We start from the raw sequence: 69495 nt of genomic DNA on the forward strand, positions 1-69495 counted from the left end.
CTCAGTTATTGTCTATCCAATGTCCATCCATTTCTAATCAATTTATCTCTACACATTTCTTCGTCACCATGTTGGAGTTCATATTGAAAACACTTAAGAAACACAGTACAAATGTAAAATCCTCAAACGGTATCCCATTGAAGAAAAAAAAAAAAAAAAAACCAGTTCCTGGACAAAATTTAAAAATTGATCCAAAATAAAGCAGAAAATTTCACATTCCATCACAAATTATGTAGGAAATAATTTAAAAAACAGTAGTGACTAACCAGAAGCAGTGTCATAAGTAGCATCAGAAGCCTTCTTAGCACTATCCTTCAAATAATTCTCATCATCCTGCTTCAGCCCAAGTCCTCCGGTGATTTTCTCTTTAGCCCACTCCGTCCACGACTCCGACCCTTCTTTACCCTCTCTCGCCTTCTCCGCCGCCCTCGCGTCTTCCGTCTGCCTTGACTGGTCCTTAGACTCCACAAACTCATCAATAACTTCCTCGTTCGCAGACGGCGTATGCCCCACGCTGGAGCCGCGGCATAAGGTTGCAAGCATCACCACCACCGCCGCCACCGCAATGGCAAGAAGTAGTTTGTAAGGTTGCTTTGCACCCATGACTGTATAAATGTTTTCTGAAGATTCAAATCTGAAACGTATTTTCTGAAAAACTGAAGGTTTTGAGACGTGTTTTCTGAAAGGATCAGGAAGCAATGTGTGGAAGTATAGGGTTGTGGAGGAGGTGGTTTTAAGAAGGTGGTGCATGAGAAAAGGGACAGGTGTTACACAGGGTAGCAGGTTCAGAATGCGTACGGTTGGACACGTGTCATACCGACACGGTGAAGTTGGGCCCACGTGTCGGCATGTTAGCGCTCAGTTTGGAGTTTCATGGTTCGTGTCCGTTGTTTAATGGAACACAGTATGAACTTGTGCACTTTAATCTTTTACGAAAAGAACTTTTGTCTCCGTTTGACCTTATCTATATTGCCAATGTTGTTTTAGGTGTCGACATACTTTGGCATTAATTTGTATCTTGGTAAACATAATCGGGGGCCTAAAAAATGTAATTAGCAAGAGTTCGAACTCGACTTAAAAGATTTAAACCTCATTCAATACTTCTTGGTGCTTAAAACATTCAAGTTATCATTAAAAACACAGCTCAATGTAATCAAGCGAGTTTTGATTATTGAGGTATTAAATTATGAATTATAACGTGATTATAAATATTTTTTTTTTCTTTTTCGTAAATACCAAGAAGGTCATTATTCAGTACTACGTCTAATAATATTTTTCTTTTCATTTGTAAATGAGGGGTCTTATGTTCGATTTTCATCAAAAGTGAATTTAAACCACATTATTCTTAGCTCATTATAAGGTTAAGCTTCTCATTCTCCGTTAGTGTAGATAATATTGCTTATTAAAAAAAATACCGAGAAAATCAGGAATCAGAAAAATATCATGTCATTATAAGTATATAAACATGTGTCACAAGTAAACTCAACAGGTTCATGGGTGAGGATGGGAAAGAAAATATGAATCATCAACCAAGAGATGATGAGAGTTATGAAAATGAGGTACCATTGGATCGGAGTACATAGAAGTAAAAAAGGCATAGCTCTGGATCAAATTTATTAAAATTATGTGACAGGAAAATCATTAACCTTGTTCTACAAGTAAATTAAGAAAAAAAAGGATCCTAAAAACTCTAACTCAAAGCTTGGAAAATACAGACTCCTAAACTGCCAATAAAACTGGTCAAAAATATAGAGAGGTTGAAAGCTCAAACACCCTACTTTAACAATGTCCCTAAAACAATGCTAGAATCTTTACATGTCTTCTTGTTGTGGCCAAGCCCCTTGCACTTGCTACATTGCAGCTGCCGTTTTATTATGTCATCTGATTCCGTCTGCTTCGTCTTTGGCCGCCCTGGCGGCCGCCTGGTGGGCGGAGGGGTAACAGTAACTACTGCTTGGTTTGATTCACATGTGTGTGGTCTGTCTACATTAGGAACAGGGTGAATTGATTCTGCGTAAGTTAAACGGTAACTCTCCACTGTGAAGTATCTGGAGCAGTAATCATAAGGGTTCCTGCCAATAACTAAAAAGACAGCAATAGCATGGCAGCAAGGCAGACCAGTGAGATGCCATTCCTTACAGGTGCAATCCCAATGGTCGATGTCAATAGTGTCGACAGATTCTCCACGAACCTCGAACGTGCTACCATGTGAGAGTAACACTTGAAGTGATCGAGCAATTTCTGTTTCCTTTTGAAGCTTTTCCTCCTTAGATGGTGTTAATCTTGTCACCCACTGGTTGGACTCCACCCCGCGTGAATAGAAGGCTTCCATCATATTGCCTCGTAGTACATCAATCATCTGCGTAATTGGCAACTCATGCGCCTCTGATACCCAACTGTAGAACTGCTGTCCGAAGTTCGATGTCATGTGGTTGTACCTGCCTCCTCCGCAGAATGCATTAGCCCAGTGCACGGGCTCACTTTGTATGACCCAATTGTAAGCATCCGGTGAAATATTTTTTATGTTGTCAGCACTACGCTGGAAAGCCTCCCGAGTGGGTGCATAAGCAGCCGCATAAAAATCATTGATCATGAATCGTCTTGCCTCGTGAGAAAATTGGCCCTTCAAGTCCTTGTTAAGTTTTTCAGCAAGATGCCTCAAACAATAGCAGTGGTAACATTTATCAAATACCTCGGGCAATGAATTTTTCAATCCATTCTGAAAATCTGCTACAAATGTGATCGGCTGAGATGTTGCCACTGCCGATTTCAGTTCTAGTAAGAACCAGTGCCAGTTCTCATCAGTCTCATTATCCACAACAGAAAATGCAACCGGAAATACACCATCATCAGCATCTGCGGCTGTTGCAGCCAACAAAACTCCTTGATATTTTGAGTTCAGAGGAGCGCTATCAAGAAAAATTAGAGGGCGGCAACCTTCTTTGAAACCCACAATTGATGCATGGAAAGATACAAAGAAACGATGGAAGCTCGAGTCTTCCTTAGTAGTAAATGAAGCAAAACTCCCTGGATTAGTTTCCTTTATCTTCTCGCAGAAATACGGCAACTGATTATAGGCCTCTTTATAGGAGCCTTGAAGCTGCTCCCTGGCAATCTCTTTAGCACGCCATGCCTGAGAATAATTCAATTGAATCCCGTACTCCCGCTTAATGTCCTCTGCTATAGCCTTTGGCTTGTAGTTTGGGGAAATTTTCAACTTCTCCTTTATGATACTTCCCACCCAACCTCTCGTTGCCCGATACCCAGCTTTCACAGCAGCTCCTTCACATGTATGATCCGTGTTCATTTTCTTTATACAAATCAACTGGGTTGTAGACAACCTTGATGCATATATCCTCCATGGGCAATTTTGACCTTTGCATTTGACAGTGACACGATGACTGTCATTTTTCTTATACCTATAAGCAAATCCATGTGCAATTGAAAACTTATGCAATGCTTCTCGGAATTCGCTAAAACTATTAAACCTTTGGTCCACACCAGTGATGGTGCTTTCCCACTGTTGTGCAGCTCTATGATGCGTATCATCACTAGAACAACTAGGAACATGAAGCAAAGGGATTTCATGCAGTTCCATATCAATTTGGCCATCAGCATTGTCAGTATTGTCAGTATCAACTTGCATATCAACGGGCTCAACAAAAGGAACCACTGCTTCCGATACAGTTGTCCTGCTTGACCTGCATGTCCAAGCGTTCAAATGAGAATTACATGCAAAACACATGCAGGGAAAACGTTGCTTTTGTTCGGTTAAGTGCTTCTTTTTGGGTACACAAGCACAGTACAATCGCATTTCATAATGGGATATGAAAAGGCATGCACGTGTTGCAATCAGTGTTCAACAAAAACTGAAATAATAAACACATTCCATGGTCTCTGTTCCACATTGTGATTGCTGCAATTGTGAACCAAACCGAACTACAAAAGATTATTCATCCAGGGAAAAACACACAAAAGCAGATATCAAAACTGCAAGAAATAAGATGAACTAAAACAAATGTACCTACTAGCAGGCATGTTGGACAAATTTCGAATAGCAGCTTCCTCTGTCATGACAAAAACATCAACAGTGTCTGCATCCCCGAGAAAATTGACCATACGTTGCAAGTCCTTGTCTTTAGAGATCGTAATGAGAGTCTTCTTATTGCTGGGAAGGAAGTACTTGATGGACATTGTATCAGCACTACAATTAAACATATCCTCTATTTCGGACTTAAAATCACCAAGCAGTGTTTTCTCATCAATGCCAATCGCATGAGCGTCACCCCCAGAGTACGATAAATTTCCATCCTTATCCATCACAAACTCTGTGCCCAATTTACATATTGCTATAACCTTCTTCGCAGCCATGGCCTACCCACCCAAAAAGAAATTTGTATACGTTTATACACAAGAAATCATAACAAAAAGTTGAAAACTAAAAATTGCTCGAAACAATTTACACAAGAGGGTCGAAATTCATAGTTCATAAGAAACAAAATTACGCAGAATGAAGCTAAGTTTCTGAAATTACTTAAGCAGGTTTAATTTCACAGTTGAAAAGACTCTAAGTTCCAGCTACATTCACAAAACTAACCCCAAAGTTTGAAACCTTTGCACATATCCATACCCTAAATGTTGAAATTACACAAATCCCAAATACCCAATCTATTTATTTTCCATAAAAACATGAAATTATCCATCTACACAAGTAAAAATTTCAGAAAATCCTGAGCATAACAAGTACAATAAAATCTAGCGTATAATCAAAGGTAAAAGAAAAACAAAAATCAATTATAGAGTAAACAATATTAAACAATGACAAACAAGAACCCTAATACGAAACAATTGCAAGTAAAATACAAATCGAAACCCTAGATTTTGGGGAAATTAAAAATCAAACCTTGAAGCCAGACTGAGATGAATATCTCTGGTGAATCTATGGAACAGATGAAAGTCGACGGAGAGCTTCCAGAGAGGGAACGAACCGGGTAATGAGACTTTGCCCTTGTAATTGGCTGCACCCGTGTGTAGATTAGACTCGTTGGATTTGGTAATCTATCCAATCAGATTGCAGGGGCCCACATAACATTGACGTGGGCCCTCACGTAATTGGAGGGACAATGTTTCACTGTTTACAATCCGGTACACAGTGTACCTGCACATTGTGTCACGGTGTTCCAATCATCTGATTACACATGTCCCGTAGTTTTCATTGGATAAAGTACGATTAGACCTTGGGTTAGGTAGGGTAATTGGACCACTTTATTCATAGAACTCATACCTCTTAACATTTTTTTTTTCTTTTTTCCTTTCGTGTTTGAACGGTTACAGACTTCAACATTTTATATTAAATTTTTTATAGAGACAAAAGTAAAATGTGAGAGGACAGAAAGGGAGGGGAATATGAAAAGAGAGAATTCTACTCTTATTTTGACTTCACATCTCACCCATTGTACAAAATGTTCTATAAGAACAATCGTATCGAAATTTCTCTCGTTAAGTACATAACATGCTAAAATTGTAGTGCTCATTTAGATTGTTACGTGATCATGTAAGACTCAACAAACTCGTACACAAACACAAAGAATACCTACATGTATAGCCATTTGTTACTCAAATTGTGAGACTCCAGCTTAATTGTTGACATGACATTTTTTAAGTTATTATTTATACAACAAGATATTCACCATAAGAGGTAGAGAAATAAACTGATAACAAACTTCACGAAACATCTCATTTATAAGTAAAAATAATATGATCACTCTACAATGACGCGTTTGAGTTTAAATACAATCGCAACATTGTGCATCCTGAGCCAATAATATGATGCATGTGTTTCAACTCCTCCACATAACATACCTCACACTATGGTGACATCTCAATAGGTTTAGGGTAAGTTTCTCTCTTAAAAAATAAATATTTCTCACCTTTATCACCAAAATAAGTGTTAACTTAAATACTTAACACGAATTTACTGTCATGTAACATTTCGTATCAATAATGTAAAAACATATAAATAAAAATTCACACATATTTTTATTTATTAGCATGAAACCACATGGTGACGGTAAGGCCGTACCAGGTAAGTCATCTGCCTTTGTGATTCACTGCATCTGGATTGCAGCTTAGTCGTGGACTCGTGGTACATCCGCGTCTTTAGACCGTTCATCTTGCTTCTTCATTGCTTTTGACTTTTCGAACGGCTGAAGATTTGATCTCCCGTGTCTTAAACCCTTCGGAATTGCAATGTAATGAGTGAAAACAATGTGACAGACATTTGTGGGTTTTGAGTGGAGAGATGAGAAGATGGGTAGTCCCGCAGTTGTAGTAGGCCTTCCTTCTCCTCCAAATCTTAACGGCTCTCTCTCTCCTCCAATTCCCACAACTTCCATAAGCAGCTCGGTAGTCTCTCTCTCTCTCTCTCTCTCTCTCTCTCTCTCACACACACACACACACACACACTGGTGATAACAGAAATGGGTAAATTTTGCAGAAGAAAAAGGATGGAATTGGAGAGCTAATGGTAAGGAAGCAGACAGGGGATGGTGGGTACAAGTGGCGTTTGGTGATTGCTTATGACGGCACTCGTTATGCAGGTTATTTCTTTCTTCCATTAAAATTTAAAGCTTTGAGCTTTGCCCTCCTTCTGCTTCAATTGTGATGTGCTTTGCTTTGTTAGGCGTTGGCAAGTCTTGGGTTTTGCTAATTATTACGTTTGTGAGGAACCCAATTGCTAATATTGAAGGAAAAAGTGGTTTCTTTATTACGTCTGTGCACCTGATTTCGAATCCCTTCCCCACAAATTTGATTAGTTTAAGGTATAATATCGCTTGTATATAAAAGAACAAAGTTTCTGCTGACAATCTGCTCTGCTTAGAAAGTGATTCTTTGATATATTTGACATAACACTGCTGAGAAGGATTTTACATTTTCCTCAACCTCCAACTTTGTGCATCTTACTTATGCGAGTGATATGTTCTTTTTGTAATCGGGCACCTTATAGTCGTGAAGGTCATTCTTTGTTGTCAATTTGAGGAGAAAATCTGCCGTATTACCAGTTATATATAATCATGTGTCTGGCTTGGATCTATCTCATCACGTCTGGGACGAGAGAGAGATAGGTTTATGGTTGTATACAACCGTGGACACCCAAGAACCTCTCCAGTTTGAGATATTTAAGATGCCCATTTCAAAAGTTCTCAACTTGATGTTAAGCTCCAACTTTCTGCATCAATCATCTCCCAACACCTCAATGAATGTGACAGGATGGCAATACCAGAGTTCACCGCCTACAATACAGTGCTTTGTGGAGAATGCTATAATGAGCGCAACGAAGCTGGAAAGGAAGGATCTTCATTTCGTTGGTGCAAGTAGGACGGATAAAGGAGTACATGCCTGGGGTCAGGTCTGACTTTCTCACAACAAGCATTTTCACAACCAACAACATATCACAGACTTACTTGCAGTTGAGCTTTCAGGTTGCACACTTTGTCACACCTTTCAACTATGACAGCATTGAAAGCATTCATGCTGCTCTTAACGGTCTTCTTCCTGATGATATCCGAGTTAGGGAGATCAGCCCTGCAGTGCCTGAATTCCATGCTCGTTTTTCAGCGAAAAGCAAGATTTATCATTACAAAATATATAACGACACATTCATGGATCCATTTCAGCGTCACTATGCTTACCATAGTGCTCATAAGCTAAACGCCGCTGTTATGCAAGAAGCTGCAAAGTATTTTATTGGAAAACATGATTTCTCTGCTTTTGTCAATGCCTCCCAGAAGGAAAGAGTGCGTGATCCAGTCAAGGATATATTCCGTTTTGATGTCATTGAAATGGTAGCAACCAAAACCCACAAGATTTCGTGAACAGTAGTTGAATGTTAGAGTTCTCTGCATTACTTTTCATTGATTGATATTTCTGTATAATCATCTTAAACTAATTTGATTAGCACTTGTCCTTCATTTTTGTGTCAAGAAATAACTGATTCTTTAATCATATCCTTGTTTAGGGAGCTCTTTTGCAGCTAGAAGTTGAAGGCTCTGGCTTCTTATACAGACAAGTCCGGAACATGGTGAAGCATTCATTTTAACCATTTTCATCAAAAGTTAATGTCTTTTTAGTTCCAAGCAACGGATGTATAAGCATTTGCATTTTCACACCACTGCAGGTTGCTCTGCTGATTCAAATTGGAAGGGAAGCGCTTCCTCCTGATATTGTTCCCAAGATATTGGCAACACGAGATCGGAGGGTGCTTGCCAAATATACCATGTTTACTCCACCTCATGGGCTTTGTCTTGTGACGGTCAAGTATAACGAGGAGCATCTACGGCTTCCATCCAGTTGCTCCACAACCAGTTTTGGTAGGCATTATACTATCGGCTCATGTAAGCTTCCGTTCTACTAAGAATTTCACTTGTACCAAGCAGTTTACAAGAAGTAATAACATGATTATTCACCATTGATATAAGTATCATATAATTCTTTCCCTTGGATCTGGTGATTTGTTGACAGCTTTAAAATTTTCACGGTCACTGAGGTTTCTGAAACTCATCACTTTGGTCCATAATGTTGAACATTGCTTAATATCATCCTCCACGTTATGCTCTGAAATCTAGCTCTATTAGGAAAGACGGATTATATGTTCTAGGAGATTGTCGATTTAGTGTTTAAAATGTTAAATGCGAAATATCAACAACGTATTGCCCCTCTCTATCATTACTTTATATTTATTTCATTTTATACAAATAGTAACATGATATCGTAAGGCATTTTACAAGGTGCACAAAGAGTTATGTGCTTGTAGCTGGTTGTTGATCAAAAGTAGCTAATATATCAGAGTCATGGTCTTCATCAATCACTTCAGTGATTTCTCTCCCATGACGCTTGCTATCTTCAAATTTCCAACTGCTCCCAAAAGATATCTCACCATCGTAAGTCACAGTGCTTGCAACGATCTTCGGATTTTCTACCTCTTTGGTGATTTCTGGAATAATGGATAAACTTGTTATATATGGGGTTGGAGGAGGTTTTTGTGGGACTTCCTCTTCTGTGATTTCAGAGGTTGAAGAAGAGCTTATTGCTGCAGGAGGTGGAAAACGCTGATCAGAATCCGGAGCTTCCTTAACTATTTTATCCGCGATTGAAATTTCAGTCGTGTCACAATTGTGTGCATGAGGCGACGATGAGTGGGAGTGGCTCCTTGAAATGGATCTGCTCTTGGAAAGTCTCTGTCTTGCTTTCTTGTGCCAGTTTTGGAGGCCTTCAACTACAGATTCAGTAAACACTGCTCTCCTCATGCCAGAACCCATCTATCAAGTAAACCAACCATTAATGAAAAGGAAAAACAAAAAAGAAGAAGAAATGTCATTGATTTTGAAATTATTATCCATTACTCTCTGTATCTCAATTCTTTCAATCTCATATATATCCACATTTTCTTAAGAGAAGGACCTTCAGATGACGTTCCACATTTCACTGTAAAATTAATTGACAATATGAAAGGGAACTAAACTCTTTATGATCGCATATAAGGTCCCTTAATTTCCTGATGTGGGAGTCGGATTCGCACTCTTGTTTGGTGCACACGATTAGATTGGATTGAAGAAATCATATAATTCAAGGTATGTGTAAGGGTTGAGCTGAATAATTTTCATTTTGTGGGGATTGGAAGGGATGAGGTCCTTTATAAGTAATCTGTCTTCTACCTTGAAGTTGAACGGAAATTTCGTCATTTCTTCCTTCAACATATCTTGAATACTGTGAGTTTTCCAATCCAATCTAATCCAATCCTAGGTGTCAAAGTACATATGAAATCATAGTCACTTAGTTAAGGAGGGATAAATCCTTACCTGGGTAACAAGGACATGGAGAGGTAGGGTCACATAACCACAAATTAACTGCACAACTACTCCCATGGTAATCCTTATGGCTATGATTTCACTTTTGCGATTTAAGCAAGACCCTGAACCAGACTCAAACTGTAACAATTGGCAATATATACAGGATCAGCTTTAATTACAGGAAGTAAAAATTGCTTGAATTTGTCAAGTTATATAAGATACCTACCCATGTCCAGGTTAAGAATGCCAGGTGAAAGGAGTTCTGCAAAACCAGTTCAAATGCTACATTCAGTATCTTTCTTATAATTTGGAAATACTACAAGGGAAATGTTTCGTCGCCACTGTTTGGCACATATTGTCAGACTGTAAATCCGGATCATTGATCGAATTGGTTCTTAAAAAAAAATTAGAACTGAATGAAATATCCGTACGTAGTGGCCCCTTTGTTGCAGTGGTTCTTGTTTAAAATTCAAATACAAGATTTAGAGGCTGCCATTAAATCTTGATGATAATTAGGAAGATCATCAAGTGAATTTGTTTTGTAACAAGCAGATCATAAACTGTCATTAATTCTTATTTATGTGCGTGACCAAATTCTCAGTCTGGTAACAACAGTAAAACGTTTGACAAGAACTGTATTTTATGGATACCCTATTTATAGTTATCCATATGCATGCATGTGTTCGTAACGACGTTGAATAACCTAAACCGTCTAGTTTTTGAATATCCATTTAAGAATCATTCCTAATAAAAATCATTGAAGTATACCTGGATTAGGACGAGTTGGATGAGGTGAAGAAGCCATCTGGGTCGACCAAACCAAAACAAGTCATCATTGAGCTGCACTAAAACACGTCCTCGAACAACGGAAGTATTCTTGCAGCTCTCCACACACATTTTAGTTATTATCACCTCCAGCTTGGCTCCCACGACTATAACAATCTTTGAGAGAAGGAAAAAAGTTGGCAGTGTTATATAATCTTTAAGAAAAGGAAAAAAGTTGGCAGTATTATATAATATCTATATATGTAATTGAAAAAATAGAAACTTGAAGCCTTGATTAATTTGTTTTGTTTTGTATAATAGATGCCGTACCAGTAAGGGAATGAATGGCAGCCAATAATGATTATAAAACACTGCAAATAATTAAAAAATATATATCATAACAAAGAAAATGTTAAACGTCAATCAATATAATATATATATATATATATATATATATATATATTACTTTTCTTTTCCAACAAGCTTAAGCCACTCTTACCATGCGAACTGAGAAATATGAAAAGGATAGAGAAGAGCCAGATCCAAAATCTGCAAGAGATTACCAAAATGTCATATTCTACATATAATTTGTAGCATGCTAAAGCATCTTGTGACCACCATGAGTAGCAAGATGCGAAAAATGTATATTATTAATGGTTGTGTTGTTAATATGGCGCAGATGATTTAAATCAAGTTGGTGATCGATTAGGGGTATATGATTGTGTATTACTACTTGGCAATTGATTGATGAGTAAGAGTCTTCCAATATATCATGCATTTTGTTTCTTTTACAAGATATTTTAAACTACTCTAAATTTACTTAAACAACAAAAATTTGAAATTAATTAGGTACAAAGAGAAATGATGTATTATCATAATCAATTGATCGAACTCACGTTTGTATCTTATTCATTTGTCAAAAATATTATACATTATGTATATGACATTGTCTCGTTATTAAAAGCGAGTTTTTTTTCCGTACCTAATGCCAACCACTTGCTCAAAGTCGTCATCGAAAGCTCGTGCGAGGAATCTCAGGAAATTGAAGTTGTTGCCGTCTGTAAAGTTGGCCTGTAAAGTCAAACATGAAACTTAAGAAATTAGTCACACACGTGTTTTTACATTTTTTTTTTTTTTTAATCGAGGCTAACGCATAACATTTGATCTTGCTTACCCTAATGAAGCCATTCCGCAGAGTCATGTAATCAGTTTTTGAGATTGAACCACAGAACTGTCGAGCAAAACAAACCTATACAACCCATGCAATGCAAGGAGAGAAAACAAGAAATATTAATAGTTGCATAACATCAAAATTTTATGAACATATAGTCGTATAAAAGCTTTTTGGATTGAATTTTTAATTTGGTCTGCATTAATATATATACTTACAATATATATAACCTATGAATCTACAACTTTGTACCTGAACTATATGCTTACATATTAAAATATAGCACCTAAAAGGAACAAAAAGAAAACTCAAACTAACACCCAGTTTTCGACTTTAAGGAAAAAGTCAAAACATTTGTTTAGTATGAACTAATTTCCTATTAAATTAATCTCAATATATGTATATGTTTGTCTAGTATTAAACTAACAAAAAATTACTATAATCTTTTATATATTTTTGTTTGAAATATTTCTCTTCCATAATATTGGAATAAGTCCCGATTTCGAATCCCTATTCCTTTAATTAAAAAACAGTATGAAGTATTGAAATTACTGTACGAAATTAAGAAATCAGGCGTAAGGATCCAATTATATTACGACTTACAGGCCAAAGCAGCAGAGGATGTTTACTCCAGAACTTTAAATGCCTTTTCCCAAAAGGAGTTTGGTGGATGAGTTGGAACCTCCTTGAATCTGTATATATATACATAACAAAATTTCCTCCGAAGCGTGAAGCGTAAATACATATATACTGAGTAACTATTACAAAAAGTCTTACAGAACAGAGGCAAAGAGTTACCATTAAGGATCTGGTATTCAAGTGTTCGAGTCTCATTCTCCCACGCATTCCATTTCCCCATCTGTTTTTTCCCAGAATCAAAATTCGATGAAAGTTATAAACTTATAAGACGCAAATCTTTAATTATAAGAAGAAATCACATGCATGCATGCCGACATCATTAACCGAGCCCTAATAAGACTGTAAGTGAGAAATACATTTAATTAAAATTTAGTTGCAAAACTAATTATCATTTGGAGAGAGCATTCTCGAAAAATTAAGTAGCTCAAACAAAAATCATAGGATAATACTTGTGTTCCCCCTCTGTGAGGATGAGCTCATTCTCCCCATATAATGTATTCATCGTACAAATTTTATAATCGGAACCGTTTAATTTTTTTAATTTAATTTCACTGTTCTAAAAATCCCCGCCTAGCGCCGCGCTGGCCACCGTCCCGATTAATGCCTAGGCATTTGAAAATGAAGAAAGGGGGCCTAGACCTGTTGAGGCGCCCGTCTAGACCCGCCTAGGCAACTGCCTAGGTTGCGACTCACATAGATAGAAAATAGATAAATTTCATTTTGCATATTATTTTTTTCAATAAATTGTAAGAGACTTGTTAAATACTTAACACACATTATATATTTGTTTCCCATACTTTCATTATGCTCCAATACTTCATAATATATATATGTCATTCTATTTTGTAGTTTATATATATTTTAAGTATAAACAGACACTTATTTACACGAAATATAATAAATTTACTTAAATCCGCCTAGTCTGCCTAGGCACCCACCTAGCTGCATAGGCGCTAAGCCTCAGCCTGCTGTCCAACTAGTGCCTAGCATCTTTTAGAACCTTGTTTAATTTAAAGATCACCCCTAATACAAAAATCATTTGAGTTGAAGACCTTTTAGTCACTGAAATGTATAAAAAAAAAAATCAACGGTGTGGATACTAGTAACATATTCATGATGAACCATTTTATTTATTTTATACGTTTAGATGATTAAACGATTTTCGAATCGAATTATTTTTTTTAGGAATGATCTCCAAGTGATGATTAAGAAATTGAATGGTTACGATTGTTGAATTTATATGCTCAAGGTACGTTATTTGCAAATGAAGAGATATGTGCATCCCCTGGGATGCAAGTATTCTCCAAAATCATGTAGGTAGTCATTTAATTTTGATTAGATAAATAGACAAATGTGATGTTTCCAAAAAGAATAAAGTTAGTCGGGGACACAAAAATTGACACAACTTGATGGCAGACTCTGATAAAAGTGGGCAGTTTGTAAACAAATATGTTAATTTTATGTTTCTAGCATACCATCCTAATAATAAATACTAATTATGATGTATAACCAAAATTATGGCTAATACCGTCATAAGATTACACTAAGGTAAAACATGGGTAATAATAATCTTATTGATTGTTGTTGTTGCGAACTTTATGATCATGTGCTTGCAAATGAAATGATTTTTCATAGGGATTGATTTTTAAATGAAGATTAAGAAATTAAACGGTTTCAATTATGAAATTTGAACAGTTAAGATACGTTATTCGCATGGGGGAAATGAGCTCATCCAGAAAGAGAGGAATGCAAGTATTATCCTTCTAAAAGAATAATAAGAATATTAATAATAAGTTAATGCTTGTGTCCCCTCCCCGACTTACGATAAACGAACTTTTATCGTCTGAACATTATAATAGGAACCGTTCATTGCTTTATCATCATCTAAAGAACATATATGCAAAAAATTATTCAATTTGAAGATCTTTTAGCCATTCATATGCATAAAACAAATGGATAGTTCATCATAAATATACTACTTGATACTAAAACCGTTGATTTTGGTTTAACACGTATGGATGATTAAACGCTTTAAAAATTGAATATTTTTTTGTATATATGATCTTTAGATGATGACAAAGAAAATGAATAAATTGTTCGGTTATATGTTCAGACGATAAAAATCTGTTATTCGTAAGCAAGGGAACGCAAGCGTTATCTTTAATAATATTGCTAGTATTATTAGCCTTGTTTTAAGTATGTACATATGAGTTGCCCACATTGCAAAATACTTGTTTTGATACCTTGGCCATCCCGAGAAACATGGTTAAGATGCAGTAGAGCACATGAAAAACTGCCACCAGAGAGATTAAGATGTTCAGCTGCAAGACTCCTGCCCTTGGCAATAAAGGAACCATCCCCTAAATACCACATTAAAAAATGTATATATTAATCCCAAATAACCTTATCCCATATTATTATTATTATTATTATTATTATTATTATTATTATTATTAATTAAGTCATATTATTATTATTAGTATTATTAACCTGACGCCAGTTACTTTATATGAGCTCCACATGAGAAGAAAGAAATTAAGTGAGGTCATTAAAGGGAAAGAAATTAACTGCCATTGACTCTACACTACTGGCACTAGTAGTAGTAGTACAATGGATGAAAGAATACAATATAATGCATGGTATCATGGTAGCTGTATTTTTGGACTGATTAATATTGGTTGAACCAAATTAAAAATTCTGGTCTTCTTAATCAAGGGTTTGTATAAAATTATACGTCAACTGTCATATATATCAGCTGAAATTACTACTATATTAAGCCTGATTATGTCCATGATAGTTATAAGTCATTGCATATATTATATATAAATTATAAATTGTACCTTTGCCTCGCAATAGTTTTGATCGTTGACTTCCTTAGAGTGATTGGTGGAATTTGAGCCTGGGACTTGCGTGGCTGATGAGACAGCAGGGTCTACGTCTAAGGAGTTAACGGGATATTTGCATAGAAGAAAAGTGTTTGCCACAGCTTGGCCAACGCAGATTTGTGATATTGGTTCTTCTGATATCGTTAGAAGCAGTGACATGAGACCCAGTTTCATCATTTCTATATTTAAAGTACAAGAAAATGAGTTAAGAACAAAGTAAATGGTTATATATTGTGCATCTTAGCTCGAACTTCCACTGAAAAAATAATCATAAGAGACTTTCGACTAATTGAGAAATGCAGAAAGACAACTAGCAAATCGTGGCAAATAGAATAGAGTGCAATCAAAGTCAAAGGCTTGCAATAACCTGTTTTGAACTTCATCAAAGCCCTGTTTAGGGATTTTCTTCTCCCCTTGTTAATAAACTGATCACGATGAGACAAAAACCAATTAAATTCGAAACCATCTCATGTTTCATGATTAATATGACAGTATCATAGTATAAATACAGTAGTAAGTACATGCATACCCTTGTTAAAAGGTGAAGAAAACTGTCGATGAGGAAGGATAGGAAGAAGAAAATCAAAGCAAAAACTGATACAGCCCATGTTGGCGTTTCTTCAAGGGAACGTGCCATCTCTCTCTCTCTCTCTCTCTTTCTCTCTACAGACATCCATAGACATCCATGTATTTATATTTGCTTTCGGTAATAAGGTGAAATTATATTTCTCTTCGTTCTTTTTTCGTGGTCTGACGATATATAAGATTTTTGCTAGGGTTTGTGGAATTTGTCAACCAAGTTATCTTATTACTATAACAGACAACGTGCAGATACTACAACGGGAGAAATTTTTCCAAGTGCCGAGAACACCATGACACATGGTGTTCCCTCACACATCAAGATTTGAAATCTTGAATATCCTTCAATTTTATATTTCAATAAATATAAAAAACTAAATCTTGATGTGTGAGGGAACACCATGTCATGTGTTCCCGGCACATGGAAAAATTTTCCCTACAACTGGTACGTATAAGTACGGAAAAATGTAGTTGTTTGACATCAATCAATTAATTAATTCTTTAAACAAGTAATATTTCCCTGTCTAATAAAAAATGTACGGTGTGATCGATAACTGTCAACTTCTATGACAACCGCATGCAACCAAATTAACAATATATATAAATACTAATCAACATTTTCGCGCTGAGAGATTATTTTCTCGACGAATGCGGAAGCAAAAGTCAAAGTCGTACATTTTTTAAAAAAAATTTTAAGGATCAAAGTTTCCTTCCACGTATATGGCCAGTTGTTGTCATAATCCGAAGTTCTTATGCTTACCGAGTTATCAACCTTAGTTATTTTGTACGGAGTCAACGAACAAGCATTCATCAGTTTGATTTTCTTTGTTTTCAAAAAATTTCGTAAATAGTGTTGAAGGTGATCCTTCACTAACTATCAACTTCATCAACGGTCAGTGACTCGGTGTGTTTCTTACTTTCTACCCATCCCTACATTGGTGAATTGGTGAATTATGCTGTTCATTTTCTGGTATGAATGGAATAGGGTGAACTTGGATATGCACATTCTTAATAATGCTTCGCCAAGTGATATTATTGGCATATTTTTTCTTTTTGCTGCACTATTATTGACATTTAAAAAAAAAGATTACGATGTTGATTGATCCAATTAATGAATAAGGACATAATCAGTTTGAAGAAAAAAGTGTTTCGCACTAAAGAACAATACAAATTTTTATTAAATGAGATCTGCAATAACGTCAAGGGTGATTGTAAGACCATCTCCAACTTTTGGGTTAAAACTTAAAATGTTTAACCTAAAAAATTTAGGTTTTAACCCAGAAACAATTTTTCTCCTCCAATCTTTCTGGGTTAAATTTTTAATCCGAGATTATTAAAGAAGGAATTTAGGATAATTTTTTTTTCTATAGTAACTTTATAAAAAAAAAATTATGTAGACTATCCTAATTTAATTTTATTAACGTTTTAACCTAAAAATATATAGATTTCGATAAATATTAAAAAATCACTAAACTGACACCATGAAACTCGTGAAACAAAAGAATATGAAACACACAAAAAAATTACTATTCCCTTCCTTTACCGAGAAACATTTATTCCAAGTCACAACATACGAGCCATTTTAAATATCTTTCTTTGATTCCAATTCCAGAACACAAGATCCGTTTTATTAGTTATATCTTATATATCTATTTATATATCTAGCAAATCGCTATTTCATGTTAATTACTTTTGCTGTTAGATTTAAATTTGAACCATTAGATCTTCTTTTTTACTGTTTGGATTTAACCATGTTAGATCTTAACCGTTGGATTCAATGAATTTATAAATATAAAACTAAAAAAATACATATATATGGTGGGCCATCCCCCACTAACCGGGGGGAATCTTGGGCTAAATTTGCCCCAGAAATGAGTTTTGGGTTAAAACTCATATTTGCCCCAAGGGTTAGAGCAAGTTGGGGTAAATTTGGAACTTAAAATTCGAGTTTTACTCCAATGATTGAAGTAGGTCTAAGGGATTTATAGTATATTATATATATAGCTTCTTTTTTTTTTTTTTTTGGGGGACAAACGATAGTGTTAGTGGATTAAATAATTTAATATTAGGGGGAAAGGTAATTGATGGGGATCAACCGTGATGCAAGACAAACCAAATGACAGGGGGAGATAACCTGGGAATCACTTAACCAGGGGCAACATAACTCGCTCGCGTTGATAATCGTGGATTCGCTCACATGACCAGGCCAAACACTTGATTGTAGAAGGAGGAAACATTCACTCCAAATGCACAAGGCAAATAAACTATTTTCCATTCATTCAAGTCCCATTTCTCAAGGGTTTAGTACATATATTTATAAGGAATGAAACTCTAGTTCAAATTGGACTTTTGCTCTACCCCAAAAATATTTAAAATGTTCTTAAATGACTACTTAATTATTTGTGTTGCCCCAAAACTCAATTAAATATATTTGATGGTTCCAATACGCATGAGACTCTTGGTAGATTCCAATACATGCATGAGAGCTTTGGTTACTACATCATTCTCCTCTTCGCTGAAGAAACTCATCCTCGAGTTTAAATCTTTGTTGACTCTGTTATAATCTTGAAACTGATTTTTGCCTTTCCACGTGAATAAGTACTTGGAATATTTTCTTATTCTTGAAGTGGTAAATTCATGCTCCGTGAAAAATCTTGCAATCCAACTGATATCAATCTTCATTTGATGGACTAAATCAACTAAAACTTGAGAAGCCTTCCAATTAAAAATATTAAAACCAACAAAATCAATGTATTCATGAATAGCATCTTCTTTCATATCAACAACATCTTGGAATTTGATATCTCCCACTTCAGCAACATTACCGACTTCCTTCAAAGATTCGTGAGATGAAAACACTTCTTCTCTCCCACCGAAACTTTTGTTATTACTCAAGCTAAAACCATCACAAATTTCACAATTACTCAAGCAACGATCAAATAAGGGAGGAATACTCAAATGAATTAAAGACGAAGCCTCAATATTTTCACACCCATAATTTGAACTAAGATAATCCAAACTAACTGTATCTTATGCCACTTCATCGTAAAATGCTGAACAAAAATCTCCTTCTTTAGTTGACTCAAACCACAGAGTGTAATCATGAAAAAGGTCAACACATTGCAAACAAATGCCTTCTCCCCTTTGGAAACCACAACGCCTCGTCATAGATTTTCGATGCGAAAAATTTGATTGGTGAGATGTCGATGCATCCTCTTAATCTCTTCCATGTCGTCATCAACATACTTGTCACAAACTGGTGGAGAATTCCAATCAACCAAGCTAATCTCTTCAACCATTTGATGTTCAAACGGATGAAAAATATAAGCCATGTCTTGTAACATAGCGGAAAACCAAAGATTATAACGGATTCAACAAAGATTTAAACTTGAGGACGAGTTTCTTCAGAAAAGAAGAGAATGATGCAGTAACCAAAGCTCCCATGCATGTATTGGAATCTACAAGAGTCTCATGCGTATTGGAACCATCAAATATATTTAATTGTTTTAGAGCAACACAAATAATTAAGTAGCCATTTCAGAACATTTTAAATATTTTTGTGGTAGAGCAAAAGTCCAATTTGGACTCGAGTTTCATTGTGTTGTATCCCTTATAAATATATGTACTAAACCCTTGAGAAAGGGGATTTGAATGAATGAAAAATAGTTTATTTGCCTTGTGCATTTGAAGTGAGTGTTTTCTCTTTCAAAATCAAGCATATGGCTTGGTCGTGTGAGTGAATCCACGATTAGCAACGCGAGCGAGTTTCATTACCCCTAATTGAGTGATTCCCAGGTTTTCTCCCTTGGTCATTTGGTTTCTCCTGCATCAAACCCGGCCAAAATGTATAGATATTATTGTTTTTTATCAGTGCAATAAAGCGCCATGCAAATACTAGAAGTAATTGAACTTCAAATTCTAAGGTTAATTTTTTTCTTAAAATTCTTGTGTTAGATTGGATTGTAGACATATCCAGGTTGTAACTGGAAAATAAAACATCAAACAAAATCTATAAAAATAAAATAAAATAAAAACTTAACAATTGCATCAAGACATGACTCTAAAGCTTAAAGAAGTCGAATATTTCACCCAAATAAACTTTCAATAATTCAACTATTCATACAAAATATATGTATTCATACCCAAATAAATTTTCAATAATTCAATTATTCATGCAAAATATATGTATTCATACTGTCTATGTGATCTCCTTATTTTGCATTCTTTTAGATGAGAAATTAAAAGGAATAGAGAGGGAGAGAGAGAAAGAGAACTGCATATATATATATATATATATATATATATATATATATAATCAGGATTTGGAGACACACATTTTTTGTGAGATTCATTCTGTAATTTATTTGAATGATTCGAATATCTATCTTTTAGGTCACCACTCAAAGATCATGTCTACTAAAAATCACTTAAATCCAAAACTATATGACCGTATGATTAAATTTATGGTTTCTTTGTAAAACCGTATTCGTCCATTTTCTTTATATAAATGAATGTTTTAATGGTTTTAAATTTGTATAATTTTTTTTTGTAAGAATGCTGACACACCCCGACCCGGAATGTATGCTAGGATTCCGAATCGAGCTATGTTGGGCGACATCTGGAAGGTGACGAAGCCATAAAGTATAGTGATGTGGAAAATGTGATTAAATTTAAACCTAAAAGTGTCTAGAGACAAGAGTGCGCTGTAAGTGGGGATGAACCCATTTCACATGCGACGTCAGAGCATAAGTAAAATACAGTAGTGTGGATAAGGATCATACCCTTGGAGGTAGCCACCAATACTAAGATTTGCCAAGAATCACCGTCGATACGGACTTTCAGCAACTAAAACCTGAAGGGGCGCAAAAATAAGGGTGAGTGGGCCTGAAAATAAAGTTTTTAATAAAAACCTTTTGAAAACGTTATAAACCCTGGCCTTAAAATCCGTATAATTTCCCAAAAAGTAATAATACATAAGTATATAGAAATCATGCTCGAGAGTAGTGAAAACCAAGTATATGCCATGTCAACTATCTCAGCAATAAAATAAGTAAGTCAGGTGAAATAAATCAATGTAAAATGATAGGCCAGTCGAAGTCACCTAACGTGACATGTACGACTGAACCTATAGCTCATTAACCAATTCCGGCACACGAGTCGGAATCACTGGTCTGTACGACAAGGCTAGGTGTAAATAAGTATGCTCAAGTGCTACAATCATGTGAAGGCTATGCGAATAATCGCGGGTCACTCATGAGTCGGAACCACCTATTGTGATCTGTATGATAGGGTTGTGCACCAAACTTGCATCCAAGGTGAGCGTGTGGTGCGATGGGTGAACATCATGTGAAGGACTGTGCCCTGGACACAAGCAAGAGCATTAACATCGGGGTACAGGATAATGAACTCTACATGCCTTTACATATAGCCATAACCATAACCAATGCAACCACTAACATCATGCAGTACTCACCTGAAACTTACATGCCTTCGCAGCGTCATACAAATGTATGCATATACATACCAATGCATAAATAAAACGAAATGCAAGCATGACATGACACTTAAAAACGTAATTCCATTTAAAACCATTTCTGGGAAAATGAAAAACATATATACGTATATATAGAAAACCAAAAGCCCAATCACCTGGAGTCTGCGCTACAACTCCCTAGCACAAACATCAAGGCGTCAAAAACAATCGGCGCCTATTCGGGAAGATCTGTACTTCAGATTTCCGATCCGTAAATTTCTAATATCCTCAAATATTACTTATTATAACGTATCAAAGTTTGGTGACGATCCAACGGTCGGATCGTCAATTGCTATAATAATCAAGCGGCGGACCTTAATAGAACTAGGTTCAAACAACGGAAATTCGTCAATCGGACCTCAAAAAAGGAATTAGGGTATTTAACCTAGGAAGGTCAGGGGACGTCTAGGCCCATGTGTTGCCGCAGGTGGCTGTTGGCCGCCCCGACTTGCCGGAAAATTCAACTATTTCTAAAAATTACCAAATTTTATAGGGATGAAGATCTCAATGAGAGAAATAATTTTCATACATGTGGCCAAGGCCAATTTGACTGGGAACACCTCAAATTCCCCTCGATCCGTCGGAAGGGTGATTCTTGATTCGTCCTCAAATCAACTCCGACACTCCAACCAATGATTGGGCTTTGTTCCTGACCTCAAGGGAAGTCTAATGATGGTGGTAATTGAAGGAAAACATTTCGGAATTGGTGGATTTGGAGCAAGTCTTCCGCGGCACCGCGGGGTATTCTTCGTGAAATCTCCACCATTTCGTGTCAATTTTGGCAAGAATTGGATGTTGATATATGGTGATGAGGTTTGGTGGTGGTGATTGGGTGAAAATCACCTGAAAAATGGGTGAGAATCGCCAAAAATTGCTTCAAACCCAGCGGCACCGCTGGTCAGATCCGTGGGTACAGGGGTGAAGGGATGGAGATCTGGGTTGGGTGCCACTCACCTCTCTCATTTCCCCTCCTTTCCTTCCTTTCTCATTGGTCCTCATTTTTCTCTCTTCTTTCTGGTTGGGTGTCCCGCCCCTCCTTTCCCTCCTTTATAATTCATCACCACCGCCCATCTTTCTTTCCTTTAATTTGGACCACACACGTGGCTCACCAGATTTTACTCCAAAAATCTAGAGCTTTCTAGATATTAATTAATTTACTACAATGCCCACAACTTTAAACGTTAATATCTCATTCGTTATAACTCCAAATTACGCTCCGTTTGCGCCCACGCATCTGTAGCGACAAGTACTACGAGGATACGCCAAGAAAATGAACCTTACGTGACACGACATGGTAGTTAACAACATAAGTCAGCACTTTGCCTCGAAGGGCATTTTCGTAAATTCTCTTATTAAAATTATAAAAATCATAATAATTGGTGACAGATCGTTACAATGCTCTATGAATGATGTACTAAAATAAGACGGTTTAGATTGTTACGAAGTAATTCCTACAAATGAATGTCAAAAACGTGTATCCCAGATTTTAACCTATTTATACATGGGATTCAGCTGCAGTCATAGCAGCACCCATATATTGAAACCATGAATTTGAAGGGTTAATCAGTGCAATTTGTAGTATCTTGTATCATCGATCTTATGCATTTGCAGTGGCCAGGATGCTAAGACAACAAAACAACTCAACTCAACCACGTTAATCCCAATTGTCAAGGGTGTTGACTAATTAGTAACACAAAATATACAAAGTGAAGACAACAACCTTACCAAATTTATGCTGCAACCTCTGCAATTAAGAATTGGAGTGACATAGACAATCTTTTATATTCAACGTCCATTAAAGAAAATAAATAAATAAATTATGTCTAACGATGAATTACGTACGTTAAATAATTATAATGCATAAGTCATGCATTTCGTTATTTGAAAATGTTATCATATGACAGCGGTGCAGGAGTATACAATTTGTACTGTATAAGTACGGAAGATTCTTGAGGTGTTTTTTATTTCAATATTTTATTTTTTATTTTTTAATACAACGATATATTCTACGTTAAGGAGAGAGGTTCGGTTATGCCACACAATATATAACCTAATTTGGTAACGAATTCACTATTTACGAAATTCAAACCTAAGAACTCTTACTCACAAGTAAAGAGGAATACCATCATACTATAGTACTGAGTAATGATTCTTGAGGTGTTTTTAAAATTAAGAAATTAATTAATTCTTTTTATCACAACAGTTGTGTGCATAAAAATTAATATTTAATTGTTAAAAAGAAAAAATTAACGTTGCAATTGTTAATGTCCGCTTCTATGAATGAGGACCTTTTTGGATCTGTTTTGTGAGGATCCTAAGGATTCTCCAATTATATTCGTTTATCGTATATCATACGATCATAAGTTATTGTAAATTTTTTATTTAAAATTAAATATAAGCATTACTTGATGAAAATTAATCGCATAATATATGATAAACAAACGTAATAAGAAGATCTCGAGATCCTCATAAAGAGGATCCGCATTCTGCTTCTATGAAGATTGACAAGTGCATGCACCAAATTAAAAAATTAATGAGGAGGATTATACTAACATAAACCTTCACATCTCTGTTGCTAATTACTGATTATATCCCACACGGATCTAACGCGGTTGATCATCGTATTGCACATCATGAACACCAATGTCTGTATACACCATGATTTTGTGTCGTTTACGGATAAAACATATTTTATTGTAATCCCTAATATGGGGGTCTCTTGTTCCTTAATCCAAGTTTTTTTATTTTTGCATGTGTCCTTATCGATAACGACAAGAAATTACGTACGAGCTATTTTTTATTTTTATTTTTTGTGTGTGGAAGGAAAGCGAATACCAAAGGGTGGATCAGAATGCTCTCCTAATCTAAGGATGAAGATCTTCATGATTAAGAGATGTGAGCCGTTGGATGACAATTCAACAGCTACAAACAGGAAGGTTCCTTTAAAGTTATAATAATCATAACCTTTGAATTTTCATCCAATGGTCCACATCTCTTCATCATGAGGATCCTCATCCTTAGATTAGGAGAGGATCCTCATCCAAAGGGGGTGAAGGGCTTCACTTCCCTCTATTTTCTCGTGAGTCAGGAAATCGTTTCTAAAACCTGAACTTATAAATATGGAATAGGCAAAAGTATTCTCATGCTTTTGGCACATACCAAACGTAGCTTATGTTGTCGACCAATGGAAGCAAATGTCAAAGTCTTCCCCTTTAAAAAAAAAAAAAAAAAAAAAGAAAAATTAAATATAGAGCAAGAGTTAACGAACAAGGATCCGTTGGAGTTTCATAAATTTTCAACTTTCTTTACGACAATGATGGAAATGGAGCAATCATGCATGTTTGATCCTAAAATTTGCCTTGTTATTTGGAGGGACAAATCGTGTTTTGAGAACAAATGCGGAATGAAAGCTCACTGCCACAATTAGGTGGTCATGGTTAAGTACGATCAGTAATATGTGAAGGTATTTGTCAATGAGAGAAGAAAAGTTAAAATTCAAAGAGAAATTGACTAATTATAAAAGTTAAAGTTCGGGGTGAGGGGAGAGAAGAGATTGACAACTTCTTCCAAGCTCGGGAGAAAAATCAGCAATAATTTTTTTTTTGAAGTTTTAATGAAACACTCCCGGTACTGTTCACTTTTAACAAAAAACCGCATTTTTACCCTTTCTAGTACTATTCACTTATACATTTATTTGTCATTTTTCATTAAAACTAAAGTTTTTAATAATTTTCGTTAGTTTTTTTTTTTTTTTTTTTTTTAATACATTTAGAAATGGTGAATAAATTTTTTTGCAGTAATGGGAGAATCTCCCTCAAAACGATCCAACAGTACAAACCCTATCACTGCACAATACGACATGGTTTTATGTCTCGTAAAAACGAAGCTCTATCATGCATTCCTTGTGCTTTGGGGAATACCAAGCGACAGCTTTGGCTGAACCGAGGACTTGCAGCGCGTATTCAAGAGCAAACACCGGCTCGTCCACGCGTATATTCCAGTCTCGGTTCTTTAGTTCAACTGCAACTCCTGAATCAACCCTGAAACTGACAGGTCCACAAATCTGCAAGAAAATGCAGATATCGTTACGGTTCAGAGATAACATTCATGTCAACACCGTTCAGGTTCAACATCCAAAACAGAAGCAAATCCTAGTTACTACGATGGTGCAGCCCAAGTTCAACACAGGAACATACGGTATAAGAACAAGTTATTCAACTTATAAGCTTTTCTGAAATCGCAATTGACGTCAGTTCTGCCAAAGTGGAAGATAGAACTAGTACAAGAGAAGTATAGGTACCTGCTGCTGAAGAGAAAGTGTGGCATTGGGGCAAATGTCCTGAATAGCTTCCAAATTTGGCTGTTGAGAATTGAAATAATCTTGTGCTAGATGTGCTGCACCTGAAAGAAACTTAGAACCAGAAGGAAAATCCAGGCGGGCATGAAAGCGGGAAAGATCTAGGAATAGCTTTTGGAAATTTCCATGCTGGGCTGTAAATGTTGCTGATGCAAATATATCTGATAGAAAGGCAGATTTTACTCCAGGAGCCCGAAAACTAAAACCTCTAAAACCCTGAGGATCATCATCTGCAATTTGTGACCTAACCCAACTATCACCAAACGAGGCAGTCATCACAGCACCTATGTTTGAAAAAATGGATTTGAAAAATATCAATTAGTAAGAGTTGCATGCACCAGTTTGGCATCATAAGCATCCGCAATAAAACTACTCAACCCAACTGACCTTAAACCTAATTGTCATAGGTTTGTAAACAATGAACATAAGCAAAATTATACTGCAGTTTCTGCACACAAGACACAATCACCCCCTACTCCTCTGTACAGTTAAGAGTACATGCCACTAGACAACTCTGACAAAAATTGTATTCGACAGCGAAGGGCACAGGACTACTTGATCCCAATTAACGAGCAAATATCTAAATTACTAATGCTACAACTGGTGGTTTCTTATAAGTTCCGGAAAAAGATTTCTCCTTTATATACGCCAAAGGGTGTTTAACTAAATTCTTATAGAAAAACTCATCCTCTTCTTCCTTCCCTAATCCTTCCTTATCAACTACCTGCACAATTCAGCAATGGCAGTGCCTTACCAATAATCCCAGAAGCCGAAACATGAGGATTTGAAAGGAATACATCAAATGGTTGGACCATTCTCAACTTCTGAGTATGACTCCTCCAAAGCTCAAAGTTCTTCTTAAAGGAAAATGCACTTGTGACAGACAAACCGGGAAGCAGGGTAACAGGAACTCCATCGCTCTGGCCACTGTCAAACAGCTCGGGTGTCCCTGAATTATGACGTGCACATACACGATAACTGGCCCCGGAATCAGAAGCAACCGAAGCCAGATCAAGTGACATTGAAAATGGCACATCCCAATAGTTTCCGGGCTTGTCAACGAAAAGCCCGGGCCAAACTGCCTCCACTGTCAAATTATGATGAGGAAACTGCAATGTACATGATTATTCACAGCATTACTACAAATTCAGCAACTAGGGCACAAAATTGAGAAATTTCCAAATTAAAAAAAAAGCACCTTGTGCTGAAAAAGTGCTTTCTTTCGGGGTTTCTTGTCGTCGCCATAACCGTCCACACTCAAAGCCAATGTGTCATCAGCTGTTAGCCAAAACTCAGAACAGAAGGAAAGGGCGTACAGGGACTTCTCTCGCAGGTGGGTTCCAATGCTTTGCATCCACGTAGATACAGAGTCTGGCGGCGCCTCCTTCCCACTCTTTTTCACGGCGGAGATGAACCGCTGCAAATTGAACTGACCCAAAAGCGTCCCGAACCTACAGCGAGCTTTTCAAATCGAGAATTAGTGATTCAACTTGAAAAATGCAAAAGGGAAATTGAGGTGGGTTTTGGCGGCGGGTACCAATTTTCGCCAATGGGTAGGGTGAGGACTCGCTGGAGAGTGAAGCCATCAGCGGCGGTGTAGGAAGGGGCGAAAATGGAGGCCATGAAGCGCTGCATGAAGTCGATTTGCTTGGGCCGGGATAACCTGGGTCCTCGGGTGAGGCCCAGAGGAAGTGGGTCGCCAGGAACAGGTCGGACGAGTCCGTCGAGGGTCCTCGGAGTCGACACGTCGAGGTCCCAAAAGCTGCCGTCCATTGCCCATCTCAGCTTCTTCATCTCCATTTCCAGATTGCTTCTTGTTTTCAGCTTCTGCCCTTTCCTCTAAAACCCATTTGAACTTCGACAAGTCGTATAAATTTGGAAACGACAATGCTTCCTGAGGGGATAGGTTCGATTTTTCTACTCCTATTTAACTCACTCTAATATAAACCCTAATAAATCCTAAAAATCATTTTTTTTCGTAACAAACGACGATATTATTTACATTAAAGGAATGAAGAAATAGATTAAGACTTAAATAAAACAAACTCACAATTATTATGGTGTCGTGATTCAATAATATAATATTATGTTTAAACCTTTTTATATGTCATATGCAAAAACTGTCACATTACATTATTAAACTAAAATATGACGTGGTAATGAAATAATTAATCCATTTCATATGAGTTGTTATCAAACAATGCCACACAGGAGTGAGATATTCGGTTTAATATGTCAATTTGCCTCATTCGTTTGAGCCTTGACATAGCTGAATTGATAATGGTTAAATTAGTAAAAATAAGTTAAATAACATTTGTGTAGTAAATCCGTCACTAAAGATAAATGCTCGAGGGCATAAACAAGCTACTCATCATTGGAGAACTTAACAGAGTTAAGGTGAGATGGAAAACATTATTTGTTTCGTGCTGGATCATCATACAGACCAACACTCGATTTAGGATAATCTAATAAAAATCAATGTGATCAACTTGGTCAACTTGATCAATATTTACAACAAAATTGCAGTTTCTACGACATAAAGTTGACCTCATCGTCCATGGCAGGCCCATTAGACCTCGAACAGTAGTATGAGTACGAATCATGAGCAAGTGTCTGCAGGGATGAAAGGATATAAGTGTTCGTTCAAAGGCTGTAGCCATGAAAACAATAGGGTTGTGTGTGCGTGTAATATATTGCTTAATTTGCATCTTCTTCGAGTTTGTAGGTCTCTTTTTATATTGTTATCACGGCATCAGAATTTTGGTTTGGTTACGAAAAATCCCGAGTTTGAATGCAGAGTGGAGGTACACCCACATGTTCTCTGTCAGCATTTCATCGTGCAGGGTTGCACGAGAAGAAGACAGTTTGGTTCATTCTACAATTTAACCTATGGTGTCTAGTAGTTCACAGAAAGCACGATACAAGAAAGCCGTGATAGTTGAGTTACCTGTTCCTGTGATCGGAAATACATGAACGGTGTATAATGTAGGAAATTGGACACCCTGGAGGTATATATATCAGCATACCTGTAAAGATGGAAACGGAATTGAGAGAATCACTGTCAATGAGGACACTCATAATTTCAATTTTAACGTCTGTTCACATTAACGAAAGATGAACATGTCGGAAGAAAGTACATACTTCTCAATTTGCCTCATCAAATGGCTTTTATCCCAGAAACCTGCACGGGAAAGAAATCCCCACCTAATGCACAGTAGGTTCACAAGGTCAACTGTATGTTCACATGACTGAAACATTTTCCACAGATAAACCCTCGAAATGAAAAATCAATTCTTACCTTTTGTTGAAGAGCTCTCCATCTGCTTCTAGCATCGGAGCAATTTTCTGGTCTAGTCTTTGCATAACGATAAGTAGCTTTTGCATGCTTTCTGAGAGTTCTTGATCCTCCAAGTTTGTTGCAGCAAGGGTCTAAAAGTACAGAAAATGTCAGATAAAATTAAGAAGCACTACGTTCCATAACTCTTCGATTGGGCATTCACATTGCTTGCTGAATGCTGATGATTCAAAACAAAACCAATTTAGCTTATAGCTAACTAGAAACATAGGCAAAAATTCATAAGATAAAGCTTACTTGAGCAGGGCGCCCTTTAGTTCGCCTTTGTGAGGCGAGCCGAAGTTGGTTGAAAAGATCCCCTACGACCTCCTTTTGGTTTATAAGATCTACTAGTGCCGCTCTATGACCCCGGCTCTGAATCAAAGCACTATACTGCAGTTTCCAAATTTCATGAAACAAATGGAGACGTTTATCAGCATCCAACAGTTCAAGGATATTAAAATCCCAATTACTAGGACACCAAATTACAAATTTCATTCGCAGGTGTTTGGTCTCTGGAATAACAGAAATATTTATATAAAGGCGGGTTAATTTTGTAGTCTCGATGTTTGGTCTAGGCAGTACTATATTATGAGTTATGCCACATTGTTAGTTTCACTTTCCCTTTATCAACTCTTGCATGTAAAGAGAAATCAACTACACAAACCTCTTCTTCCAATTCTCGGCAAACCAACGCTGTTCGCCATCGCAGATGAACTTTGGATTGACTTACATCTGTGTAGATATGATCACCAACATACAGTATTTCATCTCCATGGATATTTAGGGAATTCTCAACCATCTGAGCACTTCCCCCTGAATACAAGCCCCCTGCAGAAAGAAGACATTTCAATGAGAATGAGATTGTTAATTCAATGTCAACTAAGTATAAATTAATCAAATAATCTGATCCATGCAAAGCACAGACGAATAGTCAGGCGATCCTGGCAAGCTGTGTGCCTTAATACATGCACCCAAATTCTTCTACTATAACCATGAAGATGTGTATCCAATCAGGTATTATCCCTGCACATTCACTGTATTTCTTCCGTGCACATAAAGCTCTTGGAGTTTGGTGGCTGAGATTAGAGCCACAATTGAGTCCCACATTGGAAGTGAGCATAATCATCTATTGGTTTATAAGCAGTAATACCACACACACTATTGCCGAGGCCTTTTGTTAAAATCCCACACCCATTTACCTCCCAGGTGGCTAAAGTGGGGGGAAATATCTGCAATACTGACACTCATGTATGTGTGATCAGCTGGTGTGCTTCGACGCAACAAAGTTCACTACAAATTTTGAGTCATGAATACTATATGTCACCAGCCATTTACCAAGACTAAGAGAAGACATTAGTGTCCATACAATCACATGCAATTTTGTTTCCGAAATTGTTTATCCTAGACACATTCAAAGCATGTTCAACAACATTTGCTCAAACAAGTTTAAGATATTCAGTGCTAAACAAGCAGAAGTACCGAACGTTAGCCATTATCACCTGTTTTAGCCTTGAAGCATGGACGCATGAGGCCCTCACCCGTCACTACCTCGTACATTGGGTGTGACATTTGGAAGAACTCTGGCTTCCTTGCAGAGACTATTACCTGCATATGAGCGTAATAAACAAAAAGTGTAACTCACTGCTGTTGACACCTCGTTACAAATCTGAAGATCATTACTATTTATAATAGACTTCTGTAGCAGAGGCCCAAGAGTAATTATTATTCAATGTAGAACGAAGTTAAAACTAGATGGATGAAGTTGACTTACAATGTCAAATAGATCCCTCCAACCCATCTCATTGGGAAGAAATCTGTTGAAGGAATGCTGCATCATTTTGTTTGTGTAATGATAATCTGAGTTGGTAATGAGCAGAAGCTTTTTACCAGCCTAATGCACAAATAAGTCTAAGTAAATTAGGAGTTAAATAATAGCCACATGCTATGCAAAAAAGATGAGATTCTATAAGACAAACCTCTTTTTGATCCAAAAGCGCTAATGGCAATTCTGGATCAGGCTCCACAAACAGTTCAGGCTTAGACATTATCTCGCTCTGCATATATGCCAAAATAAGTTCGTGTTCATGAACCAATATCTGATCTTATCCATTAAACAAATAATAAATATTATAAATATAATAACCTTCAGTTGACCCTCGACATGTGCCCGGAAGAGGGCTCTTCCAACAGCCTGAAATCATGTCAAAAGTTAAAAAGGAGCAAGAAAAAACCAAAAGCCCAAGCTCTATATAATTGAGGCAGAGCATATTGCCTTATAGAGCCCTTTATAATCAAGTGGACCAATTTCTGCAGCTATGGTTCCATCATCCAATCTGTCAACCATCTGAAAGAATGAAGAGTCAATCTACATAAGTAAAATCTGAGAAATAATAACAACAATGTTTAAAACAGTGATCTAGCAAAGAAAACACCGATAAGGCGATACCTGCATATAAGCCACAGCTTCTGAGACAGAGAACAGTGTATTAAGGAACTCCCATCGAGTTTCCTTCCGGAGGTCCACCAGTTCCCTACCGTACATCTCACTTCAATGAAAGAAAGTTAGGCCACACTACAGAATATACTTTTCCAGAAATAATATACTAAGAAGCTACATGCTGGAAGAACCTAAGCGCCGTATACACAATGTTACAAAGTAATGCATATAATGCATATGGAAATTCATTTGGAACCTTATTGTTAGTTTTATCAGAATACTGAATTTGTATTATTAGTGTGAGACTAATCATAAATCCATGGGATGACAATAAAAGTGAGTCACATTCTCCACTGTTTCTCGATAATCAGAAAAAGGATCCAAGTGTACCTTACAGCTCGATTAGATAGCATGGTTGTGCCATGCATAGCCCTTTTAACATAACCAAATCGATCAGGCTTCACCAAGTTTCCTTTCTCTTTGTCTATGACAAGGCCTCTAATAACCTATATGAAAAATATAGAACAAAAGTGGAGAAGAAAAATGTAAATCAAAGATCTTATGACTTGCATAAATGTAAATAATCGTAAAAATTTCAACTTGTTTAGAGATGATACCAAGTCGGGGTCAAATGCAAGACCGTCAACGGGGAAGCCCACTTTCTTCAAATTTTCCATACAGTAATCATAAGCTCTCCCTTCCCAAGCCTGCAAGACAGAAATTAATGTCAGACAAGACAATCCACAATTCCACCTCCTCCAGCACCAGCACTAACCAGAAATGTAATGGTAACTAATGCATTGAGGTTCCAACACTAGTTATTAGCAAATGCAGAACTATAACATCCGGATGTCACACTTTAGCAGAATTGTCAATTAGAAAATGGTGAAACTTACAATCACATTATAATGCATCAATGTGTAGTCCATATCATATCCAATGGCACTGATTGATCGAAGATTCAATGTGCGGCTACAAAAGATGCCACGAGGCGATTGCCTTGACAAAAAAGGGCTCTGCATATAAAAATTCTACATGGTAAGTTTGATGAACAAGTACCGCCGTAAGCAAATGAACAATGTGCTATTCACTGGAACAAGACAACCATAGACAAAAAAAAAAGAAAACAAGGTTGTGATCTTAACACTCAGATTGCTAAAAAATACAGAGCGAAAAATCCAAAATCGTTACTCGAAAAACAAAGGAAAGAAATGTATTAAATGAAGCAGGTAAAGAATTAAACAACAGCACCGGAATGCCCAAGTCTCTGAGCAAGTCTCCAGCTTCTTCAGCCTCCACTCTGGCAACTTCCTCAATGGGACCTTTCAAAGTTACATCACCACCAATTCCTACACGGGTTTTCGAAAAAGATCAAAACTTTACACAGCAGGCAATACGTTTGCAGTTTCACAAGTGAGAAAATTGAAAGATTGCACTGGAATTTGGAAAGCGGAATAATAAAGTTACCAAAAGCTTCGAGATGCTCCACCTTGACATTCAAATCCCCTTTGGTTTTCTCTCCCAAGTAATCCACTTCGTACTTGCTCGACGAAGTCACAGAAAACGCCGACTTCTCGTCCACGCTGCCGCTGCCGCCGCCGCTGCTGCACTGGCACTTCATTCCGTGATTCCAGAGCAAGTTTTTGCTGCTGATGAAGTTCTGGGACATGGGTCGGATTCGAACCGGACCTCTGAGATGGTTCATGGCCGCCATTGATGCAGGGGTCTCTCTGAAAACCGAGAACTTCCCCAACGCCTCGGACGTGTACATCACTGAGAGGAGTAGATGAAGAAGAGTGGAATCTGAAAATATCTGAGTATTCTAGTCGCTTTCAACGGCAGTTATAGCGATAGTGAAAGTGCAAGTTTGTGTTTTTATGGCTTTTGTGGAAGAGATTGATTGGTTTGTCGCTCAGCTGCTGGGACTTATGTCGGGTCTATCGGGCCCCTGTGACCGTCGTGGTGGTGGAACGGTGGTGTTGGTGATAAGATAAGGGCGAATGCTTTTCGTTTTTGATTTGGAACAAAACGATCGAAAAGGCCTTTGAAGGGGGCACTTTTTCCATTTTTATAGGGGACTTGAATTTTATTATTATTTTTTTCCAAGTACGTTGATTTTTTTACAAACATGGGAGATAGAGTTTAGCCATATTATACAATAGACAATTTAATATGCTATTGAATTTATCATTCATGAAATTCGAATTTAAAATTTTTTATTTCTCGATAGAGATGAATATAAGGCCATATTACTGTATGACTTTAGGAGACCTGAATTTGATCTTGGGTCAACTTCATGTCATAGATTTTTGAATTTGAATTAAAAATAGTTGTTTTCTTTCTCAAATTGTACTTTCTTTGTTATTTGAGGGTCTTTTCGTTAACTCAATGGACTTTGACATCTATTTAATTCAAAATTCTAAAATTACTGGATTGTATTCAATTGGGATTTTGAGAAATTTTAAGCGATTCTTTGAAATTGAATGTGTATTCAATTAGGATTTTAAAGAAGTTTATAACATTTTAGATATATTCAATTAGAAATTGATTTTAAAAAATTTGAGAAAGTTGAGGAAATTGGAGAGATTTCGTAATGTATTTTAAGTATCCACAAATCTCACATCTCTCCGTAAGATTTCAAGGAATTGAATCAAAATTTTATGTGAAATCTCTACAAATCAATTAAACTCTATAAAAATTAATGGATTTATAAATCCATTAAAATCTCTCAAATTATCAATTGAATACACCCCCAACGATACGAAATTTCTCAAACTCAAAATATAAGAAATAATCATATCTTTTGGAAATAAAATTACACCGAAGAACGAAGAGGCTAGATTAGCAAGATGATCATCAATTCAAGGACACAGTGTGCTCTTGATTTTTTAGTGTAAGAAAGGATAAAGAAAAATGAAAACTAATGAAAATAACTTGAAAATTTTGAGTTTTAATGATAAGGACAAAATAAATGGTAAAGTGAATCGTATCAAGATTGACTTTTTAGTGTAGAAATGTGGTTTTTCATTAAAGTGAACAGTACCATAGGTTTTTCGTTAAAACTCTCTAAAGAAAATGTCTTGGGCCAATGTAAAGTACCATTTGTCACTTTGTTGATGTAATTCATGACATACCCAAAAAAGCCTCGAAATCAATACAAGTGTGTAGATTAAGAATAGTGAATACCGCATTTTTTTTTCATAAAATAAGGAATAAATTTTTAAGAAAACTAATGAAAAAAGTTTGAAAATTTTGAATTTTAACGATAATGACAAAATAAAGGGTAAAATGAATAGTACCATAATTGACATTTTGGTGTAAAAATATAGTTTTTCGTTAAAGTAAACAGTACCGTGAGCTTTTCGTTAAGCTCTCTAAATTTTTAGTACAAGTGGTAATTTTATGTAAAATTCACTAAAAAAAAAGAAGAAAAAATTTAAGCCTGAAAACACAATGAATTGATGAACAAGACCCTAACCATCACGACACTCCACTACTTCCAAAAAATACAAAAACAAATTAATATCCATACACGCGAAGGGCATAACTGGAAATACCCTTTCTCTGCCCTATTGGGCTGCTGCTTTTATTCTGGGCCGACCCGTTTGTCTGGTGAAACACTCTCTCTCTTCGACGCCGCTTCCTCCTGAAGCCTAGTTTTTCAGTCTCCCTCTCTCAGCCGCCAAACTCTCTCAGTCCGAAGCCATTGTCGGCGAAGCAACGTAGCTAGCCGCCGCCCTCGACGATTCACCCGCAGCCAGTACGTTAACTTCTTGTCTTCTATGAGTTTTCTAGGAATTATGATTGATTTATGCTCATCAGCTTGTGCATGTAATTTCCGTAGGCGCTGCTTCGAGTTTTGATTCCCTATATTGCGTTGTAGAATGGCGGAAAGCAATGCGGTGATTGGGCTCTCGTGGGAGCCAAAGTTGCCGGCTTTTTCATCGGCCTCCAAAAATGGAGGTGGGTCTGGCTCCAAACCTCGCTCCGAAGGCAATCCGCTTTGGAAACCCAGCACGCAGCTTGTCGATGGCCTCTTCGTTCCGCCGAATGACCCGGTAAAGCGGAACAAATTGGCCAAGAAACAGATCAAGGACACTGCTGGAACAAGCTGGTATGTCATCAGCTCAATTCACTCCGTTTCCTTTTAGTCTTCTATTTTCTTAGAAACCCATGTGGAATCCTCTAAAGTTCAACTTTTTTATTGTATGCGAGCGATATTCTACTATAAACTAATCCAAACCGGAAGATTTCAACCCGGCTTTATATGTTTGTTTGTCTCTTAATAATTTATATGATTAAGGTTTGACATGCCTGCACCAACCATGACCCCGGAGTTGCAGAAAGATCTCCAATTACTAAAGGTGTGTTAAATTCGGTTTTGTTTCTGGTAATAATTTCTTTGGCACTATGTTGGAGTCATGAACATCGGGTTTTTTTTTTTTTTTTTTTTTTTTTTAACTGGGTTTTGTGATTGCATCAATGCATCGGCTGAATAGGGTTATAGGACTCTGTGTTTTTCGAAGTTTTGGTGCTTATGGTTGTCGTTACCATGTTATTGCATCAATTTCTGCTACCTTGGATGTAGTTCACATCGGACAGGCTTTCAAGTTTCAACTGCAATCTCTAGTATGGAGAATGTAATTAAAAGCCGATCTAACTTCGAAGTTTGCATTTGATGCTACATTTTGGTATGATTCCAAGTCCTTGTCAAGTTCATTTGGATGAATGAACCTTGTCAAATTCTAGCACATTCTGTGGTACACTTTAGCAAGTGGTGTTTGTAGAAACATTAAACAAGGTGGTAGTTCTTTGGAATCTGGAATCGAAGCCCAAAGAGGTGAGGTGAATTAGGGTCCCATCCTAAATAACGAGAGATACGTAAAAAGCTGGTCCGGTTACGCCTATTCCTAATCCTAAATGGAATGTAATGACGTAGAGATCCATATCTAAACATTGTACCTATTTAGATACGCTCGAATGACCCCTTCTCATAATTAGAATGTATATCCCTATTCCGGTCTGGTCTGGTATGGAATGAACTTATAATCATGGAATTGACTCGATCATTAGATTATAGATTATAAGTTCATAACCCCTAGCCATTCCCATTTGCACCATTTTCTAGTCTTATCGATTTAGGGTTTATCCATTTGCGACGATTTATTATAATTATAACTTCTGAATTTTATTGTTTCATTTACCTTTTGTTGTTATTTTACGCTTTCATTGTTGTTTAAAGAAAGTGTAGTTGGCTGATTCGATTTTCTCATTGCAGTTAAGGAATGTTATGGATCCAAAGAGACACTACAAGAAGGGTGATGCACAACCTAACAAGTATTTCCAGGTAAGAATATGTTATCACAATAACATTACAAGTAGCCATTCCTAGGATGTATTAGTATATTTGACGAGGTTATCTGCGTTTTGGTTGTTTATCAGGTAGGGACAATAATAGAGTCCCCATTAGATTTCTTCTCAGGCAGACTTACAAAGAAGGAAAGGAAGGTGTCCCTTGCAGAGGAAGTGCTTTCTGATCGTAACCTTGGGAACTACAGGTAAGATAGCTAGAGACATCCACTGTTTCCAAATTCTGAAACCATATGTTTTAAGGATGATTCTTTTGGCATCCGAAAAACGGTCAAACTTAAAATTATAACCACTTAACTGTGCTGATGCGTATTTCATGAACCTTGCAGAAAGCGGAAGGTTCGCGAGATAGAAGAGAAAAACCGGCCAGGCGGAAATGAAAAATGGAAGATTAAGGGGAAAGGGACGTATCAGCGTGCAAAGCAAAGAAGGCACTGAGATATATGTATCTTCACGGTGACCAGATTTTTGAAACTCTATGGAGATTTATTGGTTTCTGTTATTAGACAATCAGAGAGAGAGAGGGAGAGGGAGAGGGAGAGCGAGAGAGACTATTGATGCGTAACTGTACCAATGTGACAATAGAGGAAATTTTGTAGTTTGAAATATTTGATGGCATGTTGTTATGTGGGTTGCCTCAGTTAGGTGTTGGCTTGTAGATTTGTTTTCCAACGTGCCAGGCTGCCGTATACATTTGATTGGGGGAGCTTCTTGTCTCCGCATTACATTTTTATGTAATGCGGTGAGCGACTTCCCAACGCATTGGATTACAAATTACATTTAGGCAACCTCCTTTTTTTTCATCATGATGTTTGCTAAGTAATCTAGAGAAATCTCAATCCTCGTTCCAAGTTGGATCTTTACTCTTCAGATTAGTATAGATCTCGCCGTTCCTCATGATACGTTTTTCCTTTTTCCCCTTAATACCAACACCCCCTTTCCCCTTAATACCGATACTAATCTCTACTAATTAGGAAAACACTTTTTGTCAACCAAAATCATATGAAATTATCAGTTTAACCCTCTAATTAAAACAGAACATAGATAAGAAATATGGGGCAGAAATGTAACTTCACACAATCAAATTTTGTTTTTTTTTTCATAGCTTCACCTACATGTAATCCTAACATATTTCTAATTAAAAAAACAAATTAATAAAATAAAATAAAAATAAAAAAACTTCTCATTCCCACATTCTCTATCACTCTCTTTCTCTCTTCTATTTCAAAAACAAAAATAAAAAATTTCTCACATACTTTGTGAATGCCCATATGCAAGTAATAATTAAAAAAAAAAAAAAGGAAGGAAGGAAATGCCAAAAGAGGCCAATGTTAAAAAAAAAAAAATATATATATATATATATATATATATATATATTCTGATTGATCTGGTGAGGTAAAAACTACAAAAGAAAGACTAACTGCCAATTTTTATTAGAAAATAAAAAATTGACAGTGACTTATCCATTTACAATAAACGTATATATGACAAATTTAACTTGTAATATCCCCTGAAATAATTAATTTCATCATTCAACCATGTCATAATCATCAAAGTCGAAACAGAAGGCTCGCATCATGGCAATGGTTCCTGAGAATCTCCCAAGCGAGACAAATGCAGATACGCGTCCGTCCCTGTACATACACGGCACCGAGTATACGTCAGTGAGAAAATCGGTGAGCGAAAACGACAGCTGATTTTAGGGATAGATGAAGATGCAAGTGTTTTTTTCAATCGAGAATACGATGTAGTTAGTGTACAAGAACTATCCCTTCAGAACTCATATGGGAAAGTCCTCCACAATCGTGCAACACAACGGGCTTGTGATGGGTGAAGCAAGTGCAAAATGTTGAGTGGATGAGCAATGATGATGCACAAAGAAGACGACCGACGACTCTAAAGAGTAAAGAGGCAAGTAAAAACATAAGATGATGAACCAGCGACATCGACCGGCTTTACCCCTTATGAACTGATAACGGAAAGATGCATACAAAACTGTCAGACTTTGGTTGCGAAAGTCTTGCTAACTATGTGTAATACTCTGGATGCAACATACTTGAAAACGCGGATGAAAATCGTGTGCTGAATTTTCGGTGTGTGAAACGTGCAGATAACTAGACATTGACGTGGACAAGTGTTTAATTACAATAGCTTACGGCCATTGTCATAATATACCCTTTCTTCATGACTCATACAAAGAAACAAAGGTAAAGCAAACGGTATGACTGTGATTGCGAAACCCACTAGTTGTGTGTAATAATCCAAATGGATCAGGTTCGGGAACTCGACAACTCACCGTATCCTTCCATAGAGATAATTTGTAAGTCCCCTCCAAAGTACCTCGCATACAAGCGGCTTATAGGAAGCCCATATCCATATCCAGCCATTGTAACTGCATCAGCTTCCGAAAGATCTGAATCCAAAGGGTTACTTGCAGTGCTGTAAAGATATGTAAAAATCTTGGGGAGACCACTTCTTGGTATGCCACCACCCTCATCCGAGACCTATGAATTCAGCCGTGCCAATTCGATAAGCACCTCATTGATAAGCACCTCACAAATATTGGTTCAATATATAAATGACATTCTCTCAATCACACAAAATAATACCTTGATAGTGACATCCTCAATTCCATCAGCAACTATTATTCTAACAGGAGGCGCAACTATATCCGAGTCCATGAAACGCTCTTGGACAGCACGCAAGGAATTCTTAACCAACTCAAAGACCATAGTATGCAGGTGTGTTGGAACATACCTGTTATGAAAACAAACAGAACTTTATTTGTCTGATGATAACATATCACTAACCACCACTACTGGTTCAATGTAAAGAGTCACATAAGTTTCAGGATAGTACAAAGAAAAATATACTTGCGGGAATGTAAAATTGATTCAATTAGAAACAGACCCAACCAAGTGAGAACAAAATATACTTACGGGAATGTAAAATCGGGATCCCCATAGATAGTAACATCAGGTGCGCTTCCATACTCACGCAGGCACATTGCACGGGCATCCTCAGTGGCATTTCGTGCTACCTCCACAGGAGACATCTTTGTATCTATATAACCCACGCAATGAGGAGGGGGATTGGGATTGTGCAACTCAACATGCTGGCCTGAGTTTTAGAGATATTTTAGAACCCGCTGAAAGAAAAGTGACATAACTTGCAAAACCAGCCAGCTAAAAAAATCACAGTAAAAGGCAATCTGACCAATGAGCATGCGAATCCCAATTCTTGACAGGTAGAAGCGATCCAAAAATTGGTGAATCTCATCAAGATCCTCGTAGAGAACCTTCTCTTTCTTCAACTGCTGAACACCCAAAGCCATCATTGGGACAACATTGTTGTGTCTTACCTTGATCGCCTTAATCATTTGTGTAAAATCCTTTTCATCTTTAGCATCCTTGATATCAGGAAAGGTTCTAAGATCACGGAAGGAATCCAAATACCAGTCTCGTACCTGCAAATAAAATAAAGCAAAATTACATCCTTGCAATATTTGATTCTTTTTTTTTTAGTACATCAATATTTTTTACACCAAGGAGAGGGACAGTTAGGCTAAGCCACACAATGGACAGCGTAATTTGGTATCGAATTCGTCATCCACGAGATTTAAACCTAAGACCTCTCCCTTCTAAGTAAAGAAGAATACCACCAAACCGTAGTTCATTGTTTAAATTATTAAATGCAGAAAGAACAATCTCAGCCTCAATCAATTCGCACGCGTTACTCTGAAGAACGATTTTGCAGGCAACTCGTACGCATTTTGCTTTTCAAAGCAAAGAATTCACCCTTTTAAAAGCACATAGACCTACTAGCAAAGTAATTCACATTCTCCACACCCTAAGAAAAATTACTGCACTTTTGCCCAAGGAAAAAAAAAACTTACTTCACATATTCAGAGAACAAACTCCACAGAAACAGAGTAATCAATGGATATTCTATAAAACCCAGACAGCAAGCAGCAGGGAGATCCCCGTTCACATTAGAAAACAATTAACTAAAAGTGGATATTTAGTCAAAGCTTTTCATAACCCTTTTATGGTGTAATCAAATAAATAATAATATAACAATTTATACAAAATTTAACCCAAATCCCATTTCCCACAATTCGATTCCAAGAACAAAAAAAGAGACCATAATTTAACAAAACAAACAAAAAGAAAGCACCTTCAAAACGGCAGGCTTCTCAGACAAGCCATATGGGAGGCTCTCGAGCTCAATCGCCCGCCTCGCAATCCGAATGGGGAGCTCCTTGTGCAGAAACTGCGCCGAGATTATAAAATTCCGCTGCGTCGGCCGGGACCCGAACTCCATCATGTACTTGAGGCTCACCCCCGTCTGCTTCATACAGCCCCATCTCTGCACCTCGTCGATCAAGCTCTTCGAGAACGACTCGCACGCCTTCTTAACCGCCATGGCTCCGTCGCCGAGCCCAGAAGCGACTACGACCTTGCAGACACGCAACCTCCCGCATGCAACCCTGAGTTCGCACTCTCACAATGCGACACTGACATAGAAGATATCGCACGCAGCCAAAAGCATTGCCCCCAAAATTTTATTGTAAATTACAAGGACTTCCGTCCACAAGTGGGAAATTTATAAAGACGATAAATTGGGAATTTTCGGAACCCTAGGGTTAGAATTTAACCAGAGGATTCGATTCACCCATTGAGACCTTTATTTTTTGTGCTGGTTTTGTTGGTATCTCTCTGGTTTTCATGGTATCTGTGGGTGCTGGTGTCGCTGTACGGGTAGCACGTGCTGCAATTTGGACCGCCGTGGTGGATTTTCGACACGTGGCTCCAGCCTTATCTACTTTGCAAGCTAGTTTATGGGCATCAAGAATCCGACTAAAAAGTGAAGTATGTTTATCAACTTCAAAAATATGGATTTTATCGTAGTTTGTACCATCATTTGCATTACATTTTTAATAGATATAAAATTCACATATATTCATAGATCTTATTTTTATTAAGGGAACTTTATCTTATCAAATAGATAATATAAATGATGGAATAAATAGATAATTCATGTAACATTACTCGTACCAACTATAAAGATTTATTTTATATTGTTATAATAAAAAAATAATGCCAGGAAATTGATAGCCTGTGCAAGTTTGCAGAGCATATTGCTTGTCTGTGACTCTATGTGATGGTGCTGCATATCGTCTTGTTCAGCTCAGTCTAATTATTTATAAATGATATTACTGTTTTAAATTACGTTAACAGAGCAAAAGTTTAAACTCGAAAAGTTAAAGAGAAAATTTTTAACTAATAAAGCATTATGTCACTTACAAGTTGAGTCGATCTATTGTTTCTTCTATAGTTTGGTTCAAGGAATTTCTTGATGTTATACACGTTGTCTTTCTCTAAAACGCTATAGTTCGATTAAGTATTAGTGAAATGCTTAAAGCTATCGTATTCCTTCCACAAAAATAATCGACGTGTTAATACTTTACAAAATGTTAAAGAAAATTTCATCTGCATAATTTAAAATAAATAATATTATCACGTGACCATATCCATGTTAATTGTTCTTATGACGTGAAATTTCACGTGTGTAATTTAAATTAAATAAATTATCATGTGATCATATTTCCGTAGCGATGTGAAGTTTCCATTTTTTTCACCGTTTGGGTGCGCGAGAATTCAATGGGGCTGCTGAATGGACTTGGGTGGAAAAAGAAGAGAGCCGTTGATGAGTGGGTCTGGTTGGGGGTAAAGTGGTCCCAGTGGTCCAGTGCTCCCATTACGTGTACCAAAAGTAAAGAGTGAAAGTTTCACAAACAAAGTTGGAAGGGTAAGTTAGTCCAAATGTAACATTCAATTGTAGTCGTTTCGGTATTTTTCTTCTCTTTATTTTTTCATGAATAAAATAATCTTCGTAGTTTGTTGGTAGTTCGGAAGAATGTTCAACTCGATATCGGAATATTTTCGATCTTCTAGATTTAATGTCCTCTTGTTGGCAGTCTTTGTCGTTGTTCGTGCTTAAATTGTTTAGTTGGGATTGATTGTTTGCAAGATTAAAAGTCCGAAAAAGGGTATGTTTCCCAAAAAATAACAAGTTGAAAGGAAGAGTTTGTCAAAAAAAATTTTGAACCAAAGATATTATCTACATTAAGGGAAATGAGGTAAGTTTAGTCTCACAACGGTTAGCAATAATGTGATTCGAATTAGCTTTTGACGATAATGAAACCTAAGACCTCTCACTTACAAGTGAAGAGAAATACCACAAAATTATCATACTAAGTGCCGTTATTCAATTTTGAAATAGAATTCTCAGCCAAGTATTGAATTGTCCTTATGAATAAGATTCGCAATTGTATTTTTTTTCTTTTTATTTTCATTAGAAAAAACTTAGGGGAAGTGAAGGTTATTCCATTCCAAGACCATAGCGTATCACAATATTTTTTAAGGATTTATAGAGGGGGCCTTAGTCTCTTCTTTTTTTAATAGATTGCACACCAAGAGGAATTGTGGGCAGCAAGACTTGAACCTAATTTTGGTCTATTGAAGATAATGATATTTACCAACTCAACTAATCATCGTTAAATTCGTTGATTATATTATTAATGTTAAATTTGTGTTTATATTTTACATTTGATAACTATTTCCATTTTTCGTTTTATGTGGGACTTTTAGATGAAATCTCACTTGGTGGTCAAATTGTGAATTCGAGGTCATAATGAATGGGCATGTGATAAATAGCATGTAGCATGTTTTGAAAAGAAAAAAATCAATGGTATGATGAATTTTTGGTTGGTAAACGAAAATGAAAATTGAAATTGGGCTTAGACAGATTTTCAAAGATTGCATTGATTTTGAAATTGATAAATGTTAAGGATACTCTTTCAAAAATGAAACTCTTTGTTACTTCATGTTTTTAGCACAATATTTTATAATGTTGACTAAGAATTAACGTTAAACTATGATGTAAAACTGAAATTTGCTTCTGAAAGTCTCACTTGAGAGAGTCCCCATAATCCTCCAATAAGGCTATTAGAATTGGCTCTGTATTAATGGTGTATCATCATCCATACATAACGATTTGGTGTTGTATATTCATATCACAACATATGAACAATAAGAACTATTGATGTAAATAGATTCGTTATGTTGTGATATGAAACTTGCGAATAGATTCATGGATGAGACTAGAATTCATAAGGAAGAAAATAGATTCGTTTTCTTCCTTATTTTATTTCTTATTGAGACTAGAATTCATGAGGAAGAAAATAGATTCATGGATGGAATCAAACTTGCAAATAGAACCTCTTTGGAAAGAAAATCTTTTGTCTCATATTAGCCTGCTCCGGTTCCCTTTCGAAACTTTCGTTATTGGGTTAGCATACACTTTATATGTTTCCAGTGATTCACATGGTATCATCAAATGATACAAGTCTACGAACAACATCCATGGTTGTAGACAGTGAAAAAAAGTTATTCTTCAAAGCTTACATACTAGGACGCCCTTGTTGACGATTCTTTACTCCAACAGCATCTAGAGTTCCTCTCTTTGAAATTTGCCTTCGTTTTTCATAAAGCAACGGCGAAATTCAGTTTTCAAATTATAATTGTCACAAAGAAACTGTTTTCGTTCAAGATTGTGTGTGACTTATGATACCAATCATGTTATGTGCCTACCTAGGGTTTTCTTTACAAGGAGGTAAAACTATAGTCCCAATATATTTTCATATAGCTTTATTAAAGAACGAGATCCACGTGAGTCCTTACCTTTGATTTTTGGCATCACCTATTTTTCATAGTCCCTAAATTATATACAACTATTTATTTATGCTTGTGAAATTTTTCACGAATCATTAAGCTCATATAAAGTCTATACTCTTATTAATGTGAGATTTATTTTTATTTTCAACATGTCTCTTCATGTGTGGTAAATTTTTAAGCCTAGCATGTAGAACACGTGCAGCTATTGGACTTCACACGACAATCTGCTCTGATACTTTGAAGAAAGTTGAGGTTCCACCATAAAACCAATTGGTATAAAGAGTAGGCCAACTTATTTATAAGTCTATGCAAATTCCCTCCTATCTATGTGAGATCCATTCTCAATTAAAATAAATTACCAACTTGTAAGTGAGAAGTCTCAGATTCAACCTCCACGAATGGTGAATCTGATAACTTATTCTTATGGCTAGTAGTGTGTGTCTTAGCTCAAATCTCACACTAACACTATAGTCAGGTGACGTTATTCTCCAACTAAAAGTAAGATGAACTTCAACTCTCATGAACAATGAATCTAATAAGTAAATATTATGATTGGTCAATGTGTGACTTAGCTCAAATCTCTTGCTCGTTAACAACAGAATATCCTTCTACAAAAAAAATATTTGGGCATGATTTATAATACGGGGATGCCAAAAATTGGCATTGGGTAAAAAAATAACTCGGCCCAACCAAAAGTGGGCTTGCTGCCATGTAAGGACGGGCCCTCCAACATGGTTGTAGGCCATTGGGCCTCGGGGAGGGCTGCAAGCCTTTGGGGCGTGTGGCCTAGGTTAGGGCAAGTCAAGCCTGGTAGCATAAGCTGCGGGCAAATGGGCTGAGGCTTGGGAAAAGCCCATCAAACGATACAGGCTTGTTGTAGGCAGGCATGTGGCATGGGACAAAGCCCAGCAGCATAAGGATGCTGGCAGGTTGGGCTGGGGACATGTAGACGGGTCCAAGAAGGGCTGCTGGCTTTCTCAGGAGTTGGGCTGGGTTGCGGACCCATGTAATGCTACTAAGACGAAGGCCTAGTGTGTCTGTGTAGGCGTAGCAAAGCCCAAAGGGCTGCTGCCATGGTCTAGATGTCGTAACAACGTTGTCATGGTGGCGTGCTCCACGAGGCCGGGTTGCAAGCTAACGCGGTGCTTTACGGTGATGCCTATTAGCGGCGCAGCGACGAATTGCAGCCATGCTGCATCAAATTCCCATAAAAAAAATTTTCTGGCATCTCTAGGGTTTGAAAAACCTTAAATTGCTTCTAATTTATTTATATGCTTTGACTCACAAATTCCACATACAAAATAATTGGTAATGCATGAAACGTGTATATATATATGTTGACAAATATATGAATCATACACCCTAAACCCTATATATATATATATACGGAAGGAAAATATAAATATAAGGGATTCATGCATTATGGGGAATGTTTTCATGCTTTGTGGACGTTTCAAATATCTTATTTTATTTTAAGTGTACCTAATTGGTAGAAAACAAATAAAAGCCCTTGAATTTTGTAGAAGAAAACCTCATACGATCCTTCAATTCCTTAGCTTCTGGCAAGAGCATGCTGATAACGTATTGTAGGCATATTTGATTGAATTGTATTTAGGACTAGAGAGGGAGAGAGGTTGGCGGCAAGAGAGAGAGAAAAGAAAGATTTAATTGTGAGGTGTGTGTTGTATCACCTCATTGTGCCTTTATTTATAGCAGTAGGATATGTTAAATCCTTACCCTAATAGGATTACAACTCTAAGAGGATAATAACTACTAAAGGGAATATTCAAAGGTATCCCTAAATACACTAGGATTTACACAATCACATTCCTATTCTAAATATGACTGCAACATTATTCAATTTTTTTTAACAAACAATATTATATACACTAAGAGGGCGCATGTGGGCTTAGCTTCACAATAGGCTAGCAATAATGTGGTTCAAAATCATTTTTTGCGAGAATCGAACCTAAGATGTCTCATTTACAAGTGAAGAGGAATACCACTAGACCGTAGTACTAAGTGGCGTTATTCAAAATTTAAAATAGAATTCTCAGCCAAGTATTGAATTGTCCTTATGAAAAAGATTTGCGATTGTATTTTTTTTTCTTTTCATTAGAAAAAAATTAGGGGAAGGGAGGTTATTCCATTCCAAGACTAGAACGTATCACAGGATTTTTTAAGGATTCATAGAGGGGGCTTCAATCTTTTTTTATTTTTTATTTTTATTTATTTTTATATATTTCACATAAAAAGGATTGTTGGCAACGGAACTCAAACCTATGTCTTGGTCTCTTAAAGAGAATGATCTTTATCAACTCAACTAATTCTGGTTAAAATTTGTGTTTAGATCTTACATTTAATAACTATTTCAAATTTTCGTTTCACGTGTAAGTGAAATTTCACTTGGTGGTCAAATTGTGAATTCGAGGTCATACTGAATGGGCAAGTGATAAATAGCATGTAGCATGTTTAGAAAAAATAAAAAATAAATCAAAAATCAAAGGTATGATGAATTTTTGGTTGGTAAACGAAAATTGAAATTGAAATTGGTTTTACACAAATTTCAAAGATTGCATTGATTTTGAAATTGAGAAATGTCAAGGAGAGTCTCTCGAACTCTCAATCATCTTATGTTTTTAACATAATATTTTATAATGTTAGCTAGGAATTAATGTTAAACTATAAGGTAAAATTGAAATTTTGAGAAAGTCTCACTTTTGAGAGAGTTCTTATAATTGACGCATTCATACGCTTAATTCCTATTAGATGCACACCAATTAATGCGACCCTCCAATAAGGCTATTTGAATTGGCTCTGTTTCAATGGAATCTTATCATCCATACATAACGATTGGTGTGGTATATTCATATCACAACATATGAACAATAAGAATTAGCATTCTCATTGAGACTAGAACTCGTAGGGGAAAAATAGATTACGGATGGAATCAAATTTGCGAATACAATCTCTTTAGAAAGAAAATCCTATGTCTCATATTAGCCTGCTTCGGTTTCCTTGCGAAACTTTCGTTATCGGGCTAGCATACACTCTATATGTTTCTAGTGATTCACATGATATTATCAAATGAAAGTCTTAGATAAGAATTTATAACGCACAATAACCCTTGATGATGATCCTTGACTTCGATAGCATCTAGAGTTCCTCTCTTTGAAATTGCTTTCGTTTTCAAAAACCAACGGCGAAATTCAGTTTTCAAATCATAATTGTCACAAAAATAAATGTTTTCGTTCAAGATTGTGTGTGACTTATAATACCAAATCATGTTATGTGCCTGCGTTGAGTGGAGGTAAAACTGTAGTCCCACTATATTTTCATATAGCTTTTATCAAAGAACAATATCCACGTGAGTCCTTACCTTTGATTTTTGGCATCACCTATTCTTTCTAGTCCCCAAATTATAGACCACTTTTTATTTATGATTGTGACAGTTTGTCACGAATCGTTATGCTCATACAAGGTTCTTACTCTCATTATTAGTGAGAGATTTATTTTCTACACGTTTTTTTTTTATGTTTGACGAATTTTTAAGTCTAGTACGTAGAGCACGTGTAGCTTTTGAGATTCACATGACAACTAGCTCTGATACCATGAAGAAACTTGAGGTTCAACCATAAAATCTATTGGTATAGAGAGTAGGCTGACTTACTTCATGCAAAGTCCCTCCTATCAATGTGAGATCTATTTTCAATAAGAATAAAACATTAGCACTATGGTATATTGATATTGTTCTGCAACTTGTAAGTGATGAGTCTTAAATTCAACTTCTACAAACGGCGAATCTAATATCTTATTCTTATGGCTAGTAGCGTGCGTCTTAGCTCAAATCTCATACTAATACTATAGTCAGGTGACGTTATTCTCCAACTATATGTAAGGTGAAGTTCAACTCTTATAAACGATAAATTCAATACCTAATTATTATGATTAGTCAACGTACGACTTAACTCAAATCTATCACTCGTTAATAGTAGAACATCCTTCTAGAGAAAAAGTAGATAAAATAAAATTATGTCCAGCAAACTTATTCAAACTCTCTGACCCCATCGTAATCGCTTCACCAACTTAAAAAACTGACTTAATTATCAGGCACAATGTATCAACTGACCAATCGTCCACTTGTTGCGTAACAACAAAACCACCAATATCAGTTTGTCAAATGTTTGGATTTGAGAATCAAATTAGTATTTAATTAATGAAATAATTAAGTTTAAGACAATAGTACCTGCATAATCCTAAATCCTTGCGTGCAATTCCGGATTACAATGTATTGGTTCGTTCAGATCATATTCTTAGAGGAATCCTGAGTTGATATGTAATTTAATTTTCAATTTACTCAAAAGGAACGAGTAAGATGTGATGTAGAATAGAAGGTTGAGAGGATCGAAGAACAATTAACAATGCGTAAAGCCCAAACATTACGAATTTAGACTTCAAATTTTTATTTGTGCCCATGAGCTGTCGTTTCAAAGACAATGGCGAGGTGAATAAGACACAACACTTTGACGTATGAATATTTTTGGCCAACTTCCTTTGTTTACTAGCCTCAAACGAGATTTTACAATTTTTTGGATCTTTATGTAATTTGCTTTTTACTCTAAGAGCAACTTCACCTCTAAACAACCCCTAAGCAATAGGCAACTCGATCTCCCAAAGTGAACAACAACCATCATTAGTGAACCGTAACTGTCCAAGTGCATCTCCACCTCTAAATTAAATAGCCCAGACTATTGGAATTAAATTTTTTTTTATAAAATAATAAAAAATAATTTTATTTTTAATTTTGGATAGGACTTTTAACCAATCTCGGTGGAAGAGCAAGGTTAGGTATTTATAGAACTATAATTTTTTTTTTTGTTAACTTTATCTATATTTTTAATAATTTTTATCTAACCTAATTAATATGAACCATTGAATTACCTTGTACGATTAATCCAAAAGCCCAATTTTGATACATAATTCCAACTGTAATAATAGGATTTTCACTTTTTAATTTTTTTTTTTTTAAGCTCGAAAAATTCGGACCTTTGATTGTAATATCTAACAGACCAGATTCCACCGCGTGGACAAGCCGTTATTTTCGAATCCAAATTTGTTTAACCGTAAGAAATCCAAAGGCCGAGAAATTTAACGGTTGAAAATCCGACGGTAAAGGTGCCGACATAGGCCCCAATTCTAAAGCACCGGGTGCGCCTGCAGCGCGAGCCTCGCCCGATTTCTTGACGGCTCACCCACCGATTGTTGCACGCGTAGTTCGCGAGCCCAGCACGAAAAAAGAAGGCTAATGTGGCTGACGTCACTCTATCAAGTGGTTGGGCCTGTCGATTCGAGCCTGGTAGATTTTTTTGGGGGTGAAGGGCATTTGGATGCCCATAGCCCAGGAGTTGATATGGGCCGGAGTTGCTCTGAAAACGTTTAAAGGCTAAGGGGCGCTATATAAGTAACAAATTCAACATGCGGAGGCGATCATTGCAAATGATTGTTGCTTGGCGACAAATGAGGCCCAAGCTTTTTGCACCACTCCAAAGAAAATGGAATGAAATTGTTGCCACGTGGCACGTCACTAGCTAGGTGAAGATTTTGAGCGCGTTTGCTGTTCGAAATCCAGTTGATTGATGGAGACGGAGGGAATTGGATTTACTTTGTACGAATTTTAGAAATCCTTACATCTTAGTCATTAATTGTATATCGAGACGATTAAAAATTATTTAATTTTTTAAATTTAAAATTAAGCATAAATAATATCTAATAAAAATTAACCGCGTAATATAGATAAACAGTTAGAATATGAAAATTCTTAAGATTCTCATAAAATGGATCATCTTTCGAGAAGGAGGGTCCAGCGCAAAGCACGCTCCCCCCTGACAGCGCAATATTCCAATTTTTTCCTCAACTGCCTCTTTTTTTTTTTTTTTTTTTAATTAATTTATTTATTTTAAATTCATAATGTTCTTTTCTGTCTCTGCTAACGTAAGCCGCATAGTCGGTTTTTGTAATCTCACGATATTCTGCTCCCATTTCGCCTAGTCTCGGAAGAACTCACAGCTATTTGGAATTATTAATATGCACCCGTTCTAATTATTTTCGTAACAAAAGTCTTGATTATCATCTCACACATTTTAGAGGTGAAGACACTGTTTACTTCTTGGAAAATTAGAAAGATTCTTAATTTTTAATCGTTAAATCAAATTTTAAGAACTTAAACCGCTAAATCTGATAGCATTAGTGGAAAACACGAGGAAATGATCTCTTTCCTTCCTGTTTAGACAAATAATGACTGCCAGACAGCGATTCTCTCTCCTCTCATCTCACTCTCTTCTTTCCACGCCTGGTTTTCCATCCTGTCACGACTTCACCAAAATTCATTTTTCTGCAATTTTTTTCCTTCAAATTTTTTTGTTATTTTTGAGTGAAGGTTCGATTTTTAACCGAAGGAGTAAGACCGTGGAGGATTGCAGTTAGGGTTTCGTCGTTGAACCTCCTGCAACTCTCGTTCGGAGGCGAGTGTTTCAGAATCGTAGAAAGGGGAAAGGTTAGGTTTTCTTGCGGATTCGACTTGGGAGGGGTTAATCTCTGGCGACAATGGCCAGCAACTTACCGATGAGCCCTCAGTTGGAGCAGATCCATGGCGAAATCCACGACAATTTTCGAGCCCTCGCGTATGTCTCTGTATTTTCGAGTTAGCATTTCGATTTTCGTCGGTTACTGAATAAATTACAGAGCTTTGATATTTCTTCAAGTGTTAGGATTTTATGAGCATTGTTTATTGTGTGAATTCGATGATTTCTGAGACTCCTAGAATGTTTGACATTTGAAGAAAGAAATTAGAGGGATGGGAAAATCAATTTGCTTGTTTTGTAATTCGTTTGTGTATTCTTACGAAATTTAGTTTGATTGATGACCGTAAACTGTAGTTGAGCATTATTGATTTACCGTAGATTCAGTTGCTAAGGCGATTCGAAGAGGATATGTGCTTCCTTAGCTGTTCCAATAATACTTTACCTCTTTTCGATGTTTTCGGGAGTGTTAACATTGTTTCTCTTTAGAAACTTAAAGTGGGTGTCTTTTGGATAACACAAATAAATTTCTTAGCTTTCAAGACTCGAGTTGCTCATCGATTTTGCACATTGATGCATAAAGCATTGGCTTTGGTTATGCGAGGGAACCAAATACTGAAGTGGAAAAATTTATTTTGGCCATGCTCTTGATGGTTCATTACTACTCCCGAGCTACCTAGAGGGCAATAATGTTATTGCTTCCACAGCCGCTTAAATTTTTTTGGCATCCCTACTTGAAACCCGAGGGAAGCAACAACCATGATATGCTCTCTGGAAACTGATGGATAATGAGGGAGATATTAGTCAAATAGTAGCCATTGCTTAGCATTTGTTCTTTGTTACAGTCTCATTTAGCTTCCACTTATTTAGGTGGTTGCTGAAACCAGATGTCATTGTTGTATCACAGTTCTTCGCTGCCTCCGTCAGACCCAGTGTACTCTTTATTATCACTAACCATCGTGATTGTGCAGTGCATTTTGTTAATCTCTCATGTTTGTGTCACGAACTGCACATGGTACTTCTTGTTGTGCACCATCTTACATGTTAACTGTTTGTCTATTTTTCTTCTGTAAGGTGTAGTCACTTAATGAAAGAACAATTCATCTCTTTGCAGACTATTTCTTTGTTTCATTTGTTGGGGGAAGTGCTGGGGTTGTTGCACTAGATACATGTATTCCACTTTCCGTATTAAACTGATCATGTTATAATTACGGTGACTTCATTTTTTGTTTCAGAAATGGCTTCCAGAAGCTGGATAAGATCAAAGACTCTAATAGACAAAGTAAACAGCTGGAGGAACTTACAGGAAAGATGAGGGAATGTAAAAGGTATGCCACATATGGGATTTTACTCTCTGAACCTTTTCCTGATATTTTTAGTAACTGAGGATCTTGGACAATCTTAATTTTCACATTCTTTGAAGAGAGAAAATAAGACAGACAAATTGTTGCCACAACATCCAATGCAATGTCCAAAATTTAACGATTCTTGCTCAAAGACTTCATTAGGTTACTTTGGAATTTTGAAGAATTAGTAACTTGTTAACAAAGACAAATTAGGTTGGAGCCATAAAAGTTTCCTCAAGTATAACTAGGATCTTGATGTGAGTGACTTTAAGTCATGCTTATATACAAGCCCCGCATCCTATTCCTGGACTCCCATGCATCTCTTCATTTGTGATTTTTTGGGGATGTTGGAAGAATTCAGGTGTGCAATGATTGCCGTTATGCTATATGAAAGAAACAAATAGCTAAAAAGGGAAATAGAATCTCAGTTCTTGAGGTATTTTGTTTTGGATAAATCACAGAGTATGATCTTGTAAATCCTTTGTTTCAGATTAATTAAAGAGTTTGATCGTGAAATCAAGGACGAGGAGAGCCGAAATCCTCCTGACGTGAATAAACAGCTTAATGATGAAAAGCAATCTATGGTAAGTTGTTGTGAGCTTTTGTCTTTTTCCATCACATGAATGCACACAAGTACACTGTACCACTTGCATTTTTACCAACTCTGTGACTACTTTTGATTTGTCTATTAGTGCACAAGACCTTTCCGGGTACACAAGATCTATTAGTTTCTGCTAGTGTAACAACTCCATCTAATTATCATGCTTCATTTTGCAGATCAAAGAGCTGAATTCATATGTGCAATTGAGAAAAACGTAAGTCCAGTATGCATTCTATGCTATTGTCAGTTAGTTGCTCGTATACTGTGGAGTCCAATTGGTTTAGCATGTTGCCTTCAGTCCTTATATTCATGGGATAAATAAGTTAAACACAACAAATTATTGAATATTACAGTCCTTTGAATTCTAAACCCTGTCACTCTTTGTGCTTTGGGTATCTGTGATTTTTTGAAGTGATTTTCATACTCTAGCTGAACTGCAGGTATATGAATAGCCTTGGTAACAAGAAAGTCGAACTCTTTGATATGGGAGCAGGAGTTAGTGAACCCACTGCTGATGAGAATGTTCAAATGGCTTCAGGTAGTTTTGTCATTCTGCATATCTATGAGCTTAGTTTGAGTTTGTAGAAATGAGCTTTTTCCTATATCTCTTTTAAGCTTTAGCCATTAATTGTGCTATGTTAATCGGCATGCGGTCTTTTAATGATAGTAAAAAGTAAAGGTGTGTCAAACTTTGTAAAGATCAATCTGCTTGGACCATTCTATCTGTCTGGTTGTTTTGTGCCTGATTTGATGAAAAGATTTGTCTGACCACCTTTCTAATTGGCATGTATTTCTGATAGCTATGTCAAATCAAGAACTAATCAATTCTGGGATGAAAACAATGGATGAGACTGATCAGGTCATTGAACGCTCTAAAAAGGTGAACAGCTATCCCAGAAAAAAAAAACCTTCAACTTTAAGTTTGCGTATTTTATTTTGCCGGCAATTTTAACTCGATAGTTTGTTGATAGGTTGTTGAGCAAACAGTTGAAGTGGGAACTCAAACTGCTGTCACCTTAAAGGGCCAAGTCAGTATGTTCACCTTTTGTCTCTATATCTCTCATTTCAAGAGTTTAGATTAACGTTATTCAACTCCATAACTTGCAGACCGACCAAATGGGCCGCATTGTAAATGAGCTGGACACAATTCAGTTTTCAATTAAGAAGGCCTCTCAGCTTGTAAAGGAGATTGGTAGACAGGTCAGTTGAGATCTCACCCCCTAGATACCCTACTTGTATATTTTTCTAACAAACGCTTTTTTTTTTTCTCAATATTTTCAGGTGGCAACAGATAAATGCATCATGCTTTTTCTTTTGCTTATTGTAATTGGTGTAATAGCAATTATTGTTGTAAAGGTATGCTGTTTGATTCATTTATCTATTGCCGTAGATTTGCTACCCATTTTACACATTTTTTTTAATACTCAGGAAGTCACACATTAAGTTACAGAGATATCTGCAGAGTTGTATTATAGGAACTTTTTCCGGAGGAAATTTGTTGATGAGTTTGGCAAGTTATTTCTGACGGATTGTGAACCCTGCTACCTGTTTTCCTCTCCCTCTTAAGTAGTTAGTAATGGATGAGAAAATTCATGATTTCCTTCTCAGAAGTGTGTTCAAATCATCCTGGCAAAAAATTAAAAGTTGAGAAATGACTACATCTGTTCCTAACTGTAATGTCTGTTTATATTCCAGATTGTGAACCCCAGCAATAAAAACATAAGGGATATCCCTGGGTTGGCGCCGCCTGCTGCAAGGAGGCTTTTGTCAATGAGTCCTCTGCAACAGTTCGAATAGTTTCCTCCTCTTCAGGATTCAATTTTTCCGACGTAGTTACTATGAGTCATGTTCTGGGGATGCAGAGGAAGCGCAGAGGAAACTCAGAGGAATAGTTGTGCATTGATCGGTCTTTTCTTTTACTTATACATTATTCTTGCCCGAGTTGTGCATATTGTTTGTGATTCTCTATGTAAATCACGCGAGTCCTTTTTTTTGGCTTTGGTTTGAATGGCCATCCACTGTTCTTTCTGTAATCTTTCCAAGACTGTTTTAGTTACAGAGAGATGTGCTTTGCTCTATATCTACTCGCGATTTAGATGTATTGCCTTCCAATGTGTATTCATTGTTTTATTTTAATTTCTAGTGAATATCGGAGCGCCTTCTTGCAAATTCTGTGCCACTTTCTGCATAATCTTTGGTTCTATGTTGTATCCTAACGTCACAGGTTCACACAACGTGGGAGGGCCTGCGTGTTTTGGAGCTCCAGCAATAAACGTTAATTACAACAGTAAATGAGATTGAAGTCCATATCAAAGCTTCATCAACAACGCGGTAAGTAGCAGTTTATCCAAAAGAATATAACTCAGTAATTGAGAATCAATTCGTAACATCTGAGACTACTCATGAATCAGAGCTCATGTTCTCACCACAAAACTCCAGCAACAGAAGAAATACAGAGAACAGACAGACGCCGCATGATAAACTTTCGGTTTCTACATTACTACCTGGACCATAACAAGGTGAAATGCGTAATTCGTCAAGGCTCTTGACAAATTAATGGTGAGCTTGTTCACCCACCATCTACAAAATTCCACCGGCAAATCATGCATTCACTTCCTAAAACCGAAAGTAATACAATGAACCGCCCCAGTGGTTCACCACGTTAAAGTCTGTTCCCTGGAAAGAATTCAAGGGTCTAGAGTTTGAAAAGAATCTGCATACTCCGTTTCTGGGCTTTCCTTTTCCAAACATCAATCTACACGTGAGTTCGTGAATCATGCAGCATAGTTGCCGGCCTGTGTTCGTCCAATGTGAGACAACCTTGTTGATTGAGTTAAGGGTGTTTCTTCATCAACATCATCAGAGGCTGAAACAGTCCCTCCAGGGATAAAAATATCTGAGGACTTTTTCTCCATCTTCCAATCCTGTATTGGCCGGCACAGAAAACACGTGTTACAAAAAAATATAGGGGGATCAAGGACTCCAAACATTTTACAGGAAATCAAATTCTGGAGAAAGCAAACCTTCGAAATTCTCTCGGGAATGCTTTCGGAAGGTAGCTGAGATGCACGAACATCCTTAACCTTTATGTAATTGTACATGACAACCCCACACAGTGCTGCAGGCCAAATTGACTGGTCAGCCAAAACTTCACATTTACACATGTATAAAATGCAGTTGTAACTTTGAAACTTTCGAGTTAAGATATATGGAGAGCTACCTATGGCATAACCGATTATGTTCAGCCTGGTTATAATAGACTCTGGAAATATAACAGTTGAAAGGGCAATCAATATCCAGTCTTTCAGAACACCGGCAACCCGGATGGTAACTGCTCCAGTTCTACCAATTACTAAGAATATGGAGAAGTTCAACGCCAAAGCACAAAGAGCGTTGGAGAAAAAGATCCAGAAGTTGAACTGAAACTGTGAATATTCTATTGCAGACTTCTCAAGTAACAACCAAGGTACAAACAGGAAGACAAAACTGCAAAATAAATGAAACAATAACAATAATGGTGAGACGCTGAAGCTATGGCATGCCTGTCAATAGTTTTACACAATTTCGATTTTCCCGTTTCTACTTCCAAAAGCATCAATGGAAAAAATCAATTGAGTACAGAACTGTGTTTAAATCACATGCATCCATCAATGAGGAGATGTAGAACTTCATCAGAATGAGGGTGTAAAAAGAAGGAATTGAGATTTCCCATGGTACAGATGGATCGTTCTTATACTGATTGTAAGCGTATTATGTTTCAAAATTATGAATCTCAGCCATATACTATAAGTTACAGATTCAGAAACTCAAAATTACGAGAATTGGCATTCACTATCAGAACTAAATTCTAGAAATGAGTCACTATTCTCTATCAAGGTTGTTATGGTTGCCAAAGAACTAATATGCTACTTATTCATACTTTGCAATTGGAAAAAGTAGAGTTCATATATTGCGCTTGGAAAAAATAGTGTTGGCCTAAATTCCAACTCCTATGATGCATATAAGTCCAAGGTTGACAGTATAATACCTGCATGGGGCGATATAGTACAAGCTGGTGATCGGATTTAGAGTCAAGCCTTTCTTCTGTAGAAGGACTTGTGTTAAGACCAGTCTAAGAGCTTCTGCAAAGATGCCCGTAACCTGGTACACTGTACCAACTACATTAAAATGAATCTCCCCGTATGAGGAAATGACAACTCCAACACTGACCAGCAACATGTTTGTGAACACATCGCACCTTGGTTTGTCAGTGCCACACAATACAGCCATGATAAAAGTAGCCACTGGCACTGCAGTATTGAATATAGATAGATATAAGCAGTCATTTATTTGCGTTTAAAAGCATCATTATTGTAGTAAAAATAGATATCATGAGTCTGTGCATCAGCACACATACTTAGAGCTTTAAGCATTTGGATGAACGCCACTGAAATATGCAAGTAAGCAGTGTTTCCAAACCTGTAATGACAGAAAGAGAAACGTTCATAACAAAAAAACTTGAATTCTCGTCTTGACTCTTGATAAGTACAATTCACAAAAATGCAAAACTTGACAAGCATACAATTCCTAAATGTGGGCATTGCTTTGAGCCCAAATCTGGACAACTCAACCAACAAGGGACACCAATTCTTGAAGGAAGTTCGGACATTCTACATCAGGGAATCTAAGCATAAGTCCATTGTTTACCACAAAATGAGAAATTGTAAGAGAACAGATTGGCACAAGTAACATTAAGTCTCTAAGCATTTTAGTATTTTCATTGTTGAGAGGCATGAGCCTAGTTACAGTCAAATCTCAAAATTTTGACCGGAACCTTTACATAAAATATGACAATAACCATCTAAACCAAAACAACATCCTTGCCCTTACTAGTCGCATTATTAGCCAAAACAACACCCAATTACATTTCAATTCAGTGCTTACCAAAGACTTGATGCAAAGAAGGCACTGATTGGAATTACACAAGTTGCATATCTGCCATATAAAGGGGAAAAAATAAGAAAAACAATTTGTACAAAAAAAGTAATAACAAGTCGAAGCCTAAAATCAGCCTACATACTTACATTTCAAATGTCATTTTGACAGGAGCTACAACCTGCAAATTCACAGAGGAATGAATAAGGAGAACAAAAGCAATAAATGAATACAAAAAAAAAAAAAAAATGTGGAGTAGTGGCACATGCATAACAGAAAACTGATACTTTCATAAGATGCAGCCAAAAAGAAAAAAAAGGAAAGAAACTAGAGCACACTGTGTGTACCCTAACTCTGCACAATTGATGACAAACTATAAATTTTGAAGTTCAATAAAATTTCAAAATTGGCTTCTATAGCTCCAGTTAAATCCTATTTCACTCTGGCCATATAGGACATCAGTTACATGCCTTCTCCCGCTATAGGCTAATCTAACCCACTATCTTTTTGGTAGTCTCCCTTCTCATTCAGAGTTGGGTAGCATCAGTTTCGAAATCATTCATGTATTAACTACTGACGAGCAAATTCCGGAAAAGCAGAGGAGATGAGAATCCTAATGGGCGCAAACAGCAGACATCAACTCAACCAAGATCTTAAGATAATCAAAGTGATGTGAATCACAGAAGAGTTCGAGTCAGATAAAGTTAATAGCGAGGATTAATATGTCAGGGAAATTATATGATATCACTTCGATTATCAACTAAACGAAAATCCGCTACCAGTCAATAGTTAAAATGGCTTGACAGAGATATCAACACCTATGTCAAAAGTACTTTGGACATACAAAAAGCACATCGAAAAATAAAGAGTCAGTCATACCTTGAAAACACGAACAAGAAGAAATGCTACTAGTCCAGAAAATCCCATATGAATCATTGTAAGCGTGATGGGTAATGGAAAATTGAAGTATCTTGGAGACAGAACCCACTGCAAGGAAATTCACCCAGAAAATCTTCAGTAAAACAAGGAGGAAAATAATAGCTCAGAGTTTCCGTTTAACCAATAAAAACTATCGGTAACCCGCAATATAAATATAAACATGCAAATCAGTAACGGCAAGATATACCTTGTTGTACAATATAACACCGGACGAAAGCAGAATGTAGATGAACAGGTAAAAGTAAGTCAGCAACAGCGGTTTGCTGATCATCTTGGGCATTTTTTCTTTTATCAAACGACCTAATGTATGATTTTCTGGCCTTTAGACCATCTTATGCAACATTTTTCACTCCGCAAATGTTATGCAGTCCTAAACCCAGAACCGGATGAGGACCTCCTCGTGCCCTCAATCACAGATTCGTGTGAGGATCAAATATTGCAATGGCTGCACCGACTCGAATGCTTAAATCCTGAAAGTGAAGGCACAAATGAGAGAAACATACTACAGTACCATAAACCTTAACCAAACAACAAGGAAAGCATCAAACATTTGTTTATTAAAATAGTAGGAAACGGTATAAACATTAAAAGTGGAAGCTCCAGACAAAGCACAGAATCTGATCCAAGACAATTAGCAACAAGCATTTAACAAAGAATCACGCCATGGTTTCTTCAAGAACTAACAAAACCAACATTTCCCAATTGGAAACCGAAAAGTGCAGATCTAAAACGGACCCAAAACAACGAAGCGAGAGAAGCCCAATTCAGATTCTGATCCAAAACTCAAAACCCATGTCGAATTTAAGACGAGCGAGCTTACCCAACAGTCGAAATCAACTGGAACTCGCTTCGAATCTGAAAACCCCCGCTTAATTTCAGAGATCTACCCACTTGGGAAAGAAGGAAAAGCGACACGGAGTAAAGGAGAAAGGGAGGGAGGGGGGAGGGAGAGAGAAATGGGATCAAGGACTGGGAAATGGTTGGTGACAGTGGGTAAATGAGTACAATAAATAAGCCTGGGAAAGCTAAGAGAGGGAAGAAAGTGGGGTTATCGATGAATCACAGAGAGAGAACGTGGGGTAGCCTGAACCAGAAGAAAGAAGGGAAATTTACGACTAGCAACAAGCAAATCAGCAAAGAGAGCAAGAAAGAAAGGGGCCCGCTTGCCTCGCCCTCCTTCTCGTACCTAGTGAGAGCGAGAATGCAACAGTATCTTTGGCCAAAGAAAGCGTTATCAGGGCCTTTGCTCTCACTGTCTGATTGCGACTTACTGGCTTTGTTTGCCACAGAAGGAGGAGAGTGAAGAATAGTAAGCGTTTTTCTAGAAACCCCGCGTTTTTGTTCTCTCTCTCCACTATTTCACCGGACGGTTTTGTTTTGTTACGTGTTGTTGTTGATCATGACTTTCATAAAACAATTTCACTAGTAGCGTAACGTTTTTGTTTAATAATATATAAATTTCTTTCCACATATTATTGTGTCGTAGAAATAAAATTTAATATTTTAATGAATCTATTCCATATAAGTTATTTTCATTCTCAAGACTTGTATTTGGTCACTCACTCACTCATTTTCTAACTGAGTATGCATGTCGAATTGTCAATCTCATAATCAAAGACTAAACATCACTGCAATTGCGTAGAGTTGTGCATTTTACGATATAGTGCGTCGTCAAGGTTCCTTCAATGAACGGTCACTCATGCATGGCGGGTAAGCGAGACATATGTCAATTTACATTAGCAGTTGCGGTTCCGTACACCCACTAACGACTGACTAGCATTATCATTCTTCCCATACTGTACTATTGATGGAAAGATCAACCTTCCTAGTTGTTGTGCACAAAATAATAGAGGTGGATTGTCTGCCTTTTCATTTCCATACTCTTTCTATACCTTCTTGTTTATGTAGTCATAATTAAGTCACGTCAACATTTTATATTCTTATTACTTTTTGTTTTATTATTTTAATAAAAAATTAATATAAAATATTAATGTGACTTAACCGTGACCACACATCACAGAAAAACATTAAAAAAGTATAAAAATAGAAAGACAGACAATTCACCTCCCAAAATAATATCACATGTTTTATCAAGGAAGTGTCACAAGTTGGACGTAGGGACACATCAAACGGAATGATCATATTAAAAAAAAAAAAAAAAATTCATTTACTTTAGTGCTTCTAGAGCCATTTCTAATACCTAAAGGTTAGAGGTGCCTCCAAAGTTGCCAGGTTGGAATGGCTAGAACCTAGAGAGGTTCCCCTTTATAATATAAGATATTGGGGTTTGGATTCTTTGACCTTCCTAATAGTGGGTAGTGTACATTTTGGCTTTGCCCTAGCTATATATGAATTCTGATGTAATGACATTCTAACCACAACAAACTCAATTAGTAGTTTATCAAAAAAAAAAAAAAATCTCAATTAGCCAAACTGTCATCTAAATTTTATGGTGTCCTGAAGTATATTTAATTTCACATAGTATTCTATAGTTGGTTATTATGATTCTCCATAACTTTTCAATAAAATGAATTGATTTAGTCGGCAAAACTTGAGTGTAATTGCAAATATATTTTGATCAAGGAATATTTTGTATGATCAATTTTCATGTAATGATCGGGTGCAAAATACAATTTTCTTAGCTAGGTATGGTATGATAATTGACATCAGTATGAATTCTATATTAAAAAAAAAGGAAGTTTTGCTTACTGATTTAAATAATCCTAAGAGACTCTCTCAATTGATTTTAGGGAACTTTAATGAAAAACTCTTGGTACTGTTCACTTTAACGAAAAACCACATTTTTATACTAAAATGTCAATCCTGATACTATTCACTTTACCCTTTATTTTGTTTTTATCGTTAAAACTCAAAGTTTTCAAACTCTTTTCATTAGTTTTATTTTGATTTTAGGTTGGAAGAAAAGGAAAGTTTTGCCTACTTATTTAAATAATTATAAGCTTGTCTCTCCTGATTTGAAAAGAGAAGTATTGCCTATTGATTGGCAAAATGACGTTAGTTTTAATTGATTTTTTGTAGAGATCATCTGTGACATCCCACATCGTCCAGGGGAATGATCCTTACATGTATATTTCCATCCCTACCTAGCACGATGCCTTTTGGGAGCTCACTGGCTTCCGGTTCCGTAGGAACTCCGAAGTTAAGCGAGAAGGGGGCTAGAGCAATCCCATGATGGGTGACCCACTGGGAAGTTGCTCGTGAGTTCCCAAAAACAAAACCGTGAGGGAATGGTAAGCTCAAAGCGGACAATATCGTGCTACGATGGTGGAGCGGGTCGGAGAAGTGATCCACCCTGAGCCGGGATGTGACATCATCTTTACATAATGATTTTTAATATAAACAGTACGTATCATAAACACAAAATTATGTAAATCGATCTCACATTAGTTGGTCAAGTTGTGACAATAATTAACAAGACTCGCATCATGAATGAGTCAAAACAAATTCGATGGTTCAATGAAAGTAATGCAATTAATATTTGATATTCCTGCCAAAAACTCTTGCAATTTGTATTATGTGGGGTATTTTTTCATAAAATTCATGGACAAATACAAGATGATGGAATATATACATCCAACTTTCTATTCACTAATGAGATTCAAGCAGTTTGTATAGTCATTTTAGATGTTGCTATTGAAATAGCACTTGAGCAATGCGTGCAATTTGACAATTTTTATCAACAAATTAATGATCATAAAGTGGATGGGACTAGAGAAATTTAGAATATAGGGTTTGGACCACGACTGAAAACAAATTAAATTAACATCAAACAAATTAAATACCTCATGTTTTATCAAGGAAGTGTCACAAGTTGGACGTAGGGACGCATCAAACGGAATGATAATATTAAAAAAAAAATTCATTTACTTTGGTACTAGGATAGAAGCATAGAGCCATTTCTGATACCTAAAGGTTGGAGGTGCCTCCAAAGTTGCCAGGTTGGAATGGCTAGAACCTAGAGAGGTTCCCCTTTATAATTGGTGTTTGGAGTCTTTGACCTTCCTAATAGTGGGTAGTGTACATTTTGGCCTTGCCCTAGCTGTATATGAATTCTGATGTAATGACATTCTAACCACAAGAAACTCAATTAGTAGTTTATCAAAAAAAAAAAAAAGAACTCAATTAATCAAACTATCATCTAAATATTTTATGATGCTCCGATGTATATTTAATTTCACAGAGTAATCTAGAGTTGATCACTGTGATTCTCCATAACTTTTCAATAAAATGAATAGATTTAGTTGGCAAAAACTTGAGTGTAATCGGGAATATATTTTGATCAAGGAGTATTTTGTATGATCAATTTTCATGTAATGATTGGGTGCAAAATACAATTTTCTTAGCTAGGTATGGGATGATAATTGACATCAGTATACTATTGTGAGTATGAATTCTGTATTTGAAAAGAGAAGTTTTGCTTACTAATTTAAATAATCCTGAGAAACTCTCTTGTATTGCCAATTGATTTTAGGTTGGAAGAAAAGGAAAGTCTTGACTACTTATTTAAATAATTATAATCCTATCTTTCCTGATTTGAAAAGAGAAGTCTTGCTTATTGATTTACTAAATGACGTTAGTTTTAATTGATTTTTTGTAGAGATCATCTTTACACAATGATTTCTAATATAAACAGTACTTAACATAAACACAAAATTCTGTAAATCGATATCACATTAGTTGGTCAAGTGTAATGTGACAATAGTTAACAAGGCTCGCAGCATGAATGAGTCAAAACAAATTCGATGGCTCAAGGAAAGTAATGCAATTAATATTTGATATTCCTGCCAAAAACTCTTGCAATTTGTATTATGTGGGGTCTTTTTTCATAAAATTTATGAACAAATACAAGATGATGGAATATATACATCCAACTTTCTATTCACTAATGAGATTCAAGCAGCGTGTATAGGCATTTTAGATGTCGCTATTGAAATAGGCCTTGAGCAATGCGTGCAATTTGACAATTTTTATCAACAAATTCATGGTCATAAAGTGGATGGGACTAGAGAAATTTAGAATATAGGGTTTGGACCACGACTGAAAACAAATTAAATTAACATCACACATCACAATTGATTGGAATCATCGGACAGGCCAACTACTCTAATACAGCTGCATAATTACTATTTTTAATCATTTTTTAGGTCACATTATTTCTCTAATCTCATCCCAAAAGCCTTCTTATGCAGATATCTTAATAAATGCTACAAGAAGAAGCACCATTTTGGCTTCTAACCTGAATTCGATACAATTAATAGGATATGAATTGACGTTTGACTCGATCTGTTTACTTGTCTAGTTGAATGATGGTGTATATAGTTCTTGGCATATGATGGAGAGGGAATCCCAAATTGTACATGATGCCGTCGAATATAATGTAAATGCTCCTAACTACTTGAGTTACAAACTTCTTGAAAACATCTTGCAAGACATTGCATTAAAACAATCCGAATGGAGTTGTACCAACCATGCTACTTAGACACATAAAATTGACCACATTGCTGACTACTTCCTTAATATAGGTGAATTCTACACACAACTGTGAAGTCCATCTATATAAGAAAGGTGGTCGACAATATATTTTTTTATGTGTCTAAGTAGTATTATTGGTTTCGAGCTATTTGTGTCCATGACCACATGGTCTAGTGGCACCTCATATTTCACTCTATTGAAGGAAGTTTCAAATTTCATGAACAATAGGTTGTTAAATTCAGAATAGAAAAGAAAACTAGTCTAGAATCCCTTTATTTAATTTGGGCCTTACTATTTTTGGGCAGACTCAAAACAAATTTCGAATTTTGGGCCTCAATAACTGCGAACACATCCAACGGCCACAAAATCAAGTGTGCCTTTCCCAACACAGAAGTAGTATTCTGGGGTCCAAAGTTGTCCCTCTGTATCTTTCTGAACAGAAGAAGTTTATCTTGAAGTAAGTGCTCCAAGTTCAAGTTTTTTAGCCTTCAAACATTAAGCCGGAAAAAGTGAGTGTGACACTACCATATTGAATTCATATAGGAAATCAGGAATCACACTTCTACATTTTAGAGGAAAAAATTGAGTGTAATACCAATTTATAGAACTCACGAGTTCGATATATCAAACTCAAGAGTGTGGTACCAATGAACTTATACTAATGTAACGGTAGTATTACAGTAATCAAACTTAGATATTTGATTCCTATATATATGTTTTACACTCACCTAAATCACTGTGGAGGGCTTTACAAGCCATAAACAAAAAATTAAGTGATTATGTCATAGTTGGGCATAAAAATTCTGTGAGATTTGCAATTATGGTGCCAAAAGTTCAATGGAATGAGCCACATCAACAACATTGGAGATTGGGGGTTAATAGAAAATACCAAATAATATAATTAGGGGAAAAGATAATTTCATTAAAAAAATTATTTCATTAATTATAAATTAATCAAATCAGTAACATAAGTTGATGCTTCCCGCTAACAACCGTATATCATCTAAACAGAAACAGATGTTGCTGTTTCAACAACTGATGCAATTTGTCATCAGCTGCATAATTACTATTTTAAACCATTTTCAGGTCACATTATTTCTCTACTAATTGTACACACGCTATGTATGTGCTTATTAAAATTTTGAAAATAACAGTTACAAAGAGAGAAAATATAACATGTTCACTAAAGTTTTTTGATGTTGACCTTGAAACAATTTTTCGTTGCTGAAGAGATTGTTCACATCTTTAGCGACTGTTTTTAGATAACTATTTCGTCACTAAAAGTTTATTTTTTTTTGGAAGAAAAACTTGGAAGATAAAATGAGGGCAATTGATATGGTTACCTGGCTATGAGGCTTTAAAAAAAACAGTAAAATTATTTTGTGTTTAAATTACTATATTGCCCATAATTTTTATTTTGGTTATTTTCTTAGTTTTAATCTCTTTTGGTTGACAAAGAGAATTTTGTTAATAGGTTGTTTAGATAATTAAATGTATAAGTGCATAAGCATGCTAATTTAAACATTATTCTTCTTCCATGAAAATTCCAAGAGCATGCAAATTGGGGATCATGAGAATAAATTAGCGTTTGAAATGCCCATTGGCTTCTTCCTCTCATCCTGTCCAAGCCTTGCCCTAACTACCAACATCAAAGATTCCTTTTTAGTTGATCAAGTTTGGCTTCATAATATATTGGGAAGCAAATCTATATAAGAAAAGTTGACTGGGCATTCTCAATTCACTCAAATTATAACACATATTGACCTTTGAACTCGTAATTTTAGGGTTTATAATTTAGTTTTTTAGATACAAATAAAAAACATGAGTTATACTTTTAGATAAACTGATACATTATATTAGCGTGTCTATCACATGGAGTATCGTATCAAGTCTATATATTATTAGTTCACTACATTTATCTTTATGGTAAAGGGCATATTCTATTTCGATAGCATCATCTACTAATATTATCATATCGACAATTTATCATTATTAAAGAACTATAACCAGAAATAAACCGATCGTAATATTATATATGCCATGCAGATCGTAGTATATACATGATTATTGTAATCCAATCCAAATTGTTTTTTTTTTTTTTTTTGTATGCTTTAAGTTAAGGGACAAGTAGAAGATTTAATTTTGACCATTGTCTATGTGAACTGTATGAAACCCTAAAGAACCTGTTAAGCTTTAAGATTTGGGACCATAAAATATATGAACCTGTATATATATCACGCTTGCCCTCAAAACATAGGACATTGAGTTCCCTTGAGGAATCTGTACAGCACATTCTTTTTCCTACTTTTTCATTAAAATACAAGGCAACATGCATGACCAAACTTGACCTTGATTTTCCTTGCTGCTACAAAATTGCAAAACCTAATTATACTGCCGACGAAAGAGAAAAAACAAGACAAACCTGACTTTATATATTTTTGGCATCTGCATCAAGAATAAGAATAAAAAAAAGAGAAATACGTTTCTTTAACAACTGAAGAAACTTTGGGAGTCTCTTAAGTCACTTAGTAGTACAGTTTAGTGATAATTTTTTCAGTTGTAAACGAAAAGTTTTAAGTTTGAATCTCGTAAAAGATGAGTTCGATATCAAATTATTCTCGTAATGCAAATATGTTGTAGTATAAATAAATTAAAAAACACACTGTAGCTATCTACTCATGTTGAGAATATAGTTACTTAAGTTTGGCTGTTTAGTTTTAGAAACCCTAACCACTGTCTTAACAATTTCTTAATTGGATGATTATATTATATTAAACAGGTGACCGACACCTACTAGCTTACTAGATGGCATTGTTAGCATCATTCGATTTTAAGTTAACATTTGGACTGTTAGATATTTTCCTACTTTTTCTCAATTAAGCATGAAATTTAACACACTTTTGTGAGAAGTCAATAATATTTGCGTGTGGGGAAGAACCATGCCAACCTTTTATTAGCATATTCAATCTTGACGTAGCTGGTCTCATACGGTAAGTTTTTCTGGAAGACAATAACACATCAAAGTAGTTTCTATTTAGAGATTGAATAAAAATTTTATTAACAACGACCAATAATACATAAGGTGAACATGTTAAACATAATCAAGAGATTACACACGCTAAATAAAGCATTACAAATTTATAGTTACAAACTCATGAGTGTCATACAATTCCTTAGTTACGAAGGACCCTGCCAACAAAAAAGATAATGCTCTCAAGTACTAAACTTTGCAAGCTGTCGAACTACCGTAAAGGTACCATGAGAAAAAGATTGCACCGACCTCTGATGATCTTGCAACTATCCACAAAGAAGCACTGCTATGAGTCACCTCCAACAAGTATCAAACTTCCTCTTCACATTCATTTGACATGTGCACAATACCACACAAGAAACCCAAAACCAACTCCCTCGACTCTGAAGAATAGTCACCACTCAAATATTTGAGTTTGAGCAGTAAGTCATAGGCGCTACAAAGACTTTCTCAAAAGAGTGGGAGAGCGATCATAACCAAAAAATGAAGATAATCAGAAGATACGATAAACATAAAGGAAAAGGGAAGGAAGAGATTGTCGCTAAGACTAAACAGGGTCGGCGACGAAGGGTTCTTCTCCCTATCGGCTATATGTCGCATGAGTTAAAGTTAACACATGCAATAAGAAAATCACTAGTGAATGCACTACGACTAACTAAACTGAAATATTGGTTTTTTCAATATTTTGTTCCACATAAATTTTTTTACCTTACGTGGTTAAGCACAGTTATTCAGGAGTTCTTGGTACCGGCCAAGCAAAAATAATATGAATAGCGAGCCATCTACACGAGGCAAATGTTTTGTTCTTATGCTTTTTTAATATAGAGCGGTGACCAACTAAAACTTTGATTTATATAGCCATATGTTGCTAAGATAAAACACACTATTAAGGCTTGTTTAGTCAGTTGTAGCTCAAACTGATAAGAAAGGCAGTTGAGATGTAAACATGTGAGTTTTTAGGTGGAAGCTTGTATCATATATATGTCCACGAGAAACTTGAATCACATTTTTCATTGTCCCTTCTAGGAAAAAAAATTTACGCTTAAATTTTCTTTAAAAAGCGGTAGGTTTTTGCAAATGTATCCGTTAACTCACCTACAACAATTAATTACAACTTAACCAGCTACAATTTAATATCGAACTAACTATAAATATATCGGCATTGCATTCATATGAGTTGAGCTTAAGACTAGCGATCAATTAAGTGAAGATCGGATGTTGCTTGACCAACTCATGATGTGCATATTGTTTATGCTAGATTCACATTTTCATTTTTCTGGAAAATGATATGAGATTCATTACAATGAAGAGAATACATAAAAATGATCAGGTGTAAAAAATATCGATTCGTTAAAACCTTGCCGGGAACCCTAAACTCTAATTCACACTTGAGAAAAAGGGTTTCTCTTGTTCTTTTCCCCCAGGAGATTTTAGGGTTTCTTAAGTTCATTTGGAGGTTTGATTTAGTAATTGTCAAGGTATTCCTAAATCTCATTGGATTCAATTTAATCATATTCCATGCTTGGGTGACTAATCTGAACTCTTTTAAACTTTTTAAAGTAGTCTTAAGGGGCCAAAGACAAAGGCTTATCTTCCAAAGCACTATTATCTTATTCTATATTTTCCCCTTTAAGCGAAGCCTTGTGCAATGCTCAAAAACCAAGTGGAAAGTATATGGAATTTGAAAAACGAATATGTATAAGTAAGCCAATGCAAGCTTAAAATTTGTCCTCAATCACGCCTATAGTAGTTATCATGTGCTATTTATATAAAAACACTAATTTTTTAAATCGAGCCTTTCACGACAATCGAATTGTCAAATCACAATGCATGTTTTGTACTACCATACCCTAATCATTTCAAAGGGTACCTATATACAAGCGTGTTTACAATACATACGATGGATGACCATATTCAAAAACCAATAAATTCA

General features: G+C 36.3%; 9 protein-coding genes across 19 annotated transcripts in view; 3 read left to right on the forward strand and 6 right to left on the reverse strand.

Annotated features, from left to right (window-relative positions):
* The window catches only part of LOC103944693 (late embryogenesis abundant protein 29), a 1809-nt gene extending 1191 nt beyond the window's left edge, over positions 1-618 (reverse strand). Inside the window, exon 1 of the mRNA XM_009355153.3 lies at positions 267-618. Coding sequence (XP_009353428.1) covers positions 267-603 — 337 coding nt within the window. The 5' untranslated portion in view covers positions 604-618. The remainder of the gene's footprint in view (positions 1-266) is intronic.
* Positions 619-1586: 968 nt separating this feature from the next.
* LOC103944691 lies at positions 1587-5020 on the reverse strand. Of its 2 annotated transcripts, XM_009355151.3 has the most exons (3): positions 4904-5020; positions 4025-4374; positions 1587-3701 (listed from the first exon to the last, which is right to left on the reverse strand). In XM_009355151.3, the coding sequence occupies exons 2-3, from the start codon at positions 4369-4371 to the stop codon at positions 1775-1777; spliced, it is 2274 nt and encodes a 757-aa protein (XP_009353426.1). In that variant the 5' UTR covers positions 4372-4374; positions 4904-5020; the 3' UTR covers positions 1587-1774. The 2 variants fall into 2 exon arrangements, with proteins under 2 accessions (XP_009353426.1, XP_009353427.1); XM_009355152.3 differs by lacking the exon at positions 4904-5020 and having other exon boundaries at positions 4029-4169.
* A 1230-nt stretch (positions 5021-6250) lies between these two features.
* Positions 6251-9534, forward strand: LOC103944690 (tRNA pseudouridine synthase A 1-like). 7 transcript variants are annotated; one of them, XR_007253776.1, is made up of 8 exons: positions 6251-6405; positions 6497-6599; positions 7269-7408; positions 7482-7844; positions 8018-8080; positions 8177-8393; positions 8775-8939; positions 9095-9534. XR_007253776.1 is itself a non-coding variant. In XM_048572400.1 (7 exons), coding segments are annotated over exons 1-7 (984 nt in total). In that variant the 5' UTR covers positions 6251-6309; the 3' UTR covers positions 9097-9534. The 7 variants fall into 7 exon arrangements, 3 of the variants coding, with proteins under 3 accessions (XP_048428357.1, XP_048428358.1, XP_048428356.1); XR_007253777.1 differs by having other exon boundaries at positions 8787-8939; XR_007253778.1 differs by having other exon boundaries at positions 8846-8939.
* A 15661-nt stretch (positions 9535-25195) lies between these two features.
* LOC103944689 (protein TRIGALACTOSYLDIACYLGLYCEROL 4, chloroplastic) lies at positions 25196-27670 on the reverse strand. Its single transcript, XM_009355150.3, has 5 exons — positions 27315-27670; positions 26976-27228; positions 26532-26886; positions 25721-26061; positions 25196-25483 (listed from the first exon to the last, which is right to left on the reverse strand). Exons 1-5 carry the CDS (start codon positions 27575-27577, stop codon positions 25286-25288), a joined length of 1410 nt encoding a protein of 469 aa, XP_009353425.1. The 5' UTR covers positions 27578-27670; the 3' UTR covers positions 25196-25285.
* A 441-nt stretch (positions 27671-28111) lies between these two features.
* LOC103944688 (5'-nucleotidase domain-containing protein 4) lies at positions 28112-33594 on the reverse strand. The gene is made up of 17 exons (XM_009355149.3): positions 33019-33594; positions 32803-32900; positions 32448-32567; positions 32169-32258; positions 31942-32057; positions 31561-31660; positions 31387-31458; positions 31258-31305; positions 31091-31168; positions 30886-31005; positions 30614-30719; positions 29779-29942; positions 29370-29504; positions 29076-29206; positions 28919-28981; positions 28725-28803; positions 28112-28390 (listed from the first exon to the last, which is right to left on the reverse strand). The coding sequence occupies exons 1-17, from the start codon at positions 33320-33322 to the stop codon at positions 28307-28309; spliced, it is 1908 nt and encodes a 635-aa protein (XP_009353424.2). The 5' UTR covers positions 33323-33594; the 3' UTR covers positions 28112-28306.
* Positions 33595-35150: 1556 nt separating this feature from the next.
* LOC103944687 (rRNA-processing protein fcf2) lies at positions 35151-37724 on the forward strand. Of its 2 annotated transcripts, none has more exons than XM_009355147.2 (6): positions 35151-35311; positions 35396-35665; positions 35855-35915; positions 36830-36898; positions 36994-37109; positions 37251-37724. In XM_009355147.2, exons 2-6 carry the CDS (start codon positions 35436-35438, stop codon positions 37357-37359), a joined length of 585 nt encoding a protein of 194 aa, XP_009353422.1. In that variant the 5' UTR covers positions 35151-35311; positions 35396-35435; the 3' UTR covers positions 37360-37724. The 2 variants fall into 2 exon arrangements, with proteins under 2 accessions (XP_009353422.1, XP_009353423.1); XM_009355148.3 differs by having other exon boundaries at positions 35152-35311; positions 35435-35665.
* A 600-nt stretch (positions 37725-38324) lies between these two features.
* Positions 38325-41415, reverse strand: LOC103944686 (pyruvate dehydrogenase (acetyl-transferring) kinase, mitochondrial). Its single transcript, XM_009355146.3, has 6 exons — positions 41098-41415; positions 40138-40387; positions 39861-40041; positions 39531-39678; positions 39218-39425; positions 38325-38555 (listed from the first exon to the last, which is right to left on the reverse strand). The coding sequence occupies exons 1-6, from the start codon at positions 41344-41346 to the stop codon at positions 38497-38499; spliced, it is 1095 nt and encodes a 364-aa protein (XP_009353421.1). The 5' UTR covers positions 41347-41415; the 3' UTR covers positions 38325-38496.
* A 9341-nt stretch (positions 41416-50756) lies between these two features.
* On the forward strand, positions 50757-55263 carry LOC103944684 (novel plant SNARE 13). 2 transcript variants are annotated; one of them, XM_009355144.3, is made up of 10 exons: positions 50772-51340; positions 52474-52566; positions 53075-53168; positions 53362-53399; positions 53626-53723; positions 53986-54065; positions 54157-54213; positions 54293-54385; positions 54467-54541; positions 54881-55263. In XM_009355144.3, the coding sequence occupies exons 1-10, from the start codon at positions 51264-51266 to the stop codon at positions 54980-54982; spliced, it is 807 nt and encodes a 268-aa protein (XP_009353419.1). In that variant the 5' UTR covers positions 50772-51263; the 3' UTR covers positions 54983-55263. The 2 variants fall into 2 exon arrangements, with proteins under 2 accessions (XP_048427804.1, XP_009353419.1); XM_048571847.1 differs by lacking the exon at positions 54467-54541 and having other exon boundaries at positions 50757-51340.
* Positions 55264-55501: 238 nt separating this feature from the next.
* On the reverse strand, positions 55502-60366 carry LOC103944685 (probable sugar phosphate/phosphate translocator At3g17430). Of its 2 annotated transcripts, none has more exons than XM_048571846.1 (10): positions 60225-60366; positions 59226-59508; positions 58979-59086; positions 58249-58280; positions 58109-58159; positions 57582-57643; positions 57213-57474; positions 56406-56671; positions 56209-56303; positions 55502-56109 (listed from the first exon to the last, which is right to left on the reverse strand). In XM_048571846.1, exons 2-10 carry the CDS (start codon positions 59316-59318, stop codon positions 55960-55962), a joined length of 1119 nt encoding a protein of 372 aa, XP_048427803.1. In that variant the 5' UTR covers positions 59319-59508; positions 60225-60366; the 3' UTR covers positions 55502-55959. The 2 variants fall into 2 exon arrangements, with proteins under 2 accessions (XP_048427803.1, XP_009353420.1); XM_009355145.3 differs by lacking the exon at positions 60225-60366 and adding an exon at positions 59859-60178.
* Between the last annotated feature and the right edge of the window lie 9129 nt (positions 60367-69495).

Source organism: the organism of the source record quoted next, unplaced genomic scaffold, assembly GCF_019419815.1.
Source record: "Pyrus x bretschneideri cultivar Hongxiangsu unplaced genomic scaffold, Pyrus_bretschneideri_v1 Contig6, whole genome shotgun sequence".
Lineage (NCBI taxonomy): Eukaryota > Viridiplantae > Streptophyta > Magnoliopsida > Rosales > Rosaceae > Pyrus > Pyrus x bretschneideri.

Bases quoted from the DNA above. Each gene is read 5' to 3' on its own strand.
- LOC103944691 (XM_009355151.3), bottom strand. From the start codon at position 4,371: ATGGCTGCGAAGAAGGTTATAGCAATATGTAAATTGGGCACAGAGTTT. The intron at 3,702-4,024 runs GTACATTTGTTT...TTGGACATGCAG, and splicing joins TCCAACATGCCTGCTAGTAG to GTCAAGCAGGACAACTGTAT.
- LOC103944690 (XM_048572399.1), top strand. From the start codon at position 6,310: ATGGGTAGTCCCGCAGTTGTAGTAGGCCTTCCTTCTCCTCCAAATCTT. The intron at 7,409-7,481 runs GTCTGACTTTCT...TTGAGCTTTCAG, and splicing joins GAGTACATGCCTGGGGTCAG to GTTGCACACTTTGTCACACC. The intron at 7,845-8,017 runs GTAGCAACCAAA...ATCCTTGTTTAG, and splicing joins GTTTTGATGTCATTGAAATG to GGAGCTCTTTTGCAGCTAGA.
- LOC103944689 (XM_009355150.3), bottom strand. From the start codon at position 27,577: ATGGAGATGAAGAAGCTGAGATGGGCAATGGACGGCAGCTTTTGGGAC. The intron at 26,887-26,975 runs GTGCTTTTTTTT...TGTACATTGCAG, and splicing joins AAGCACTTTTTCAGCACAAG to TTTCCTCATCATAATTTGAC. The intron at 25,484-25,720 runs GTACCTATACTT...ATTTTCTTGCAG, and splicing joins CACTTTCTCTTCAGCAGCAG to ATTTGTGGACCTGTCAGTTT.
- LOC103944688 (XM_009355149.3), bottom strand. From the start codon at position 33,322: ATGTACACGTCCGAGGCGTTGGGGAAGTTCTCGGTTTTCAGAGAGACC. The intron at 32,901-33,018 runs GTAACTTTATTA...AAACCCGTGTAG, and splicing joins GGAGCATCTCGAAGCTTTTG to GAATTGGTGGTGATGTAACT. The intron at 31,006-31,090 runs GTTTGTCTTATA...TTTGTGCATTAG, and splicing joins CGCTTTTGGATCAAAAAGAG to GCTGGTAAAAAGCTTCTGCT.
- LOC103944687 (XM_009355147.2), top strand. From the start codon at position 35,436: ATGGCGGAAAGCAATGCGGTGATTGGGCTCTCGTGGGAGCCAAAGTTG. The intron at 35,916-36,829 runs GTGTGTTAAATT...TTCTCATTGCAG, and splicing joins AAGATCTCCAATTACTAAAG to TTAAGGAATGTTATGGATCC. The intron at 37,110-37,250 runs GTAAGATAGCTA...TGAACCTTGCAG, and splicing joins CGTAACCTTGGGAACTACAG to AAAGCGGAAGGTTCGCGAGA.
- LOC103944686 (XM_009355146.3), bottom strand. From the start codon at position 41,346: ATGGCGGTTAAGAAGGCGTGCGAGTCGTTCTCGAAGAGCTTGATCGAC. The intron at 39,426-39,530 runs GTATTATTTTGT...CTGAATTCATAG, and splicing joins TTGAGGATGTCACTATCAAG to GTCTCGGATGAGGGTGGTGG. The intron at 38,556-39,217 runs GTGAGTTGTCGA...GTGTATGTACAG, and splicing joins TATCTCTATGGAAGGATACG to GGACGGACGCGTATCTGCAT.
- LOC103944684 (XM_009355144.3), top strand. From the start codon at position 51,264: ATGGCCAGCAACTTACCGATGAGCCCTCAGTTGGAGCAGATCCATGGC. The intron at 51,341-52,473 runs GTATGTCTCTGT...TTTTTGTTTCAG, and splicing joins GACAATTTTCGAGCCCTCGC to AAATGGCTTCCAGAAGCTGG. The intron at 54,386-54,466 runs GTCAGTTGAGAT...CAATATTTTCAG, and splicing joins TAAAGGAGATTGGTAGACAG to GTGGCAACAGATAAATGCAT.
- LOC103944685 (XM_048571846.1), bottom strand. From the start codon at position 59,318: ATGCCCAAGATGATCAGCAAACCGCTGTTGCTGACTTACTTTTACCTG. The intron at 58,281-58,978 runs GTATGACTGACT...GTGAATTTGCAG, and splicing joins TTCTTGTTCGTGTTTTCAAG to GTTGTAGCTCCTGTCAAAAT. The intron at 56,672-57,212 runs GTATTATACTGT...TTTATTTTGCAG, and splicing joins TACTATATCGCCCCATGCAG to TTTTGTCTTCCTGTTTGTAC.